We start from the raw sequence: 60,948 nt of genomic DNA on the forward strand, positions 1-60,948 counted from the left end.
ATGCTGGTGACGAAAAATGACCAAAAATGCTGGTGATGAAAAAATGCTGGTGACGAAAAATGACCAAAAATGCTGGTGACGAAAAAATGCTGGTGACGAAAAATGCTGGTAACGAAAAAATGCTGGTGACGAAAAATGACAAAAAATGCTGGTGACGAAAAAATACTGGTGACGAAAAATGCTGGTAACGAAAAAATGCTGGTGACGAAAAGTGACCAAAAATGCTGGTGACGAAAAAATGCTGGTGACGAAAAATGCTGGTGACGAAAAAGATGCTGGTGACGAAAAATGACGAAAAATGCTGGTGACGAAAAATGACGAAAAATGCTGGTGACGAAAAATGCTGGTGACGAAAAATGACAAAAAATGCTGGTGACGAAAAATGACGAAAAATGCTAGTGACGAAAAATGACGAAAAATGCTGGTGACGAAAAAAATGCTGGTGACGAAAAAAGACCAAAATGACCAAAAATGCTGGTGACGAAAAGATGCTGGTGACGAAAAATGACGAAAAATGCTGGTGACGAAAAATGACGAAAAATGCTGGTGACTAAAAATGACAAAAAATGCTGGTGACGAAAAAATGCTGGTGACGAAAAATGACGAAAAATGCTGGTGACGGAAAAATGCTGGTGACGAAAAATGACCAAAAATGCTGGTGACGAAAAATGACGAAAAATGCTGGTGACGAAAAAATGCTGGTGACGAAAAATGACCAAAAATGCTGGTGACGAAAAAATGCTGGTGACGAAAAATGACCAAAAATGCTGGTGACGAAAAAATGATGGTGACCAAAAATGCTGGTGACGAAAAAATGCTGGTGACGAAAAATGCTGGTGACGAAAAAATGCTGGTGACCAAAAATGACCAAAAATGCTGGTGACGAAAAATGGCAAAAAATGCTGGTGACGGAAAAATGCTGGTGACGAAAAATGACCAAAAATGCTGGTGACGAAAAATGACGAAAAATGCTGGTGACGAAAAAATGCTGGTGACGAAAAATGACCAAAAATGCTGGTGACGAAAAAATGCTGGTGACGAAAAATGACCAAAAATGCTGGTGACGAAAAAATGCTGGTGACCAAAAATGCTGGTGACGAAAAAATGCTGGTGACGAAAAATGCTGGTGACGAAAAAATGCTGGTGACGAAAAATGACCAAAAATGCTGGTGACGAAAAAATGCTGGTGACGAAAAATGACGAAAAATGCTGGTGACGAAAAGATGCTGGTGACGAAAAATGCTGGTGACGAAAAATGCTGGTGACGAAAAAATGCTGGTGACGAAAAATGACCAAAAATGCTGGTGACGAAAAAATGCTGGTGACGAAAAATGACGAAAAATGCTGGTGACGAAAAGATGCTGGTGACGAAAAATGCTGGTGACGAAAAATGCTAGTGACGAAAAATGACGAAAAATGCTGGTGACGAAAAAAATGCTGGTGACAAAAAATGACCAAAAATGCTGGTGACGAAAAAATGCTGGTGACGAAAAATGCTGGTGACGAAAAAAATGCTGGTGACGAAAAATGACGAAAAATGCTGGTGACGAAAAATGACGAAAAATGCTGGTGACGAAAAAGTGCTGGTGACGAAAAATGACGAAAAATGCTGGTGACGAAAAATGACAAAAAATGCTGTTGACGAAAAAATTCTGGTGACGAAAAATGACGAAAAATGCTAGTGACGAAAAATGACGAAAAATGCTGGTGACGAAAAAAAATGCTGGTGACGAAAAATGACCAAAAATGCTGGTGACGAAAAAATGCTGGTGACGAAAAATGACAAAAAATGCTGGTGACGAAAAAATGCTGGTGACGAAAAATGACGAAAAATGCTGGTGACGAAAAGATGCTGGTGACGAAAAGATGCTGGTGACGAAAAATGATTAAAAATGCTAGTGACGAAAAAATGCTGGTGACGAAAAATGCTGGTGACGAAAAAATGCTGGTGACGAAAAATGACAAAAAATGCTGGTGACGAAAAAATGCTGGTGACGAAAAATGCTGGTAACGAAAAAATGCTGGTGACGAAAAATGACAAAAAATGCTGGTGACGAAAAAATGCTGGTGACGAAAAATGCTGGTAACGAAAAAATGCTGGTGACGAAAAATGACAAAAAATGCTGGTGACGAAAAAATGCTGGTGACGAAAAATGCTGGTGACGAAAAAATGCTGGTGACGAAAAATGACAAAAAATGCTGGTGACGAAAAAATGCTGGTGACGAAAAATGACGAAAAATGCTGGTGACGAAAAATGACAAAAAATGCTGGTGACGAAAAAATGCTGGTGACGAAAAATGACGAAAAATGCTGGTGACGAAAAAATGCTGGTGACGAAAAATGACCAAAAATGCTGGTGACGAAAGATGACGAAAAATGCTGGTGACGAAAAAGTGCTGGTGACGAAAAATGACAAATAATGCTGGTGACGAAAAATGACAAAAAATGCTGGTGACGAAAAAATGCTGGTGACGAAAAATGACGAAAAATGCTGGTGACGAAAAATGACAAAAAATGCTGGTGACGAAAAATGACAAAAAATGCTGGTGACGAAAAAATGCTGGTGACGAAAAAATGCTGGTGACGAAAAATGACGAAAAATGCTGGTGACGAAAAAGTGCTGGTGACGAAAAATGACGAAAAATGCTGGTGACGAAAAATGACAAAAAATGCTGGTGACGAAAAAATGCTGGTGACGAAAAAATGCTGGTGACGAAAAATGACGAAAAATGCTGGTGACGAAAAGATGCTGGTGACGAAAAATGACGAAAAATGCTGGTGACGAAAAAATGCTGGTGACGAAAAATGCTGGTGACGAAAAAATGCTGGTGACGAAAAATGACCAAAAATGCTAGTGATGAAAAAATGCTGGTGAGGAAAAATGACGAAAAATGCTAGTGACGAAAAAATGCTGGTGACGAAAAATGCTGGTGACGAAAAAATGCTGGTGACGAAAAATGACCAAAAATGCTGGTGATGAAAAAATGCTGGTGACGAAAAATGACCAAAAATGCTGGTGACGAAAAAATGCTGGTGACGAAAAATGCTGGTAACGAAAAAATGCTGGTGACGAAAAATGACAAAAAATGCTGGTGACGAAAAAATACTGGTGACGAAAAATGCTGGTAACGAAAAAATGCTGGTGACGAAAAGTGACCAAAAATGCTGGTGACGAAAAAATGCTGGTGACGAAAAATGCTGGTGACGAAAAAGATGCTGGTGACGAAAAATGACGAAAAATGCTGGTGACGAAAAATGACGAAAAATGCTGGTGACGAAAAATGCTGGTGACGAAAAATGACAAAAAATGCTGGTGACGAAAAATGACGAAAAATGCTAGTGACGAAAAATGACGAAAAATGCTGGTGACGAAAAAAATGCTGGTGACGAAAAAAGACCAAAATGACCAAAAATGCTGGTGACGAAAAGATGCTGGTGACGAAAAATGACGAAAAATGCTGGTGACGAAAAATGACGAAAAATGCTGGTGACTAAAAATGACAAAAAATGCTGGTGACGAAAAAATGCTGGTGACGAAAAATGACGAAAAATGCTGGTGACGGAAAAATGCTGGTGACGAAAAATGACCAAAAATGCTGGTGACGAAAAATGACGAAAAATGCTGGTGACGAAAAAATGCTGGTGACGAAAAATGACCAAAAATGCTGGTGACGAAAAAATGCTGGTGACGAAAAATGACCAAAAATGCTGGTGACGAAAAAATGATGGTGACCAAAAATGCTGGTGACGAAAAAATGCTGGTGACGAAAAATGCTGGTGACGAAAAAATGCTGGTGACCAAAAATGACCAAAAATGCTGGTGACGAAAAATGGCAAAAAATGCTGGTGACGGAAAAATGCTGGTGACGAAAAATGACCAAAAATGCTGGTGACGAAAAATGACGAAAAATGCTGGTGACGAAAAAATGCTGGTGACGAAAAATGACCAAAAATGCTGGTGACGAAAAAATGCTGGTGACGAAAAATGACCAAAAATGCTGGTGACGAAAAAATGCTGGTGACCAAAAATGCTGGTGACGAAAAAATGCTGGTGACGAAAAATGCTGGTGACGAAAAAATGCTGGTGACGAAAAATGACCAAAAATGCTGGTGACGAAAAAATGCTGGTGACGAAAAATGACGAAAAATGCTGGTGACGAAAAGATGCTGGTGACGAAAAATGCTGGTGACGAAAAATGCTGGTGACGAAAAAATGCTGGTGACGAAAAATGACCAAAAATGCTGGTGACGAAAAAATGCTGGTGACGAAAAATGACGAAAAATGCTGGTGACGAAAAGATGCTGGTGACGAAAAATGCTGGTGACGAAAAATGCTAGTGACGAAAAATGACGAAAAATGCTGGTGACGAAAAAAATGCTGGTGACAAAAAATGACCAAAAATGCTGGTGACGAAAAAATGCTGGTGACGAAAAATGCTGGTGACGAAAAAAATGCTGGTGACGAAAAATGACGAAAAATGCTGGTGACGAAAAATGACGAAAAATGCTGGTGACGAAAAAGTGCTGGTGACGAAAAATGACGAAAAATGCTGGTGACGAAAAATGACAAAAAATGCTGTTGACGAAAAAATTCTGGTGACGAAAAATGACGAAAAATGCTAGTGACGAAAAATGACGAAAAATGCTGGTGACGAAAAAAAATGCTGGTGACGAAAAATGACCAAAAATGCTGGTGACGAAAAAATGCTGGTGACGAAAAATGACAAAAAATGCTGGTGACGAAAAAATGCTGGTGACGAAAAATGACGAAAAATGCTGGTGACGAAAAGATGCTGGTGACGAAAAGATGCTGGTGACGAAAAATGATTAAAAATGCTAGTGACGAAAAAATGCTGGTGACGAAAAATGCTGGTGACGAAAAAATGCTGGTGACGAAAAATGACAAAAAATGCTGGTGACGAAAAAATGCTGGTGACGAAAAATGCTGGTAACGAAAAAATGCTGGTGACGAAAAATGACAAAAAATGCTGGTGACGAAAAAATGCTGGTGACGAAAAATGCTGGTAACGAAAAAATGCTGGTGACGAAAAATGACAAAAAATGCTGGTGACGAAAAAATGCTGGTGACGAAAAATGCTGGTGACGAAAAAATGCTGGTGACGAAAAATGACAAAAAATGCTGGTGACGAAAAAATGCTGGTGACGAAAAATGACGAAAAATGCTGGTGACGAAAAATGACAAAAAATGCTGGTGACGAAAAAATGCTGGTGACGAAAAATGACGAAAAATGCTGGTGACGAAAAAATGCTGGTGACGAAAAATGACCAAAAATGCTGGTGACGAAAGATGACGAAAAATGCTGGTGACGAAAAAGTGCTGGTGACGAAAAATGACAAATAATGCTGGTGACGAAAAATGACAAAAAATGCTGGTGACGAAAAAATGCTGGTGACGAAAAATGACGAAAAATGCTGGTGACGAAAAATGACAAAAAATGCTGGTGACGAAAAATGACAAAAAATGCTGGTGACGAAAAAATGCTGGTGACGAAAAAATGCTGGTGACGAAAAATGACGAAAAATGCTGGTGACGAAAAAGTGCTGGTGACGAAAAATGACGAAAAATGCTGGTGACGAAAAATGACAAAAAATGCTGGTGACGAAAAAATGCTGGTGACGAAAAATGACAAAAAATGCTGGTGACGAAAAAATGCTGGTGACGAAAAATGACGAAAAATGCTGGTGACGAAAAGATGCTGGTGACGAAAAGATGCTGGTGACGAAAAATGATTAAAAATGCTAGTGACGAAAAAATGCTGGTGACGAAAAATGCTGGTGACGAAAAAATGCTGGTGACGAAAAATGACAAAAAATGCTGGTGACGAAAAAATGCTGGTGACGAAAAATGCTGGTAACGAAAAAATGCTGGTGACGAAAAATGACAAAAAATGCTGGTGACGAAAAAATGCTGGTGACGAAAAATGCTGGTAACGAAAAAATGCTGGTGACGAAAAATGACAAAAAATGCTGGTGACGAAAAAATGCTGGTGACGAAAAATGCTGGTGACGAAAAAATGCTGGTGACGAAAAATGACAAAAAATGCTGGTGACGAAAAAATGCTGGTGACGAAAAATGACGAAAAATGCTGGTGACGAAAAATGACAAAAAATGCTGGTGACGAAAAAATGCTGGTGACGAAAAATGACGAAAAATGCTGGTGACGAAAAAATGCTGGTGACGAAAAATGACCAAAAATGCTGGTGACGAAAGATGACGAAAAATGCTGGTGACGAAAAAGTGCTGGTGACGAAAAATGACAAATAATGCTGGTGACGAAAAATGACAAAAAATGCTGGTGACGAAAAAATGCTGGTGACGAAAAATGACGAAAAATGCTGGTGACGAAAAATGACAAAAAATGCTGGTGACGAAAAATGACAAAAAATGCTGGTGACGAAAAAATGCTGGTGACGAAAAAATGCTGGTGACGAAAAATGACGAAAAATGCTGGTGACGAAAAAGTGCTGGTGACGAAAAATGACGAAAAATGCTGGTGACGAAAAATGACAAAAAATGCTGGTGACGAAAAAATGCTGGTGACGAAAAAATGCTGGTGACGAAAAATGACGAAAAATGCTGGTGACGAAAAGATGCTGGTGACGAAAAATGACGAAAAATGCTGGTGACGAAAAAATGCTGGTGACGAAAAATGCTGGTGACGAAAAAATGCTGGTGACGAAAAATGACCAAAAATGCTAGTGATGAAAAAATGCTGGTGAGGAAAAATGACGAAAAATGCTAGTGACGAAAAAATGCTGGTGACGAAAAATGCTGGTGACGAAAAAATGCTGGTGACGAAAAATGACCAAAAATGCTGGTGATGAAAAAATGCTGGTGACGAAAAATGACCAAAAATGCTGGTGACGAAAAAATGCTGGTGACGAAAAATGCTGGTAACGAAAAAATGCTGGTGACGAAAAATGACAAAAAATGCTGGTGACGAAAAAATACTGGTGACGAAAAATGCTGGTAACGAAAAAATGCTGGTGACGAAAAGTGACCAAAAATGCTGGTGACGAAAAAATGCTGGTGACGAAAAATGCTGGTGACGAAAAAGATGCTGGTGACGAAAAATGACGAAAAATGCTGGTGACGAAAAATGACGAAAAATGCTGGTGACGAAAAAGTGCTGGTGACGAAAAATGCTGGTGACGAAAAATGACAAAAAATGCTGGTGACGAAAAATGACGAAAAATGCTAGTGACGAAAAATGACGAAAAATGCTGGTGACGAAAAAAATGCTGGTGACGAAAAAAGACCAAAATGACCAAAAATGCTGGTGACGAAAAGATGCTGGTGACGAAAAATGACGAAAAATGCTGGTGACGAAAAATGACGAAAAATGCTGGTGACGAAAAATGACAAAAAATGCTGGTGACGAAAAAATGCTGGTGACGAAAAATGACGAAAAATGCTGGTGACGAAAAGATGCTGGTGACGAAAAATGCTGGTGACGAAAAAATGCTGGTGACGAAAAATGCTGGTGACGAAAAGATGCTGGTGACGAAAAATGCTGGTGACGAAAAAATGCTGGTGACGAAAAATGCTGGTGACGAAAAAATGCTGGTGACGAAAAATGACGAAAAATGCTGGTGACGAAAAATGACAAAAAATGCTGGTGACGCTGGTGACGAAAAATGACGAAAAATGCTGGTGACGAAAAAATGCTATTGACGAAAAAATGCTGGTGACGAAAAATGACGAAAAATGCTGGTGACGAAAAATGACAAAAAATGCTGGTGACGAAAAAATGCTGGTGACGAAAAATGCTGGTGACGAAAAATGCTAGTGACGAAAAATGACGAAAAATGCTGGTGACGAAAAAAATGCTGGTGACGAAAAATGACGAAAAATGCTGGTGACGAAAAAATGCTGGTGACGAAAAATGACGAAAAATGCTAGTGACGAAAAATGACGAAAAATGCTGGTGACGAAAAAAATGCTGGTGACGAAAAATGACCAAAAATGCTGGTGACGAAAAAATGCTGGTGACGAAAAATGCTGGTGACGAAAAAAATGCTGGTGACGAAAAATGACCAAAAATGCTGGTGACGAAAGATGACGAAAAATGCTGGTGACGAAAAAGTGCTGGTGACGAAAAATGACAAATAATGCTGGTGACGAAAAATGACAAAAAATGCTGGTGACGAAAAAATGCTGGTGACGAAAAATGACGAAAAATGCTGGTGACGAAAAATGACAAAAAATGCTGGTGACGAAAAATGACAAAAAATGCTGGTGACGAAAAAATGCTGGTGACGAAAAATGCTGGTGACGAAAAAGTGCTGGTGACGAAAAATGACGAAAAATGCTGGTGACGAAAAATGGCAAAAAATGCTGGTGACGGAAAAATGCTGGTGACGAAAAATGACCAAAAATGCTGGTGACGAAAAATGACGAAAAATGCTGGTGACTAAAAAAATGCTGGTGACGAAAAATGACCAAAAATGCTGGTGACGAAAAAATGCTGGTGACCAAAAATGCTGGTGACGAAAAAATGCTGGTGACGAAAAATGCTGGTGACGAAAAAATGCTGGTGACGAAAAATGACCAAAAATGCTGGTGACGAAAAAATGCTGGTGACGAAAAATGACCAAAAATGCTGGTGACGAAAAGATGCTGGTGACGAAAAATGCTGGTGACGAAAAATGCTGGTGACGAAAAAATGCTGGTGACGAAAAATGACCAAAAATGCTGGTGACGAAAAAATGCTGGTGACGAAAAATGACGAAAAATGCTGGTGACGAAAAGATGCTGGTGACGAAAAATGCTGGTGACGAAAAATGCTAGTGACGAAAAATGACGAAAAATGCTGGTGACGAAAAAATGCTGGTGACGAAAAATGCTGGTGACGAAAAAAATGCTGGTGACGAAAAATGACGAAAAATGCTGGTGACGAAAAATGACGAAAAATGCTGGTGACGAAAAAGTGCTGGTGACGAAAAATGACGAAAAATGCTGGTGACGAAAAATGACAAAAAATGCTGTTGACGAAAAAATTCTGGTGACGAAAAATGACGAAAAATGCTAGTGACGAAAAATGACGAAAAATGCTGGTGACGAAAAAAAATGCTGGTGACGAAAAATGACCAAAAATGCTGGTGACGAAAAAATGCTGGTGACGAAAAATGACAAAAAATGCTGGTGACGAAAAAATGCTGGTGACGAAAAATGACGAAAAATGCTGGTGACGAAAAGATGCTGGTGACGAAAAGATGCTGGTGACGAAAAATGATTAAAAATGCTAGTGACGAAAAAATGCTGGTGACGAAAAATGCTGGTGACGAAAAAATGCTGGTGACGAAAAATGACAAAAAAATGCTGGTGACGAAAAAATGCTGGTGACGAAAAATGCTGGTAACGAAAAAATGCTGGTGACGAAAAATGACAAAAAATGCTGGTGACGAAAAAATGCTGGTGACGAAAAATGCTGGTAACGAAAAAATGCTGGTGACGAAAAATGACAAAAAATGCTGGTGACGAAAAAATGCTGGTGACGAAAAATGCTGGTGACGAAAAATGCTAGTGACGAAAAATGACAAAAAATGCTGGTGACGAAAAAATGCTGGTGACGAAAAATGACGAAAAATGCTGGTGACGAAAAATGACAAAAAATGCTGGTGACGAAAAAATGCTGGTGACGAAAAATGACGAAAAATGCTGGTGACGAAAAAATGCTGGTGACGAAAAAATGCTGGTGACGAAAAATGACCAAAAATGCTGGTGACGAAAGATGACGAAAAATGCTGGTGACGAAAAAGTGCTGGTGACGAAAAATGACAAATAATGCTGGTGACGAAAAATGACAAAAAATGCTGGTGACGAAAAAATGCTGGTGACGAAAAATGACGAAAAATGCTGGTGACGAAAAATGACAAAAAATGCTGGTGACGAAAAATGACAAAAAATGCTGGTGACGAAAAAATGCTGGTGACGAAAAATGCTGGTGACGAAAAAGTGCTGGTGACGAAAAATGACGAAAAATGCTGGTGACGAAAAATGACAAAAAATGCTGGTGACGAAAAAATGCTGGTGACGAAAAATGACGAAAAATGCTGGTGACGAAAAGATGCTGGTGACGAAAAGATGCTGGTGACGAAAAATGATTAAAAATGCTAGTGACGAAAAAATGCTGGTGACGAAAAATGCTGGTGACGAAAAAATGCTGGTGACGAAAAATGACAAAAAATGCTGGTGACGAAAAAATGCTGGTGACGAAAAATGCTGGTAACGAAAAAATGCTGGTGACGAAAAATGACAAAAAATGCTGGTGACGAAAAAATGCTGGTGACGAAAAATGACGAAAAATGCTGGTGACGAAAAGATGCTGGTGACGAAAAGATGCTGGTGACGAAAAATGATTAAAAATGCTAGTGACGAAAAAATGCTGGTGACGAAAAATGCTGGTGACGAAAAAATGCTGGTGACGAAAAATGACAAAAAATGCTGGTGACGAAAAAATGCTGGTGACGAAAAATGCTGGTAACGAAAAAATGCTGGTGACGAAAAATGACAAAAAATGCTGGTGACGAAAAAATGCTGGTGACGAAAAATGCTGGTAACGAAAAAATGCTGGTGACGAAAAATGACAAAAAATGCTGGTGACGAAAAAATGCTGGTGACGAAAAATGCTGGTGACGAAAAAATGCTGGTGACGAAAAATGACAAAAAATGCTGGTGACGAAAAAATGCTGGTGACGAAAAATGACGAAAAATGCTGGTGACGAAAAATGACAAAAAATGCTGGTGACGAAAAAATGCTGGTGACGAAAAATGACGAAAAATGCTGGTGACGAAAAAATGCTGGTGACGAAAAAATGCTGGTGACGAAAAATGACCAAAAATGCTGGTGATGAAAAAATGCTGGTGACGAAAAATGCTAGTGACGAAAAATGACCAAAAATGCTGGTGACGAAAAAATGCTGGTGACGAAAAATGCTGGTGACGAAAAATGACCAAAAATGCTGGTGACAAAAAAATGCTGGTGACGAAAAATGACGAAAAATGCTGGTGACGAAAAATGACGAAAAGTGCTGGTGACGAAAAATGCTGGTGACGAAAAATGCTGGTGACGAAAAATGACAAAAAATGCTGGTGACGAAAAATGACCAAAAATGCTAGTGGCGAAGAATGACGAAAAATGCTGGTGACGAAAAAAATGCTGGTGACGAAAAATGACCAAAAATGCTGGTGACAAAAAAATGCTGGTGACGAAAAATGACTAAAAATGCTGGTGACGAAAAATGACGAAAAATGCTGGTGACGAAAAATGCTGGTGACGAAAAATGACAAAAAATGCTGGTGACGAAAAAATGCTGGTGACGAAAAATGACGAAAAATGCTGGTGACGAAAAGATGCTGGTGACGAAAAATGCTGGTGACGAAAAAATGCTGGTGACGAAAAATGACGAAAAATGCTGGTGACGAAAAATGACAAAAAATGCTGGTGACGAAAAATGACAAAAAATGCTGGTGACGAAAAAATGCTGGTGACGAAAAATGCTGGTGACGAAAAAGTGCTGGTGACGAAAAATGACGAAAAATGCTGGTGACGAAAAATGGCAAAAAATGCTGGTGACGGAAAAATGCTGGTGACGAAAAATGACCAAAAATGCTGGTGACAAAAAATGACGAAAAATGCTGGTGACGAAAAAATGCTGGTGACGAAAAATGACCAAAAATGCTGGTGACGAAAAAATGCTGGTGACGAAAAATGACCAAAAATGCTGGTGACGAAAAAATGCTGGTGACCAAAAATGCTGGTGACGAAAAAATGCTGGTGACGAAAAATGCTGGTGACGAAAAAATGCTGGTGACGAAAAATGACCAAAAATGCTGGTGACGAAAAAATGCTGGTGACGAAAAATGACGAAAAATGCTGGTGACGAAAAGATGCTGGTGACGAAAAATGCTGGTGACGAAAAATGCTGGTGACGAAAAAATGCTGGTGACGAAAAATGACCAAAAATGCTGGTGACGAAAAAATGCTGGTGACGAAAAATGACGAAAAATGCTGGTGACGAAAAGATGCTGGTGACGAAAAATGCTGGTGACGAAAAATGCTAGTGACGAAAAATGACGAAAAATGCTGGTGACGAAAAAAATGCTGGTGACAAAAAATGACCAAAAATGCTGGTGACGAAAAAATGCTGGTGACGAAAAATGCTGGTGACGAAAAAAATGCTGGTGACGAAAAATGACGAAAAATGCTGGTGACGAAAAATGACGAAAAATGCTGGTGACGAAAAAGTGCTGGTGACGAAAAATGACGAAAAATGCTGGTGACGAAAAATGACAAAAAATGCTGTTGACGAAAAAATTCTGGTGACGAAAAATGACGAAAAATGCTAGTGACGAAAAATGACGAAAAATGCTGGTGACGAAAAAAAATGCTGGTGACGAAAAATGACCAAAAATGCTGGTGACGAAAAAATGCTGGTGACGAAAAATGACAAAAAATGCTGGTGACGAAAAAATGCTGGTGACGAAAAATGACGAAAAATGCTGGTGACGAAAAGATGCTGGTGACGAAAAGATGCTGGTGACGAAAAATGATTAAAAATGCTAGTGACGAAAAAATGCTGGTGACGAAAAATGCTGGTGACGAAAAAATGCTGGTGACGAAAAATGACAAAAAATGCTGGTGACGAAAAAATGCTGGTGACGAAAAATGCTGGTAACGAAAAAATGCTGGTGACGAAAAATGACAAAAAATGCTGGTGACGAAAAAATGCTGGTGACGAAAAATGCTGGTAACGAAAAAATGCTGGTGACGAAAAATGACAAAAAATGCTGGTGACGAAAAAATGCTGGTGACGAAAAATGCTGGTGACGAAAAAATGCTGGTGACGAAAAATGACAAAAAATGCTGGTGACGAAAAAATGCTGGTGACGAAAAATGACGAAAAATGCTGGTGACGAAAAATGACAAAAAATGCTGGTGACGAAAAAATGCTGGTGACGAAAAATGACGAAAAATGCTGGTGACGAAAAAATGCTGGTGACGAAAAATGACCAAAAATGCTGGTGACGAAAGATGACGAAAAATGCTGGTGACGAAAAAGTGCTGGTGACGAAAAATGACAAATAATGCTGGTGACGAAAAATGACAAAAAATGCTGGTGACGAAAAAATGCTGGTGACGAAAAATGACGAAAAATGCTGGTGACGAAAAATGACAAAAAATGCTGGTGACGAAAAATGACAAAAAATGCTGGTGACGAAAAAATGCTGGTGACGAAAAAATGCTGGTGACGAAAAATGACGAAAAATGCTGGTGACGAAAAAGTGCTGGTGACGAAAAATGACGAAAAATGCTGGTGACGAAAAATGACAAAAAATGCTGGTGACGAAAAAATGCTGGTGACGAAAAAATGCTGGTGACGAAAAATGACGAAAAATGCTGGTGACGAAAAGATGCTGGTGACGAAAAATGACGAAAAATGCTGGTGACGAAAAAATGCTGGTGACGAAAAATGCTGGTGACGAAAAAATGCTGGTGACGAAAAATGACCAAAAATGCTAGTGATGAAAAAATGCTGGTGAGGAAAAATGACGAAAAATGCTAGTGACGAAAAAATGCTGGTGACGAAAAATGCTGGTGACGAAAAAATGCTGGTGACGAAAAATGACCAAAAATGCTGGTGATGAAAAAATGCTGGTGACGAAAAATGACCAAAAATGCTGGTGACGAAAAAATGCTGGTGACGAAAAATGCTGGTAACGAAAAAATGCTGGTGACGAAAAATGACAAAAAATGCTGGTGACGAAAAAATACTGGTGACGAAAAATGCTGGTAACGAAAAAATGCTGGTGACGAAAAGTGACCAAAAATGCTGGTGACGAAAAAATGCTGGTGACGAAAAATGCTGGTGACGAAAAAGATGCTGGTGACGAAAAATGACGAAAAATGCTGGTGACGAAAAATGACGAAAAATGCTGGTGACGAAAAATGCTGGTGACGAAAAATGACAAAAAATGCTGGTGACGAAAAATGACGAAAAATGCTAGTGACGAAAAATGACGAAAAATGCTGGTGACGAAAAAAATGCTGGTGACGAAAAAAGACCAAAATGACCAAAAATGCTGGTGACGAAAAGATGCTGGTGACGAAAAATGACGAAAAATGCTGGTGACGAAAAATGACGAAAAATGCTGGTGACTAAAAATGACAAAAAATGCTGGTGACGAAAAAATGCTGGTGACGAAAAATGACGAAAAATGCTGGTGACGGAAAAATGCTGGTGACGAAAAATGACCAAAAATGCTGGTGACGAAAAATGACGAAAAATGCTGGTGACGAAAAAATGCTGGTGACGAAAAATGACCAAAAATGCTGGTGACGAAAAAATGCTGGTGACGAAAAATGACCAAAAATGCTGGTGACGAAAAAATGATGGTGACCAAAAATGCTGGTGACGAAAAAATGCTGGTGACGAAAAATGCTGGTGACGAAAAAATGCTGGTGACCAAAAATGACCAAAAATGCTGGTGACGAAAAATGGCAAAAAATGCTGGTGACGGAAAAATGCTGGTGACGAAAAATGACCAAAAATGCTGGTGACGAAAAATGACGAAAAATGCTGGTGACGAAAAAATGCTGGTGACGAAAAATGACCAAAAATGCTGGTGACGAAAAAATGCTGGTGACGAAAAATGACCAAAAATGCTGGTGACGAAAAAATGCTGGTGACCAAAAATGCTGGTGACGAAAAAATGCTGGTGACGAAAAATGCTGGTGACGAAAAAATGCTGGTGACGAAAAATGACCAAAAATGCTGGTGACGAAAAAATGCTGGTGACGAAAAATGACGAAAAATGCTGGTGACGAAAAGATGCTGGTGACGAAAAATGCTGGTGACGAAAAATGCTGGTGACGAAAAAATGCTGGTGACGAAAAATGACCAAAAATGCTGGTGACGAAAAAATGCTGGTGACGAAAAATGACGAAAAATGCTGGTGACGAAAAGATGCTGGTGACGAAAAATGCTGGTGACGAAAAATGCTAGTGACGAAAAATGACGAAAAATGCTGGTGACGAAAAAAATGCTGGTGACAAAAAATGACCAAAAATGCTGGTGACGAAAAAATGCTGGTGACGAAAAATGCTGGTGACGAAAAAAATGCTGGTGACGAAAAATGACGAAAAATGCTGGTGACGAAAAATGACGAAAAATGCTGGTGACGAAAAAGTGCTGGTGACGAAAAATGACGAAAAATGCTGGTGACGAAAAATGACAAAAAATGCTGTTGACGAAAAAATTCTGGTGACGAAAAATGACGAAAAATGCTAGTGACGAAAAATGACGAAAAATGCTGGTGACGAAAAAAAATGCTGGTGACGAAAAATGACCAAAAATGCTGGTGACGAAAAAATGCTGGTGACGAAAAATGACAAAAAATGCTGGTGACGAAAAAATGCTGGTGACGAAAAATGACGAAAAATGCTGGTGACGAAAAGATGCTGGTGACGAAAAGATGCTGGTGACGAAAAATGATTAAAAATGCTAGTGACGAAAAAATGCTGGTGACGAAAAATGCTGGTGACGAAAAAATGCTGGTGACGAAAAATGACAAAAAATGCTGGTGACGAAAAAATGCTGGTGACGAAAAATGCTGGTAACGAAAAAATGCTGGTGACGAAAAATGACAAAAAATGCTGGTGACGAAAAAATGCTGGTGACGAAAAATGCTGGTAACGAAAAAATGCTGGTGACGAAAAATGACAAAAAATGCTGGTGACGAAAAAATGCTGGTGACGAAAAATGCTGGTGACGAAAAAATGCTGGTGACGAAAAATGACAAAAAATGCTGGTGACGAAAAAATGCTGGTGACGAAAAATGACGAAAAATGCTGGTGACGAAAAATGACAAAAAATGCTGGTGACGAAAAAATGCTGGTGACGAAAAATGACGAAAAATGCTGGTGACGAAAAAATGCTGGTGACGAAAAATGACCAAAAATGCTGGTGACGAAAGATGACGAAAAATGCTGGTGACGAAAAAGTGCTGGTGACGAAAAATGACAAATAATGCTGGTGACGAAAAATGACAAAAAATGCTGGTGACGAAAAAATGCTGGTGACGAAAAATGACGAAAAATGCTGGTGACGAAAAATGACAAAAAATGCTGGTGACGAAAAATGACAAAAAATGCTGGTGACGAAAAAATGCTGGTGACGAAAAAATGCTGGTGACGAAAAATGACGAAAAATGCTGGTGACGAAAAAGTGCTGGTGACGAAAAATGACGAAAAATGCTGGTGACGAAAAATGACAAAAAATGCTGGTGACGAAAAAATGCTGGTGACGAAAAATGACAAAAAATGCTGGTGACGAAAAAATGCTGGTGACGAAAAATGACGAAAAATGCTGGTGACGAAAAGATGCTGGTGACGAAAAGATGCTGGTGACGAAAAATGATTAAAAATGCTAGTGACGAAAAAATGCTGGTGACGAAAAATGCTGGTGACGAAAAAATGCTGGTGACGAAAAATGACAAAAAATGCTGGTGACGAAAAAATGCTGGTGACGAAAAATGCTGGTAACGAAAAAATGCTGGTGACGAAAAATGACAAAAAATGCTGGTGACGAAAAAATGCTGGTGACGAAAAATGCTGGTAACGAAAAAATGCTGGTGACGAAAAATGACAAAAAATGCTGGTGACGAAAAAATGCTGGTGACGAAAAATGCTGGTGACGAAAAAATGCTGGTGACGAAAAATGACAAAAAATGCTGGTGACGAAAAAATGCTGGTGACGAAAAATGACGAAAAATGCTGGTGACGAAAAATGACAAAAAATGCTGGTGACGAAAAAATGCTGGTGACGAAAAATGACGAAAAATGCTGGTGACGAAAAAATGCTGGTGACGAAAAATGACCAAAAATGCTGGTGACGAAAGATGACGAAAAATGCTGGTGACGAAAAAGTGCTGGTGACGAAAAATGACAAATAATGCTGGTGACGAAAAATGACAAAAAATGCTGGTGACGAAAAAATGCTGGTGACGAAAAATGACGAAAAATGCTGGTGACGAAAAATGACAAAAAATGCTGGTGACGAAAAATGACAAAAAATGCTGGTGACGAAAAAATGCTGGTGACGAAAAAATGCTGGTGACGAAAAATGACGAAAAATGCTGGTGACGAAAAAGTGCTGGTGACGAAAAATGACGAAAAATGCTGGTGACGAAAAATGACAAAAAATGCTGGTGACGAAAAAATGCTGGTGACGAAAAAATGCTGGTGACGAAAAATGACGAAAAATGCTGGTGACGAAAAGATGCTGGTGACGAAAAATGACGAAAAATGCTGGTGACGAAAAAATGCTGGTGACGAAAAATGCTGGTGACGAAAAAATGCTGGTGACGAAAAATGACCAAAAATGCTAGTGATGAAAAAATGCTGGTGAGGAAAAATGACGAAAAATGCTAGTGACGAAAAAATGCTGGTGACGAAAAATGCTGGTGACGAAAAAATGCTGGTGACGAAAAATGACCAAAAATGCTGGTGATGAAAAAATGCTGGTGACGAAAAATGACCAAAAATGCTGGTGACGAAAAAATGCTGGTGACGAAAAATGCTGGTAACGAAAAAATGCTGGTGACGAAAAATGACAAAAAATGCTGGTGACGAAAAAATACTGGTGACGAAAAATGCTGGTAACGAAAAAATGCTGGTGACGAAAAGTGACCAAAAATGCTGGTGACGAAAAAATGCTGGTGACGAAAAATGCTGGTGACGAAAAAGATGCTGGTGACGAAAAATGACGAAAAATGCTGGTGACGAAAAATGACGAAAAATGCTGGTGACGAAAAAGTGCTGGTGACGAAAAATGCTGGTGACGAAAAATGACAAAAAATGCTGGTGACGAAAAATGACGAAAAATGCTAGTGACGAAAAATGACGAAAAATGCTGGTGACGAAAAAAATGCTGGTGACGAAAAAAGACCAAAATGACCAAAAATGCTGGTGACGAAAAGATGCTGGTGACGAAAAATGACGAAAAATGCTGGTGACGAAAAATGACGAAAAATGCTGGTGACGAAAAATGACAAAAAATGCTGGTGACGAAAAAATGCTGGTGACGAAAAATGACGAAAAATGCTGGTGACGAAAAGATGCTGGTGACGAAAAATGCTGGTGACGAAAAAATGCTGGTGACGAAAAATGCTGGTGACGAAAAGATGCTGGTGACGAAAAATGCTGGTGACGAAAAAATGCTGGTGACGAAAAATGCTGGTGACGAAAAAATGCTGGTGACGAAAAATGACGAAAAATGCTGGTGACGAAAAATGACAAAAAATGCTGGTGACGCTGGTGACGAAAAATGACGAAAAATGCTGGTGACGAAAAAATGCTATTGACGAAAAAATGCTGGTGACGAAAAATGACGAAAAATGCTGGTGACGAAAAATGACAAAAAATGCTGGTGACGAAAAAATGCTGGTGACGAAAAATGCTGGTGACGAAAAATGCTAGTGACGAAAAATGACGAAAAATGCTGGTGACGAAAAAAATGCTGGTGACGAAAAATGACGAAAAATGCTGGTGACGAAAAAATGCTGGTGACGAAAAATGACGAAAAATGCTAGTGACGAAAAATGACGAAAAATGCTGGTGACGAAAAAAATGCTGGTGACGAAAAATGACCAAAAATGCTGGTGACGAAAAAATGCTGGTGACGAAAAATGCTGGTGACGAAAAAAATGCTGGTGACGAAAAATGACCAAAAATGCTGGTGACGAAAGATGACGAAAAATGCTGGTGACGAAAAAGTGCTGGTGACGAAAAATGACAAATAATGCTGGTGACGAAAAATGACAAAAAATGCTGGTGACGAAAAAATGCTGGTGACGAAAAATGACGAAAAATGCTGGTGACGAAAAATGACAAAAAATGCTGGTGACGAAAAATGACAAAAAATGCTGGTGACGAAAAAATGCTGGTGACGAAAAATGCTGGTGACGAAAAAGTGCTGGTGACGAAAAATGACGAAAAATGCTGGTGACGAAAAATGGCAAAAAATGCTGGTGACGGAAAAATGCTGGTGACGAAAAATGACCAAAAATGCTGGTGACGAAAAATGACGAAAAATGCTGGTGACTAAAAAAATGCTGGTGACGAAAAATGACCAAAAATGCTGGTGACGAAAAAATGCTGGTGACCAAAAATGCTGGTGACGAAAAAATGCTGGTGACGAAAAATGCTGGTGACGAAAAAATGCTGGTGACGAAAAATGACCAAAAATGCTGGTGACGAAAAAATGCTGGTGACGAAAAATGACCAAAAATGCTGGTGACGAAAAGATGCTGGTGACGAAAAATGCTGGTGACGAAAAATGCTGGTGACGAAAAAATGCTGGTGACGAAAAATGACCAAAAATGCTGGTGACGAAAAAATGCTGGTGACGAAAAATGACGAAAAATGCTGGTGACGAAAAGATGCTGGTGACGAAAAATGCTGGTGACGAAAAATGCTAGTGACGAAAAATGACGAAAAATGCTGGTGACGAAAAAATGCTGGTGACGAAAAATGCTGGTGACGAAAAAAATGCTGGTGACGAAAAATGACGAAAAATGCTGGTGACGAAAAATGACGAAAAATGCTGGTGACGAAAAAGTGCTGGTGACGAAAAATGACGAAAAATGCTGGTGACGAAAAATGACAAAAAATGCTGTTGACGAAAAAATTCTGGTGACGAAAAATGACGAAAAATGCTAGTGACGAAAAATGACGAAAAATGCTGGTGACGAAAAAAAATGCTGGTGACGAAAAATGACCAAAAATGCTGGTGACGAAAAAATGCTGGTGACGAAAAATGACAAAAAATGCTGGTGACGAAAAAATGCTGGTGACGAAAAATGACGAAAAATGCTGGTGACGAAAAGATGCTGGTGACGAAAAGATGCTGGTGACGAAAAATGATTAAAAATGCTAGTGACGAAAAAATGCTGGTGACGAAAAATGCTGGTGACGAAAAAATGCTGGTGACGAAAAATGACAAAAAAATGCTGGTGACGAAAAAATGCTGGTGACGAAAAATGCTGGTAACGAAAAAATGCTGGTGACGAAAAATGACAAAAAATGCTGGTGACGAAAAAATGCTGGTGACGAAAAATGCTGGTAACGAAAAAATGCTGGTGACGAAAAATGACAAAAAATGCTGGTGACGAAAAAATGCTGGTGACGAAAAATGCTGGTGACGAAAAATGCTAGTGACGAAAAATGACAAAAAATGCTGGTGACGAAAAAATGCTGGTGACGAAAAATGACGAAAAATGCTGGTGACGAAAAATGACAAAAAATGCTGGTGACGAAAAAATGCTGGTGACGAAAAATGACGAAAAATGCTGGTGACGAAAAAATGCTGGTGACGAAAAAATGCTGGTGACGAAAAATGACCAAAAATGCTGGTGACGAAAGATGACGAAAAATGCTGGTGACGAAAAAGTGCTGGTGACGAAAAATGACAAATAATGCTGGTGACGAAAAATGACAAAAAATGCTGGTGACGAAAAAATGCTGGTGACGAAAAATGACGAAAAATGCTGGTGACGAAAAATGACAAAAAATGCTGGTGACGAAAAATGACAAAAAATGCTGGTGACGAAAAAATGCTGGTGACGAAAAATGCTGGTGACGAAAAAGTGCTGGTGACGAAAAATGACGAAAAATGCTGGTGACGAAAAATGACAAAAAATGCTGGTGACGAAAAAATGCTGGTGACGAAAAATGACGAAAAATGCTGGTGACGAAAAGATGCTGGTGACGAAAAGATGCTGGTGACGAAAAATGATTAAAAATGCTAGTGACGAAAAAATGCTGGTGACGAAAAATGCTGGTGACGAAAAAATGCTGGTGACGAAAAATGACAAAAAATGCTGGTGACGAAAAAATGCTGGTGACGAAAAATGCTGGTAACGAAAAAATGCTGGTGACGAAAAATGACAAAAAATGCTGGTGACGAAAAAATGCTGGTGACGAAAAATGACGAAAAATGCTGGTGACGAAAAGATGCTGGTGACGAAAAGATGCTGGTGACGAAAAATGATTAAAAATGCTAGTGACGAAAAAATGCTGGTGACGAAAAATGCTGGTGACGAAAAAATGCTGGTGACGAAAAATGACAAAAAATGCTGGTGACGAAAAAATGCTGGTGACGAAAAATGCTGGTAACGAAAAAATGCTGGTGACGAAAAATGACAAAAAATGCTGGTGACGAAAAAATGCTGGTGACGAAAAATGCTGGTAACGAAAAAATGCTGGTGACGAAAAATGACAAAAAATGCTGGTGACGAAAAAATGCTGGTGACGAAAAATGCTGGTGACGAAAAAATGCTGGTGACGAAAAATGACAAAAAATGCTGGTGACGAAAAAATGCTGGTGACGAAAAATGACGAAAAATGCTGGTGACGAAAAATGACAAAAAATGCTGGTGACGAAAAAATGCTGGTGACGAAAAATGACGAAAAATGCTGGTGACGAAAAAATGCTGGTGACGAAAAAATGCTGGTGACGAAAAATGACCAAAAATGCTGGTGATGAAAAAATGCTGGTGACGAAAAATGCTAGTGACGAAAAATGACCAAAAATGCTGGTGACGAAAAAATGCTGGTGACGAAAAATGCTGGTGACGAAAAATGACCAAAAATGCTGGTGACAAAAAAATGCTGGTGACGAAAAATGACGAAAAATGCTGGTGACGAAAAATGACGAAAAGTGCTGGTGACGAAAAATGCTGGTGACGAAAAATGCTGGTGACGAAAAATGACAAAAAATGCTGGTGACGAAAAATGACCAAAAATGCTAGTGGCGAAGAATGACGAAAAATGCTGGTGACGAAAAAAATGCTGGTGACGAAAAATGACCAAAAATGCTGGTGACAAAAAAATGCTGGTGACGAAAAATGACTAAAAATGCTGGTGACGAAAAATGACGAAAAATGCTGGTGACGAAAAATGCTGGTGACGAAAAATGACAAAAAATGCTGGTGACGAAAAAATGCTGGTGACGAAAAATGACGAAAAATGCTGGTGACGAAAAGATGCTGGTGACGAAAAATGCTGGTGACGAAAAAATGCTGGTGACGAAAAATGCTGGTGACGAAAAAATGCTGGTGACGAAAAATGACGAAAAATGCTGGTGACGAAAAATGACAAAAAAATGCTGGTGACGAAAGAATGCTGGTGACGAAAAATGACGAAAAATGCTGGTGACGAAAAAATGCTGGTGACGAAAAAATGCTGGTGACGAAAAATGACCAAAAATGCTGGTGACGAAAAATGACAAAAAATGCTGGTGACGAAAAAATGCTGGTGACGAAAAATGCTGGTGACGAAAAAATGCTGGTGACAAAAAATGACCAAAAATGCTGGTGACGAAAAAAATGCTGGTGACGAAAAATGACCAAAAATGCTGGTGATGAAAAAATGCTGGTGACGAAAAATGACCAAAAATGCTAGTGACGAAAAATGACCAAAAATGCTGGTGACGAAAAAATGCTGGTGACGAAAAATGCTGGTGACGAAAAAATGCTGGTGACGAAAAATGACCAAAAATGCTGGTGACGAAAAAATGCTGGTGACGAAAAATGCTGGTGACGAAAAAAATGCTGGTGACGAAAAATGACCAAAAATGCTGGTGACGAAAAATGACGAAAAATGCTGGTGACGAAAAAGTGCTGGTGACGAAACATGCTGGTGACGAAAAATGACAAAAAATGCTGGTGACGAAAAGATGCTGGTGACGAAAAATGACGAAAAAAACTAGTGACGAAAAATGACGAAAAATGCTGGTGACGAAAAAAATGCTGGTGACGAAAAATGACCAAAAATGCTGGTGACGAAAAAATGCTGGTGACGAAAAATGACGAAAAATGCTGGTGACGAAAAAATGCTGGTGACGAAAAAATACTGGTGACGAAAAATGACGAAAAATGCTGGTGACGAAAAAAATGCTGGTGACGAAAAATGACCAAAAATGCTGGTGATGAAAAAATGCTGGTGACGAAAAATGACGAAAAATGCTAGTGACGAAAAATGACCAAAAATGCTGGTGACGAAAAACTGCTGGTGACGAAAAATGCTGGTGACGAAAAAATGCTGGTGACGAAAAATGGCCAAAAATGCTGGTGACGAAAAAAATGCTGGTGACGAAAAATGACCAAAAATGCTGGTGATGAAAAAATGCTGGTGACGAAAAATGACAAAAAATGCTAGTGACGAAAAATGACCAAAAATGCTGGTGACGAAAAAATGCTGGTGACGAAAAATGACAAAAAATGCTGGTGACGAAAAAATGCTGGTGACGAAAAATGACGAAAAATGCTGGTGACGAAAAATGCTAGTGACGAAAAATGACGAAAAATGCTGGTGACGAAAAAAATGCTGGTGACGAAAAATGACCAAAAATGCTGGTGACGAAAAAATGCTGGTGACGAAAAAATGCTGGTGACGAAAAATGACGAAAACTGCTGGTGACGAAAAAAATGCTGGTGACGAAAAATGACCAAAAATGCTGGTGATGAAAAAATGCTGGTGACGAAAAATGACGAAAAATGCTAGTGACGAAAAATGACGAAAAATGCTGGTGACGAAAAATGACAAAAAATGCTGGTGACGAAAAATGACGAAAAATGCTGGTGACGAAAAAATGCTGGTGACGAAAAATGCTGGTGACGAAAAAAATGCTGGTGACGAAAAATGACCAAAAATGCTGGTGACGAAAAATGACGAAAAATGCTGGTGACGAAAAAGTGCTGGTGACGAAACATGCTGGTGACGAAAAATGACAAAAAATGCTGGTGACGAAAAGTTGCTGGTGACGAAAAATGACGAAAAAAACTAGTGACGAAAAATGACGAAAAATGCTGGTGACGAAAAAAATGCTGGTGACGAAAAATGACCAAAAATGCTGGTGACGAAAAAATGCTGGTGACGAAAAATGACGAAAAATGCTGGTGACGAAAAAATGCTGGTGACGAAAAATGACGAAAACTGCTGGTGACGAAAAAAATGCTGGTGACGAAAAATGACGAAAACTGCTGGTGACGAAAAAAATGCTGGTGACGAAAAATGACCAAAAATGCTGGTGATGAAAAAATGCTGGTGACGAAAAATGACGAAAAATGCTAGTGACGAAAAATGACCAAAAATGCTGGTGACGAAAAACTGCTGGTGACGAAAAATGCTGGTGACGAAAAAATGCTGGTGACGAAAAATGACCAAAAATGCTGGTGACGAAAAAAATGCTGGTGACGAAAAATGACCAAAAATGCTGGTGATGAAAAAATGCTGGTGACGAAAAATGACAAAAAATGCTAGTGACGAAAAATGACCAAAAATGCTGGTGACGAAAAAATGCTGGTGACGAAAAATGACGAAAAATGCTGGTGACGAAAAAATGCTGGTGACGAAAAATGACGAAAAATGCTGGTGACGAAAAATGCTAGTGACGAAAAATGACGAAAAATGCTGGTGACGAAAAAAATGCTGGTGACGAAAAATGACCAAAAATGCTGCTGACGAAAAAATGCTGGTGACGAAAAAATGCTGGTGACGAAAAATGACGAAAACTGCTGGTGACGAAAAAAATGCTGGTGACGAAAAATGACCAAAAATGCTGGTGATGAAAAAATGCTGGTGACGAAAAATGACGAAAAATGCTAGTGACGAAAAATGACCAAAAATGCTGGTGACGAAAAAATGCTGGTGACGAAAAATGCTGGTGACGAAAAAATGCTGGTGACGAAAAATGACCAAAAATGCTGGTGACGAAAAAATGCTGGTGACGAAAAATGCTGGTGACGAAAAATGACGAAAACTGCTGGTGACGAAAAAATGCTGGTGACGAAAAATGCTGGTGACTAAAAAAATGCTGGTGACGAAAAATGACGAAAAATGCTGGTGACGAAAAATGACGAAAAGTGCTGGTGACGAAAAATGCTGGTGACGAAAAATGCTGGTGACGAAAAATGACAAAAAATGCTGGTGACGAAAAATGACAAAAAATGCTGGTGACGAAAAATGACGAAAAATGCTGGTGACGAAAAAGTGCTGGTGACGAAAAATGACGAAAAATGCTGGTGACGAAAAATGCTAGTGACGAAAAATGACGAAAAATGCTGGTGACGAAAAAAATGCTGGTGACGAAAAATGACCAAAAATGCTGCTGACGAAAAAATGCTGGTGACGAAAAAATGCTGGTGACGAAAAATGACGAAAACTGCTGGTGACGAAAAAAATGCTGGTGACGAAAAATGACCAAAAATGCTGGTGATGAAAAAATGCTGGTGACGAAAAATGACGAAAAATGCTAGTGACGAAAAATGACCAAAAATGCTGGTGACGAAAAAATGCTGGTGACGAAAAATGCTGGTGACGAAAAAATGCTGGTGACGAAAAATGACCAAAAATGCTGGTGACGAAAAAATGCTGGTGACGAAAAATGCTGGTGACGAAAAATGACGAAAACTGCTGGTGACGAAAAAATGCTGGTGACGAAAAATGCTGGTGACTAAAAAAATGCTGGTGACGAAAAATGACGAAAAATGCTGGTGACGAAAAATGACGAAAAGTGCTGGTGACGAAAAATGCTGGTGACGAAAAATGACAAAAAATGCTGGTGACGAAAAATGACAAAAAATGCTGGTGACGAAAAATGACAAAAAATGCTGGTGACGAAAGAATGCTGGTGACGAAAAATGACGAAAAATGCTGGTGACGAAAAAATGCTGGTGACGAAAAATGACGGTGACGAAAAATGACGAAAAATGCTGGTGACGAAAAATGACAAAAAATGCTGGTGACGAAAAAATGCTGGTGACGAAAAATGCTGGTGACGAAAAAATGCTGGTGACGAAAAATGACCAAAAATGCTGGTGACGAAAAAAATGCTGGTGACGAAAAATGACCAAAAATGCTGGCAGAGATGGGAAGTAACGAAGTACAAGTACTTCGTTACTGTAACGAAGTACTTTTTTCGAGTATCTGTACTTTACTGAGTACTTATTTTTCTGACTACTTTTTACTTTTATCCGTTACATTTTAACACAAGTACTAGTACTTGTGTTGAGTACTTTTTCAAAATAGGCTCGAAGTACAAGTACTTTAGTTTTAATGCTAAATATTAATGTTGCGCGGTAGATCAAATTAAAAGAAGCGCTCATCCATGCAGTCGCGACGCTCGCAGGGTAGAACGTCATAGCTCTGGCCAGAGTGAGTCACACACACCGGTGTGTAACATAGGCCTACTGCAAATCTCTACTTCCTGTAACTAGACAAAAAAATAAAGCTAGTGTTGACTAATCATATTACCAGATGCTCTTATTTTGAAATCGTTTTTAGAGGAAGTGTGTTGTTTTGCTGCCACCATGACGCTGATCTGTAAGACTCCGGGGGGAAAATGTAAACATGAACTCACGTGGATTATAAACGCAGATTTGGGCCAAACGTCATATTAACAATATGAAACCATGCTCCTGTGACTTAAACACGTTGAAAGTGCGTTCTTTTTGAACCTCCGAAGCATTAGGTGAGTGGTTATTAATTATATCATGATGCTGGCTAAAAGTAGTTCTACTCTGTGTGTGTAAAGCCAAAGGTCCGCACAACTGTAGCTTTGGTTTAAAAAAAAAAGTCTACATGTCTTCAGTCTTCAGGTGCACAATTTTTCGGTCATTTCTGGCTTTGCAAAGCCATAGCTTGTTAGCTGTGTGTGTGTGTGTGTGTGTGTGTGTGTGTGTGTGTGTGTGTGTGTGTGTGTGTGTGTGTGTGTGCGTGCCTGCGTGCGTTTACTTTGAAGTAGCCAGTATTGTCTTGGCTATTTTGTTCAAACTAACTGTAAAAAAAAAAAGATGGGGGGGAAATGGTCTAAAGCAGGGGTCTTCAACGTTTTTCAGGCCAATGACCCCTTAGCTGAGAGAGAGATGAAGGAGGGAGTGAGGACCCCCCTAGCTGAGAGAGAGATAGATGAAGCAGGGACCCCTTAGCTGAGAAAGAAATGATGCAGGGACCCCTTAGCTGAGAAAGAAATGAAGCAGGGACCCCCCTAGCTGAGAGGGAGATGAAGCAGGGACCCCTTAGCTGAGAGAGATGAAGCAGGGACCCCTTAGCTGAGGGAGATGAAGCAGGGACCCCTTAGCTGAGAGAGATGAAGCAGGGACCCCTTAGCTGAGAGAGATGAAGCAGGGACCCCTTAGCTGAGAGAGATGAAGCAGGGACCCCTTAGCTGAGAGAGATGAAGCAGGGACCCCTTAGCTGAGAGAGATGAAGCAGGGACCCCCACTACATATTGTATAAAATTGTGTTCCAGATTAAACATTTTCATAGATGTCATAGATTGCTTAGGCTGTCATCAGTGTTGTGTAAATTTAAAAAAAAAAATGAAGACCCCTGGTCTAAAGTAAAGCCTTTATGATTACAACATGCATAAACATTCGACAATTTAGCTGAATAGGATGGGGTAGGACTACGCTACTGTATTTTAACATCAGTCATAATGGTGGTAGCCTACTTGGAGAAGCAAATATTTTCTCAGGTGGTACTCAGTGGAAAAAGGTTGAGAACCACTTATTGATTTCAAAAGTTGGGTCGACTACTTGTATGATTCGTCACATCACAGTTTGGAAACCAATCCTGGGCCAGTTTTAAGACGTGTGTTTGGTGGGGATCTTTTAAAGGTTAAGACCACTTTAGTAGAGGTTTGGGTTGTGTAGTTACCTTGCCATGATGTAACTCTAAAGGTGGGCAAGAAATACAAAATAATTGCTCCATTGATTAGAAATTGATAATTCAAAATATGCTCCTCATTGACTTACATTGTACGGTAAAACAGCTCTCAAAGTCACTCTTTTAACACATAAATGAACCCAAACATAGCTGATTCAGACAATATAGAGCATCACCAAACCCAGTACTGTTTGTTTTTTTAATAAAAATGTCAACTTCCTGTTGATTTTACTATTTGAAGATCTGGATCCGGATCCGCCGATCCAGTCCGGGTTTTCTACTTATTAAAAATGGCAAAATCAACAGGAAGTTGACATTTTTATAAAAACAAAAAACAGTACTGGGTTTGGTGATGTTCTATATTGTCTGAATCAACTTTGTTTGCGTTCGTTTTTGTGCTAAAAGAGTGACTTTGAGAGCAGTTTTACCGTACAATGTAAGTCAATGAGGAGCATATTTTGAATTATCAATTTCTAATCAATGGAGCAATTATTTTTTATTTCTTGCCCACCTTTGGAGTTACATCATGGCAAGGTAACTACACAACCCAAACCTCTACTAAAGTGGTCTTGCCCTTTAAGTTTAATAGCCTTGGGGTACAATTGGCTTTGCACAGAAATATCCGGTAAAAATACTTTTACTTTTACTCATAAAGTACATTTCAGAGCCTGTACTTTTTTACTTTTACTCGAGTAATTATTTGAATGAGTACTTTTACTTTTACCAAAGTAGTTTTTTACACAAGTAATTGTACTTCTACTCGAGTACAGAATGTCAGTACTTTTCCCATCTCTGAATGCTGGTGATGAAAAAATGCTGGTGACGAAAAATGACGAAAAATGCTAGTGACGAAAAAATGACCAAAAATGCTGGTGACGAAAAAATGCTGGTGACGAAAAATGCTGGTGACGAAAAAATGCTGGTGACGAAAAATGACCAAAAATGCTGGTGACGAAAAAATGCTGGTGACGAAAAATGCTGGTGACGAAAAAAATGCTGGTGACGAAAAATGACCAAAAATGCTGGTGACGAAAAATGACGAAAAATGCTGGTGACGAAAAAGTGCTGGTGACGAAAAATGACGAAAAATGCTGGTGACGAAAAATGCTAGTGACGAAAAATGACGAAAAATGCTGGTGACGAAAAAAATGCTGGTGACGAAAAATGACCAAAAATGCTGGTGACGAAAAAATGCTGGTGACGAAAAATGACGAAAACTGCTGGTGACGAAAAAAATGCTGGTGACGAAAAATGACCAAAAATGCTGGTGATGAAAAAATGCTGGTGACGAAAAATGACGAAAAATGCTAGTGACGAAAAATGACCAAAAATGCTGGTGACGAAAAAATGCTGGTGACGAAAAATGCTGGTGACGAAAAAATGCTGGTGACGAAAAATGACCAAAAATGCTGGTGACGAAAAAATGCTGGTGACGAAAAATGCTGGTGACGAAAAATGACGAAAACTGCTGGTGACGAAAAAATGCTGGTGACGAAAAATGCTGGTGACTAAAAAAATGCTGGTGACGAAAAATGACGAAAAATGCTGGTGACGAAAAATGACGAAAAGTGCTGGTGACGAAAAATGCTGGTGACGAAAAATGCTGGTGACGAAAAATGACAAAAAATGCTGGTGACGAAAAATGACAAAAAATGCTGGTGACGAAAAATGACAAAAAATGCTGGTGACGAAAGAATGCTGGTGACGAAAAATGACGAAAAATGCTGGTGACGAAAAAATGCTGGTGACGAAAAATGACGGTGACGAAAAATGACGAAAAATGCTGGTGACGAAAAATGACAAAAAATGCTGGTGACGAAAAAATGCTGGTGACGAAAAATGCTGGTGACGAAAAAATGCTGGTGACGAAAAATGACCAAAAATGCTGGTGACGAAAAAAATGCTGGTGACGAAAAATGACCAAAAATGCTGGCAGAGATGGGAAGTAACGAAGTACAAGTACTTCGTTACTGTAACGAAGTACTTTTTTTCGAGTATCTGTACTTTACTGAGTACTTATTTTTCTGACTACTTTTTACTTTTATCCGTTACATTTTAACACAAGTACTAGTACTTGTGTTGAGTACTTTTTCAAAATAGGCTCGAAGTACAAGTACTTTAGTTTTAATGCTAAATATTAATGTTGCGCGGTAGATCAAATTAAAAGAAGCGCTCATCCATGCAGTCGCGACGCTCGCAGGGTAGAACGTCATAGCTCTGGCCAGAGTGAGTCACACACACCGGTGTGTAACATAGGCCTACTGCAAATCTCTACTTCCTGTAACTAGACAAAAAAATAAAGCTAGTGTTGACTAATCATATTACCAGATGCTCTTATTTTGAAATCGTTTTTAGAGGAAGTGTGTTGTTTTGCTGCCACCATGACGCTGATCTGTAAGACTCCGGGGGGAAAATGTAAACATGAACTCACGTGGATTATAAACGCAGATTTGGGCCAAACGTCATATTAACAATATGAAACCATGCTCCTGTGACTTAAACACGTTGAAAGTGCGTTCTTTTTGAACCTCCGAAGCATTAGGTGAGTGGTTATTAATTATATCATGATGCTGGCTAAAAGTAGTTCTACTCTGTGTGTGTAAAGCCAAAGGTCCGCACAACTGTAGCTTTGGTTTAAAAAAAAAAGTCTACATGTCTTCAGTCTTCAGGTGCACAATTTTTCGGTCATTTCTGGCTTTGCAAAGCCATAGCTTGTTAGCTGTGTGTGTGTGTGTGTGTGTGTGTGTGTGTGTGTGTGTGTGTGTGTGTGTGTGTGTGTGTGTGTGTGTGTGTGTGTGTGTGTGCGTGCCTGCGTGCGTTTACTTTGAAGTAGCCAGTATTGTCTTGGCTATTTTGTTCAAACTAACTGTAAAAAAAAAAAGATGGGGGGGAAATGGTCTAAAGCAGGGGTCTTCAACGTTTTTCAGGCCAAGGACCCCTTAGCTGAGAGAGAGATGAAGGAGGGAGTGAGGACCCCCCTAGCTGAGAGAGAGATAGATGAAGCAGGGACCCCTTAGCTGAGAAAGAAATGATGCAGGGACCCCTTAGCTGAGAAAGAAATGAAGCAGGGACCCCCCTAGCTGAGAGGGAGATGAAGCAGGGACCCCTTAGCTGAGAGAGATGAAGCAGGGACCCCTTAGCTGAGGGAGATGAAGCAGGGACCCCTTAGCTGAGAGAGATGAAGCAGGGACCCCTTAGCTGAGAGAGATGAAGCAGGGACCCCTTAGCTGAGAGAGATGAAGCAGGGACCCCTTAGCTGAGAGAGATGAAGCAGGGACCCCTTAGCTGAGAGAGATGAAGCAGGGACCCCCACTACATATTGTATAAAATTGTGTTCCAGATTAAACATTTTCATAGATGTCATAGATTGCTTAGGCTGTCATCAGTGTTGTGTAAATTTAAAAAAAAAAATGAAGACCCCTGGTCTAAAGTAAAGCCTTTATGATTACAACATGCATAAACATTCGACAATTTAGCTGAATAGGATGGGGTAGGACTACGCTACTGTATTTTAACATCAGTCATAATGGTGGTAGCCTACTTGGAGAAGCAAATATTTTCTCAGGTGGTACTCAGTGGAAAAAGGTTGAGAACCACTTATTGATTTCAAAAGTTGGGTCGACTACTTGTATGATTCGTCACATCACAGTTTGGAAACCAATCCTGGGCCAGTTTTAAGACGTGTGTTTGGTGGGGATCTTTTAAAGGTTAAGACCACTTTAGTAGAGGTTTGGGTTGTGTAGTTACCTTGCCATGATGTAACTCTAAAGGTGGGCAAGAAATACAAAATAATTGCTCCATTGATTAGAAATTGATAATTCAAAATATGCTCCTCATTGACTTACATTGTACGGTAAAACAGCTCTCAAAGTCACTCTTTTAACACATAAATGAACCCAAACATAGCTGATTCAGACAATATAGAGCATCACCAAACCCAGTACTGTTTGTTTTTTTAATAAAAATGTCAACTTCCTGTTGATTTTACTATTTGAAGATCTGGATCCGGATCCGCCGATCCAGTCCGGGTTTTCTACTTATTAAAAATGGCAAAATCAACAGGAAGTTGACATTTTTATAAAAACAAAAAACAGTACTGGGTTTGGTGATGTTCTATATTGTCTGAATCAACTTTGTTTGCGTTCGTTTTTGTGCTAAAAGAGTGACTTTGAGAGCAGTTTTACCGTACAATGTAAGTCAATGAGGAGCATATTTTGAATTATCAATTTCTAATCAATGGAGCAATTATTTTTTATTTCTTGCCCACCTTTGGAGTTACATCATGGCAAGGTAACTACACAACCCAAACCTCTACTAAAGTGGTCTTGCCCTTTAAGTTTAATAGCCTTGGGGTACAATTGGCTTTGCACAGAAATATCCGGTAAAAATACTTTTACTTTTACTCATAAAGTACATTTCAGAGCCTGTACTTTTTTACTTTTACTCGAGTAATTATTTGAATGAGTACTTTTACTTTTACCAAAGTAGTTTTTTACACAAGTAATTGTACTTCTACTCGAGTACAGAATGTCAGTACTTTTCCCATCTCTGAATGCTGGTGATGAAAAAATGCTGGTGACGAAAAATGACGAAAAATGCTAGTGACGAAAAAATGACCAAAAATGCTGGTGACGAAAAAATGCTGGTGACGAAAAATGCTGGTGACGAAAAAATGCTGGTGACGAAAAATGACCAAAAATGCTGGTGACGAAAAAATGCTGGTGACGAAAAATGCTGGTGACGAAAAAAATGCTGGTGACGAAAAATGACCAAAAATGCTGGTGACGAAAAATGACGAAAAATGCTGGTGACGAAAAAGTGCTGGTGACGAAAAATGACGAAAAATGCTGGTGACGAAAAATGCTAGTGACGAAAAATGACGAAAAATGCTGGTGACGAAAAAAATGCTGGTGACGAAAAATGACCAAAAATGCTGCTGACGAAAAAATGCTGGTGACGAAAAAATGCTGGTGACGAAAAATGACGAAAACTGCTGGTGACGAAAAAAATGCTGGTGACGAAAAATGACCAAAAATGCTGGTGATGAAAAAATGCTGGTGACGAAAAATGACGAAAAATGCTAGTGACGAAAAATGACCAAAAATGCTGGTGACGTGTCGTATCTGAGGACACATACATACAGCATAGTCACACAGATACGGACACATACACACACACATACACACAGGCACACACAAGGCCCCTCACACACACACACACACACACACACACACACACACACACACACACACACACACACACACACACACACACACACACACACACACACACACACACACACACACACACACACACACACACATTTCAGGCCCCTCACATACACACACACACACACACACACACACACACACACACACACACACACACACACACACACACACACACACACACACACACACACACACACACACACACACACACACACACACACACACAGAGACCCACTCCCAAGCACACACATGCCAAGACAGATTGATGATTCCCCAAACATTAACATACACACACACCCACACGCACGTATCACGCACCCACATATACACACACACACAGTATCTTATATAAGTTAGGACACATACACACATTTACCCATAAAGCAGATGATTTACATTAAGAGTACATACATGCACAACACATGTATGCACGCACAGGCTCACTCCAAGGCCTTATAGGGACAAATACTGCTATCTCCATCCATGCACGTTTGTCTAATACACACACACTCACTCACACATGTATGCGCCTCTTCCTCACGCACGGACATCTTACCCCCCCACACATGTGGACAGTGAGAGCACATACATACACACACATGAACAACCAACATATAAGTACCTCAGACAGGACAATAGCCCCAGAGAGCCTTACCACGAGAACCTTGCTACGATGTACTAGAGAGAGACAGCCCGTTAGACTGACCATGTAACCTTTTTCTTCAATAAACCCTATCTTTATTGTAACCTCACTTTTGCCTGACTGACTCGCTCATTTTCATGGCCACCATCCTCTCCAAGGCCAGACTCTAGATACCACATAACATGGCGCTGCGAGCAGGGTAGTTTAAAACTTTTTGAGAGCAGTCTTTTTCTCCTGTGAAGTGATCTGCAAGCGGGTGAGTTGATTATATTCATCCATATGTTTGTGAATTGCTTTTGTGGGAGAGGAGACTGTTTTCATTGGGTTACTATCAAAAAACTAGTGGTTGAGTTTGGTCTTGGAGGGGAGTCTAATTAAAACAAATTTTTTTTTTTGTCCCTATTCTTTGGTGGCAAATGATTTGGTGGGTGGGCCAAAGTGGGTTTATATTATTATAGAGTACATTGGCAAAGTCATCAAACGTGACCATAATAGGTCAAGTGTGCACTTTTAGCTGCACACAAGATGTTTGCAAACACAGTCCATTACATGAGGAATAAAACAAAATAAAGGATTTGTTAAAAGGAACGTCAATTGCCTACACAAATCGGCGCTGACAACGTCAATAGCTTGGCCCAACCTTAAAATGATGCTGCAGAATATATAACTTATGCTCTTCATATAATATACAAAATAAAGGGATCTGTCTAGGACCAAGTTCATTGCTTAGCAGATCGATTGGGGATCGAGTCAATTGCCCTAATCATCCTAAAATAAGAATAAAATGACAGAGCATAGGCATAGGTTAGGTATGATATTAATACTGGTGTAGGACGAACGTTAAAGATTTATTGCTTTGGATTAGTGATTTGCCGTCCGCAGTCAGTCGATTTAACGCATCGGATGTAAGTCGTCACGTCCACCTTTAAATCTCTCGTTTCCACCCCGCATTACGAGAGCAGTATTAATGGAGTTTAGTCAGTCAAATTGTAAGTCTGTGGTGTTGTCTCATTGTGAGTCACAGATTTAAATGCTAAAATGTAAGCCGGTTATGTGTAGTAGGCCTATTAATACTGGTGTAGGACGAACGCTAAAGATTTATTGCTCTGGATTAGTGATTTGCCGTCCGCAGTCAGTCGAATTAACGCATCGGATTTAAGTCGTCACGTTCACCGCTAAATCTCTCTTGTTTCCACCCCGCATTACGAGAGCAGTATTAATGTAGGCTAGTTGTGCCGAATTTCTGTGGTGTTGTCTCATTGTGAGTCACAGAATAAAAGGCACAGCGTTGTTAGGTGCAGAATCCTGGCTATCGATTTATGGAAGTAATTACCCCATAATGTGTCAGGCGGGGATGTTAGATAGATTGCTTGACTAATCCATGGTTTGTGTAGGTCTGTTAAGTATGTCTCAGAGTGAGTGACAGTCCTATATTGATTCATGATTCGTAACAGATCCATTATTCTAATATTCCTGGGAAAAAGTTCTGCCTATAGGTCTGTTAAGTATGTCTCAGAGTGAGTGACAGACCTAGATTCCAGATCTGGTGTCTGATAAGTATGTCTCAGTATGAGTGTCAGACTTAGCGTCCAGATCTGGTGATCGTTTAAATGTGATGATGTGTTACTTTAATTACTTTGCCGAAATTGTGGGCCCACATAACTATAATCATATTGATCTGTGGTTATTTTTGGCAAATTTTAGAGGTAAAATGGTTACTTACTATTTTGCCAGAATGTTGTGTGAAAAGCGCTGAAAATTGCAGCGTTCAGGCTTGTCAGCCGGTCAGTGATGTATTGGAGGCTTGTCATGAGTCACTGATTTATTCTGTGTAGGTATTTATAATAGGTGTATTTTGACTCTCAGTCAGAATGGGGTGCTGTCTGTGGGCAGTTTTGTTTCATACATGTTGTCTGCATGTAAAGCCATACATGTGTACAGATGATGAGATGATAAGGCCTATGGATCCATTTGTTTGTTTGTCTGTCAGTATCTGTGAGTGTCTGACTGCACGCGGCAGTGAGCGGTGAATGTGCCTATACGGTATGTGTCTTATCTGGCTTTGCCTGTTCGGTGTCTGTGTCTGTGAGTGGCAAACTGTCCAGAATGTGTGTTTGGGAGTCTGTGTGTCTGTCTGAATGATATGAAAATGATTGATTAGGTTAACCGTTTAGCGTAGAGACAGGAGTGAGTATAGGAACTAATAATAAGGATTACGGACAATACTTGTTACTAAAGTTGTACTTTTCTCTCACTCGTCTGCTGGTCTTCTCTCTTTATTCCTTCTCTTTCCTGTCCGCTCTCCTCTGTTTCTGAAACCTGATGCTCATGTTTCAAGGGGGGTAGCAGGAGAGATGCAGGAGTGCGGGAGTATTTTTACTTGAGTAACTCAGAAACCAGGATGCTTTGATGTAACCAATCATAGTGTCCCATTCCTCTGAGCAGTGGGAGCGCAAGATGTGCACCATTAGAGCCCATAGCTGGCTGAGTTAAAAGTAAAACAGATGATATGACAAAACACCAATTAGATTAGGTTTGGTATTATCAGTGTCGAAGTTACGTATAGAGACAACACCAAATTAAGTGGAGAGATTAAGTTACAGAGACTCTCCAATAGAGCCTCGGCGCACGCAAAAAGATGTCAGACGAAATAGAGAAACTTTTAAGAAGAGGCCAGTTCACAGAATAAGGTCGAAATAAGATAACTGCGAAGTTAAATCATACATGCACTTCCACTTCATCTGTGGAAATAGAACTAAAGAGAGAATAAATACGCCATATGTATTTGCTTGTCTTATTACAGACATATGGGTTAGTTAGTATACTGCAGAGGACTAGAATAATAATTATTCAATTATCGCTATATGATTTTGAATACTGGGAGTATTACACTCCAAGATCAGTTGTAGGTTGAAATATATGTCTGTCTCTGTATGTGGGAGGATTCATGTCTGTCATATGTCTGTGTGTATGAATGAATAAATAATCTAAGGGATATCTAATTTTGTGAATGTGTGAGTTCCGTGCGTGTCTGTGTTTACTCTATCTGCCTCACACTGCCTCCAAAGTGTGTGCGAGTGCTCGGGCTTGCAAAAACCTGACCTCTCTCCCTTTTTTTGTGTATTCCTGTGTTTCTTCAAATCTATCCCCTCAAGCCCCCACATCTCGGCGAGCACACACGCTCTCCCTTCACACAGCCAATCGCCCCCACCCTTCTTTACTCTCTGGCACATACATACTGTCTGTCTCTCCCTCTTCTGTGCGAGTGCATTTTGTGTCTCTTCTTCAAGTTTGAGTGAATGAATGAGAGAGTTATGAGTTATTCTGCTTTTAATATAGTGTAGTGATTATGGTGTGAAGAGTGAAGAATTGAAGAATTAACGCTAATGAAATTGTTTATGTTCTTTTGTGTTTGATCATACATGTGCTGTGAGGGAGTTTCCAGTGAGGATGACACCACTGGAAATCAAAGCCAAACCCATCTCCCTGATACAACGACCCCCGGGCCAAACAGACCACACAGAGGCCTTTCGTCTGGATGGACAAAAGCAGACGCAGTCCATGACCTGAGGGATGCCTGTCCATTGTATCACATAAGATCAGTTTGGCCCTAAAACCATTTGTCTAACAGTAGTAGTTTGAAATTGATCATTTGAGTGTGTTTGTGTAGGCATGGAATCGACTCATTGAAATAGGTAAAGCGATCTCTTTTTTGTTTTAGTGGTGAACATGGCTAGGTGCACTTTACCAGGAATCAGAATCATTCTGGAGTTTTGAGTGCCTTGAAGAACTATGTTCGCCTGGCCGTCGAAACCTGAAGACATAGGGAGGAGTTAGTGACAGTATACGTTTTGGGGTAGGCAGAGAGCCATGGGGTTCAATGAAGAGGTTACATGCCGGTATGTGTGAAGTCATGGATGAGTGAAGGTATGATTACATCATGTATGAAAGTAAGGGAAGAGCGAATGCATGGGTATGCTTGGTGAGTGAATGAATAATAGAGATACTGATACAAACCAACTTTTTAGTAGTAGCTGCAGTACTGAATGGAAACTATTTTTGGAAGAGATGCTTGTAAAAGTTACAAGGGGGGACCACCTTAAGAGAAAATGAGTAACAGGTCCAAATAACATAGTGTATTATTATTATTGATAAAAAAGGTAAAGCCAAATGTGAGCAACGTTCGAGCTACAGGGATAAAATTGTGCAGATTATTGTTTGTGAGGGGTTTGCCGATCACTCGCAATAATCTGCATCCATGTAACAGTTAAATAAAATTAATAAATATAGGTGCTGGAGAATAACCGAATAATATTATATTGAGTGAGGTCACAGATACGTACTGTGCTGATAATTTGATTATACTGACAACACAACTTAATAAGAGAAAATGTTCATCGGAGAATGGTGAAACATTTATATAATACATTTCCAGGCGTACAAAAGCAAACACCTAAGTGATTCAGCGGGCACCTGTATAGAATTACGATTGGAGAACGCATACTCTAGGGAACCGTCATTACATACACAGAAATAAGTGAAATTGAACAAGAGGTAAACCCATATTATAGGTTCTCATCTGAAGTAATAAACAAATAGTGAATTGAATGTAGTAATTGTATTCTGAGTCTGATGTCTTAAGTGATCGCAAGGAGCAGCTTGTTGAACAGGGTATTTGGTGTGGACTGAAACAATCACCGGCCTATATGTGTGACTGTGAGTTATGTGAGGACGTGGAGGCGACGGCTGACACGCCCTCCCTGGGACTCACAGCGGACTGTGGGGCAGGAGAGGACGCTCTCACGCCCACATGGTCTGAGCACAGATCCGCTGGTAGCTAACTAATGCTGGGGGGGACTAGTGGAGTCTAAGTTGGCCCCCACCTCCGAGAGGTGGCGCTTCAACCAAGGTTGTGCATTAGGGTTAGAACTGACAGAACAATTCTGCCTCTCAGCCAAAACCACCTGTCCTACCCTGATCCTCAATACAGTAGGTTGTTGTCTTGACATCAGTGAGTTTGTAGTCTCAGTGACACCTTTTAGGAGTAACACATGGTCATTTATATTTGAGTACCTCATTCGTATTGATTTACAGTTACAGTGTAGGTTGTTGATCAAGGCTGTACAACTGCCCACCTACGCTTTATTCCCCATTGAAGACATATGCAGTTTAGCATTGAACACTATTGGTAGAGTTGTACAGTGCACCCTGGAGAGGAACCACTAATGACATTGGAGGAGACAGTGAATAAGCCCAAGTATCTACAAGGGAGGATAATGACATACTTTTGGATAAGGGAGACTGAAGCACAGACCTAGGGTGGTAGGAAGGACTTTGCCCAAATATGCCACCTTTACCCTTCCTGCCCCGTTCTCCCCATACACACATACACCTGTCCATTGCTCTATCTTGTCTACACTATGCACACACCTGTCTCACCGCTCTATCTTGTCTACAGCACACAAGTCCCCATGCACCACATGGTAAGGTATGCCAGCTGGCGAAGATTTGCGCGTTTTTAGTTTAGGCGATTTTTTTTATTACTTTTGCAGGCCAATGCGCATGGATAATTCCAGAATGCATGGTTGATTTGAGTTGTTTGTTTTGTTTGCCTTTTCGGTTGATGGTTATTTGTTTCATGTCTGTTTCTGTTTGCATAAGTCTGTCGTTATTTTATTTTTGTATTTCTGTTTCCATTCATTTGTTTTCCTGTGTAACTCCCGGTTATAGTCAGGCAACGTTCGGTTACTGTTGTGCGTTTGTTACAATGCTCTCGTTGATTGCACGGATTGATGATACCAGGTGGGTGCTTCCTCATGCACTTTGCCCGGATAATTTGTGTTACTAGGTTGGTGATGTTTTTTTTTTAATTGTTTTTGTGTTTTGCCCATTCTGAAAAAAGAAGAATTTTTTGATGCTAATGGTTGCCTGTTGAGGGTATACGTAGTTGATCTTTTTTTTTATTTATTTTTTTTTTTTATTGTGTTTTTGTCTTTGTTTGATGTGTGTTTGGTTGAATTGTGTTTTGTGTATTGTATGGATTTTAGCGTGATAGGGTATTGGTTGTGTAGAATTTTATAGACGATTACGTTACCTCTTTTTGTGAACGACTGTGTCGTTCAAGGGGGGCTATGTCGTATCTGAGGACACATACATACAGCATAGTCACACAGATACGGACACATACACACACACATACACACAGGCACACACAAGGCCCCTCACACACACACACACACACACACACACACACACACACACACACACACACACACACACACACACACACACACACACACACACACACACACACACACACACATTTCAGGCCCCTCACATACACACACACACACACACACACACACACACACACACACACACACACACACACACACACACACACACACACACACACACACACACACACACACACACACACACACACACACAGAGACCCACTCCCAAGCACACACATGCCAAGACAGATTGATGATTCCCCAAACATTAACATACACACACACCCACACGCACGTATCACGCACCCACATATACACACACACACAGTATCTTATATAAGTTAGGACACATACACACATTTACCCATAAAGCAGATGATTTACATTAAGAGTACATACATGCACAACACATGTATGCACGCACAGGCTCACTCCAAGGCCTTATAGGGACAAATACTGCTATCTCCATCCATGCACGTTTGTCTAATACACACACACTCACTCACACATGTATGCGCCTCTTCCTCACGCACGGACATCTTACCCCCCCACACATGTGGACAGTGAGAGCACATACATACACACACATGAACAACCAACATATAAGTACCTCAGACAGGACAATAGCCCCAGAGAGCCTTACCACGAGAACCTTGCTACGATGTACTAGAGAGAGACAGCCCGTTAGACTGACCATGTAACCTTTTTCTTCAATAAACCCTATCTTTATTGTAACCTCACTTTTGCCTGACTGACTCGCTCATTTTCATGGCCACCATCCTCTCCAAGGCCAGACTCTAGATACCACAGACGAAAAAATGCTGGTGACGAAAAATGCTGGTGACGAAAAAATGCTGGTGACGAAAAATGACCAAAAATGCTGGTGACGAAAAAATGCTGGTGACGAAAAATGCTGGTGACGAAAAATGACGAAAACTGCTGGTGACGAAAAAATGCTGGTGACGAAAAATGCTGGTGACTAAAAAAATGCTGGTGACGAAAAATGACGAAAAATGCTGGTGACGAAAAATGACGAAAAGTGCTGGTGACGAAAAATGCTGGTGACGAAAAATGCTGGTGACGAAAAATGACAAAAAATGCTGGTGACGAAAAATGACAAAAAATGCTGGTGACGAAAAATGACAAAAAATGCTGGTGACGAAAGAATGCTGGTGACGAAAAATGACGAAAAATGCTGGTGACGAAAAAATGCTGGTGACGAAAAATGACGGTGACGAAAAATGACGAAAAATGCTGGTGACGAAAAATGACAAAAAATGCTGGTGACGAAAAAATGCTGGTGACGAAAAATGCTGGTGACGAAAAAATGCTGGTGACGAAAAATGACCAAAAATGCTGGTGACGAAAAAAATGCTGGTGACGAAAAATGACCAAAAATGCTGGCAGAGATGGGAAGTAACGAAGTACAAGTACTTCGTTACTGTAACGAAGTACTTTTTTCGAGTATCTGTACTTTACTGAGTACTTATTTTTCTGACTACTTTTTACTTTTATCCGTTACATTTTAACACAAGTACTAGTACTTGTGTTGAGTACTTTTTCAAAATAGGCTCGAAGTACAAGTACTTTAGTTTTAATGCTAAATATTAATGTTGCGCGGTAGATCAAATTAAAAGAAGCGCTCATCCATGCAGTCGCGACGCTCGCAGGGTAGAACGTCATAGCTCTGGCCAGAGTGAGTCACACACACCGGTGTGTAACATAGGCCTACTGCAAATCTCTACTTCCTGTAACTAGACAAAAAAATAAAGCTAGTGTTGACTAATCATATTACCAGATGCTCTTATTTTGAAATCGTTTTTAGAGGAAGTGTGTTGTTTTGCTGCCACCATGACGCTGATCTGTAAGACTCCGGGGGGAAAATGTAAACATGAACTCACGTGGATTATAAACGCAGATTTGGGCCAAACGTCATATTAACAATATGAAACCATGCTCCTGTGACTTAAACACGTTGAAAGTGCGTTCTTTTTGAACCTCCGAAGCATTAGGTGAGTGGTTATTAATTATATCATGATGCTGGCTAAAAGTAGTTCTACTCTGTGTGTGTAAAGCCAAAGGTCCGCACAACTGTAGCTTTGGTTTAAAAAAAAAAGTCTACATGTCTTCAGTCTTCAGGTGCACAATTTTTCGGTCATTTCTGGCTTTGCAAAGCCATAGCTTGTTAGCTGTGTGTGTGTGTGTGTGTGTGTGTGTGTGTGTGTGTGTGTGTGTGTGTGTGTGTGTGTGTGTGTGTGTGTGTGTGTGTGTGTGTGTGTGCGTGCCTGCGTGCGTTTACTTTGAAGTAGCCAGTATTGTCTTGGCTATTTTGTTCAAACTAACTGTAAAAAAAAAAAGATGGGGGGGAAATGGTCTAAAGCAGGGGTCTTCAACGTTTTTCAGGCCAAGGACCCCTTAGCTGAGAGAGAGATGAAGGAGGGAGTGAGGACCCCCCTAGCTGAGAGAGAGATAGATGAAGCAGGGACCCCTTAGCTGAGAAAGAAATGATGCAGGGACCCCTTAGCTGAGAAAGAAATGAAGCAGGGACCCCCCTAGCTGAGAGGGAGATGAAGCAGGGACCCCTTAGCTGAGAGAGATGAAGCAGGGACCCCTTAGCTGAGGGAGATGAAGCAGGGACCCCTTAGCTGAGAGAGATGAAGCAGGGACCCCTTAGCTGAGAGAGATGAAGCAGGGACCCCTTAGCTGAGAGAGATGAAGCAGGGACCCCTTAGCTGAGAGAGATGAAGCAGGGACCCCTTAGCTGAGAGAGATGAAGCAGGGACCCCCACTACATATTGTATAAAATTGTGTTCCAGATTAAACATTTTCATAGATGTCATAGATTGCTTAGGCTGTCATCAGTGTTGTGTAAATTAAAAAAAAAAAATGAAGACCCCTGGTCTAAAGTAAAGCCTTTATGATTACAACATGCATAAACATTCGACAATTTAGCTGAATAGGATGGGGTAGGACTACGCTACTGTATTTTAACATCAGTCATAATGGTGGTAGCCTACTTGGAGAAGCAAATATTTTCTCAGGTGGTACTCAGTGGAAAAAGGTTGAGAACCACTTATTGATTTCAAAAGTTGGGTCGACTACTTGTATGATTCGTCACATCACAGTTTGGAAACCAATCCTGGGCCAGTTTTAAGACGTGTGTTTGGTGGGGATCTTTTAAAGGTTAAGACCACTTTAGTAGAGGTTTGGGTTGTGTAGTTACCTTGCCATGATGTAACTCTAAAGGTGGGCAAGAAATACAAAATAATTGCTCCATTGATTAGAAATTGATAATTCAAAATATGCTCCTCATTGACTTACATTGTACGGTAAAACAGCTCTCAAAGTCACTCTTTTAACACATAAATGAACCCAAACATAGCTGATTCAGACAATATAGAGCATCACCAAACCCAGTACTGTTTGTTTTTTTAATAAAAATGTCAACTTCCTGTTGATTTTACTATTTGAAGATCTGGATCCGGATCCGCCGATCCAGTCCGGGTTTTCTACTTATTAAAAATGGCAAAATCAACAGGAAGTTGACATTTTTATAAAAACAAAAAACAGTACTGGGTTTGGTGATGTTCTATATTGTCTGAATCAACTTTGTTTGCGTTCGTTTTTGTGCTAAAAGAGTGACTTTGAGAGCAGTTTTACCGTACAATGTAAGTCAATGAGGAGCATATTTTGAATTATCAATTTCTAATCAATGGAGCAATTATTTTTTATTTCTTGCCCACCTTTGGAGTTACATCATGGCAAGGTAACTACACAACCCAAACCTCTACTAAAGTGGTCTTGCCCTTTAAGTTTAATAGCCTTGGGGTACAATTGGCTTTGCACAGAAATATCCGGTAAAAATACTTTTACTTTTACTCATAAAGTACATTTCAGAGCCTGTACTTTTTTACTTTTACTCGAGTAATTATTTGAATGAGTACTTTTACTTTTACCAAAGTAGTTTTTTACACAAGTAATTGTACTTCTACTCGAGTACAGAATGTCAGTACTTTTCCCATCTCTGAATGCTGGTGATGAAAAAATGCTGGTGACGAAAAATGACGAAAAATGCTAGTGACGAAAAAATGACCAAAAATGCTGGTGACGAAAAAATGCTGGTGACGAAAAATGCTGGTGACGAAAAAATGCTGGTGACGAAAAATGACCAAAAATGCTGGTGACGAAAAAATGCTGGTGACGAAAAATGCTGGTGACGAAAAAAATGCTGGTGACGAAAAATGACCAAAAATGCTGGTGACGAAAAATGACGAAAAATGCTGGTGACGAAAAAGTGCTGGTGACGAAAAATGACGAAAAATGCTGGTGACGAAAAATGCTAGTGACGAAAAATGACGAAAAATGCTGGTGACGAAAAAAATGCTGGTGACGAAAAATGACCAAAAATGCTGGTGACGAAAAAATGCTGGTGACGAAAAATGACGAAAACTGCTGGTGACGAAAAAAATGCTGGTGACGAAAAATGACCAAAAATGCTGGTGATGAAAAAATGCTGGTGACGAAAAATGACGAAAAATGCTAGTGACGAAAAATGCTGGTGACGAAAAAATGCTGGTGACGAAAAATGACCAAAAATGCTGGTGACGAAAAAATGCTGGTGACGAAAAATGCTGGTGACGAAAAAAATGCTGGTGACGAAAAATGACCAAAAATGCTGGTGACGAAAAATGACGAAAAATGCTGGTGACGAAAAAGTGCTGGTGACGAAAAATGACGAAAAATGCTGGTGACGAAAAATGCTAGTGACGAAAAATGACGAAAAATGCTGGTGACGAAAAAAATGCTGGTGACGAAAAATGACCAAAAATGCTGCTGACGAAAAAATGCTGGTGACGAAAAAATGCTGGTGACGAAAAATGACGAAAACTGCTGGTGACGAAAAAAATGCTGGTGACGAAAAATGACCAAAAATGCTGGTGATGAAAAAATGCTGGTGACGAAAAATGACGAAAAATGCTAGTGACGAAAAATGACCAAAAATGCTGGTGACGAAAAAATGCTGGTGACGAAAAATGCTGGTGACGAAAAAATGCTGGTGACGAAAAATGACCAAAAATGCTGGTGACGAAAAAATGCTGGTGACGAAAAATGCTGGTGACGAAAAATGACGAAAACTGCTGGTGACGAAAAAATGCTGGTGACGAAAAATGCTGGTGACTAAAAAAATGCTGGTGACGAAAAATGACGAAAAATGCTGGTGACGAAAAATGACGAAAAGTGCTGGTGACGAAAAATGCTGGTGACGAAAAATGCTGGTGACGAAAAATGACAAAAAATGCTGGTGACGAAAAATGACAAAAAATGCTGGTGACGAAAAATGACAAAAAATGCTGGTGACGAAAGAATGCTGGTGACGAAAAATGACGAAAAATGCTGGTGACGAAAAAATGCTGGTGACGAAAAATGACGGTGACGAAAAATGACGAAAAATGCTGGTGACGAAAAATGACAAAAAATGCTGGTGACGAAAAAATGCTGGTGACGAAAAATGCTGGTGACGAAAAAATGCTGGTGACGAAAAATGACCAAAAATGCTGGTGACGAAAAAAATGCTGGTGACGAAAAATGACCAAAAATGCTGGCAGAGATGGGAAGTAACGAAGTACAAGTACTTCGTTACTGTAACGAAGTACTTTTTTCGAGTATCTGTACTTTACTGAGTACTTATTTTTCTGACTACTTTTTACTTTTATCCGTTACATTTTAACACAAGTACTAGTACTTGTGTTGAGTACTTTTTCAAAATAGGCTCGAAGTACAAGTACTTTAGTTTTAATGCTAAATATTAATGTTGCGCGGTAGATCAAATTAAAAGAAGCGCTCATCCATGCAGTCGCGACGCTCGCAGGGTAGAACGTCATAGCTCTGGCCAGAGTGAGTCACACACACCGGTGTGTAACATAGGCCTACTGCAAATCTCTACTTCCTGTAACTAGACAAAAAAATAAAGCTAGTGTTGACTAATCATATTACCAGATGCTCTTATTTTGAAATCGTTTTTAGAGGAAGTGTGTTGTTTTGCTGCCACCATGACGCTGATCTGTAAGACTCCGGGGGGAAAATGTAAACATGAACTCACGTGGATTATAAACGCAGATTTGGGCCAAACGTCATATTAACAATATGAAACCATGCTCCTGTGACTTAAACACGTTGAAAGTGCGTTCTTTTTGAACCTCCGAAGCATTAGGTGAGTGGTTATTAATTATATCATGATGCTGGCTAAAAGTAGTTCTACTCTGTGTGTGTAAAGCCAAAGGTCCGCACAACTGTAGCTTTGGTTTAAAAAAAAAAGTCTACATGTCTTCAGTCTTCAGGTGCACAATTTTTCGGTCATTTCTGGCTTTGCAAAGCCATAGCTTGTTAGCTGTGTGTGTGTGTGTGTGTGTGTGTGTGTGTGTGTGTGTGTGTGTGTGTGTGTGTGTGTGTGTGTGTGTGTGTGTGTGTGTGTGTGCGTGCCTGCGTGCGTTTACTTTGAAGTAGCCAGTATTGTCTTGGCTATTTTGTTCAAACTAACTGTAAAAAAAAAAAGATGGGGGGGAAATGGTCTAAAGCAGGGGTCTTCAACGTTTTTCAGGCCAAGGACCCCTTAGCTGAGAGAGAGATGAAGGAGGGAGTGAGGACCCCCCTAGCTGAGAGAGAGATAGATGAAGCAGGGACCCCTTAGCTGAGAAAGAAATGATGCAGGGACCCCTTAGCTGAGAAAGAAATGAAGCAGGGACCCCCCTAGCTGAGAGGGAGATGAAGCAGGGACCCCTTAGCTGAGAGAGATGAAGCAGGGACCCCTTAGCTGAGGGAGATGAAGCAGGGACCCCTTAGCTGAGAGAGATGAAGCAGGGACCCCTTAGCTGAGAGAGATGAAGCAGGGACCCCTTAGCTGAGAGAGATGAAGCAGGGACCCCTTAGCTGAGAGAGATGAAGCAGGGACCCCTTAGCTGAGAGAGATGAAGCAGGGACCCCTTAGCTGAGAGAGATGAAGCAGGGACCCCCACTACATATTGTATAAAATTGTGTTCCAGATTAAACATTTTCATAGATGTCATAGATTGCTTAGGCTGTCATCAGTGTTGTGTAAATTAAAAAAAAAAAATGAAGACCCCTGGTCTAAAGTAAAGCCTTTATGATTACAACATGCATAAACATTCGACAATTTAGCTGAATAGGATGGGGTAGGACTACGCTACTGTATTTTAACATCAGTCATAATGGTGGTAGCCTACTTGGAGAAGCAAATATTTTCTCAGGTGGTACTCAGTGGAAAAAGGTTGAGAACCACTTATTGATTTCAAAAGTTGGGTCGACTACTTGTATGATTCGTCACATCACAGTTTGGAAACCAATCCTGGGCCAGTTTTAAGACGTGTGTTTGGTGGGGATCTTTTAAAGGTTAAGACCACTTTAGTAGAGGTTTGGGTTGTGTAGTTACCTTGCCATGATGTAACTCTAAAGGTGGGCAAGAAATACAAAATAATTGCTCCATTGATTAGAAATTGATAATTCAAAATATGCTCCTCATTGACTTACATTGTACGGTAAAACAGCTCTCAAAGTCACTCTTTTAACACATAAATGAACCCAAACATAGCTGATTCAGACAATATAGAGCATCACCAAACCCAGTACTGTTTGTTTTTTTAATAAAAATGTCAACTTCCTGTTGATTTTACTATTTGAAGATCTGGATCCGGATCCGCCGATCCAGTCCGGGTTTTCTACTTATTAAAAATGGCAAAATCAACAGGAAGTTGACATTTTTATAAAAACAAAAAACAGTACTGGGTTTGGTGATGTTCTATATTGTCTGAATCAACTTTGTTTGCGTTCGTTTTTGTGCTAAAAGAGTGACTTTGAGAGCAGTTTTACCGTACAATGTAAGTCAATGAGGAGCATATTTTGAATTATCAATTTCTAATCAATGGAGCAATTATTTTTTATTTCTTGCCCACCTTTGGAGTTACATCATGGCAAGGTAACTACACAACCCAAACCTCTACTAAAGTGGTCTTGCCCTTTAAGTTTAATAGCCTTGGGGTACAATTGGCTTTGCACAGAAATATCCGGTAAAAATACTTTTACTTTTACTCATAAAGTACATTTCAGAGCCTGTACTTTTTTACTTTTACTCGAGTAATTATTTGAATGAGTACTTTTACTTTTACCAAAGTAGTTTTTTACACAAGTAATTGTACTTCTACTCGAGTACAGAATGTCAGTACTTTTCCCATCTCTGAATGCTGGTGATGAAAAAATGCTGGTGACGAAAAATGACGAAAAATGCTAGTGACGAAAAAATGACCAAAAATGCTGGTGACGAAAAAATGCTGGTGACGAAAAATGCTGGTGACGAAAAAATGCTGGTGACGAAAAATGACCAAAAATGCTGGTGACGAAAAAATGCTGGTGACGAAAAATGCTGGTGACGAAAAAAATGCTGGTGACGAAAAATGACCAAAAATGCTGGTGACGAAAAATGACGAAAAATGCTGGTGACGAAAAAGTGCTGGTGACGAAACATGCTGGTGACGAAAAATGACAAAAAATGCTGGTGACGAAAAGATGCTGGTGACGAAAAATGACGAAAAAAACTAGTGACGAAAAATGACGAAAAATGCTGGTGACGAAAAAAATGCTGGTGACGAAAAATGACCAAAAATGCTGGTGACGAAAAGATGCTGGTGACGAAAAATGACGAAAAAAACTAGTGACGAAAAATGACGAAAAATGCTGGTGACGAAAAATGACCAAAAATGCTGGTGACGAAAAAATGCTGGTGACGAAAAATGACGAAAAATGCTGGTGACGAAAAAATGCTGGTGACGAAAAAATGCTGGTGACGAAAAATGACGAAAACTGCTGGTGACGAAAAAAATGCTGGTGACGAAAAATGACCAAAAATGCTGGTGATGAAAAAATGCTGGTGACGAAAAATGCTGGTGACGAAAAATGACCAAAAATGCTGGTGACGAAAAAAATGCTGGTGACGAAAAATGACCAAAAATGCTGGTGATGAAAAAATGCTGGTGACGAAAAATGACAAAAAATGCTAGTGACGAAAAATGACCAAGAATGCTGGTGACGAAAAAATGCTGGTGACGAAAAATGACAAAAAATGCTGGTGACGAAAAAATGCTGGTGACGAAAAATGACGAAAAATGCTGGTGACGAAAAATGCTAGTGACGAAAAATGACGAAAAATGCTGGTGACGAAAAAAATGCTGGTGACGAAAAATGACCAAAAATGCTGGTGACGAAAAAATGCTGGTGACGAAAAAATGCTGGTGACGAAAAATGACGAAAACTGCTGGTGACGAAAAAAATGCTGGTGACGAAAAATGACCAAAAATGCTGGTGATGAAAAAATGCTGGTGACGAAAAATGACAAAAATGCTAGTGACGAAAAATGACCAAAAATGCTGGTGACGAAAAACTGCTGGTGACGAAAAATGCTGGTGACGAAAAAATGCTGGTGACGAAAAATGACCAAAAATGCTGGTGACGAAAAAAATGCTGGTGACGAAAAATGACCAAAAATGCTGGTGATGAAAAAATGCTGGTGACGAAAAATGACAAAAAATGCTAGTGACGAAAAATGACCAAAAATGCTGGTGACGAAAAAATGCTGGTGACGAAAAATGACAAAAAATGTTGGTGACGAAAAAATGCTGGTGACGAAAAATGACGAAAAATGCTGGTGACGAAAAATGACAAAAAATGCTGGTGACGAAAAAATGCTGGTGACGAAAAATGACGAAAAATGCTGGTGACGAAAAAATGCTGGTGACGAAAAAATGCTGGTGACGAAAAATGACCAAAAATGCTGGTGATGAAAAAATGCTGGTGACGAAAAATGACGAAAAATGCTAGTGACGAAAAATGACCAAAAATGCTGGTGACGAAAAAATGCTGGTGACGAAAAATGCTGGTGACGAAAAAATGCTGGTGACGAAAAATGACCAAAAATGCTGGTGACTAAAAAATGCTGGTGACGAAAAATGCTGGTGACGAAAAAAATGCTGGTGACGAAAAATGACGAAAAATGCTGGTGACGAAAAATGACGAAAAATGCTGGTGACGAAAAAGTGCTGGTGACGAAAAATGCTGGTGACGAAAAATGACAAAAAATGCTGGTGACGAAAAATGACGAAAAATGCTAGTGACGAAAAATGACGAAAAATGCTGGTGACGAAAAAAATGCTGGTGACGAAAAATGACCAAAAACGCTGGTGACGAAAAGATGCTGGTGACGAAAAATGACGAAAAATGCTGGTGACGAAAAATGACGAAAAATGCTGGTGACGAAAAATGCTGGTGACGAAAAATGACGAAAAATGCTGGTGACGAAAAGATGCTGGTGACGAAAAATGCTGGTGACGAAAAATGACGAAAAATGCTGGTGACGAAAAATGACAAAAAATGCTGGTGACGAAAAAATGCTGGTGACGAAAAATGACGAAAAATGCTGGTGACGAAAAAATGCTGGTGACGAAAAAATGCTGGTGACGAAAAATGACGAAAAATGCTGGTGACGAAAAATGACAAAAAATGCTGGTGACGAAAAAATGCTGGTGACGAAAAAATGCTGGTGACGAAAAATGACCAAAAATGCTGGTGACGAAAAAAATGCTGGTGACGAAAAATGACCAAAAATGCTGGTGATGAAAAAATGCTGGTGACGAAAAATGACGAAAAATGCTAGTGACGAAAAATGACCAAAAATGCTGGTGACGAAAAAATGCTGGTGACGAAAAATGCTGGTGACGAAAAAATGCTGGTGACGAAAAATGACCAAAAATGCTGGTGACGAAAAAATGCTGGTGACGAAAAATGCTGGTGACGAAAAAAATGCTGGTGACGAAAAATGACCAAAAATGCTGGTGACGAAAAATGACGAAAAATGCTGGTGACGAAAAAGTGCTGGTGACGAAAAATGCTGGTGACGAAAAATGACAAAAAATGCTGGTGACGAAAAAATGCTGGTGACGAAAAATGCTGGTGACGAAAAAAATGCTGGTGACGAAAAATGACGAAAAATGCTGGTGACGAAAAATGACGAAAAATGCTGGTGACGAAAAAGTGCTGGTGACGAAAAATGCTGGTGACGAAAAATGACAAAAAATGCTGGTGACGAAAAATGACGAAAAATGCTAGTGACGAAAAATGACGAAAAATGCTGGTGACGAAAAAAATGCTGGTGACGAAAAATGACCAAAAACGCTGGTGACGAAAAGATGCTGGTGACGAAAAATTACGAAAAATGCTGGTGACGAAAAATGACGAAAAATGCTGGTGACGAAAAATGCTGGTGACGAAAAATGACGAAAAATGCTGGTGACGAAAAGATGCTGGTGACGAAAAATGCTGGTGACGAAAAATGACGAAAAATGCTGGTGACGAAAAATGACAAAAAATGCTGGTGACGAAAAAATGCTGGTGACGAAAAATGACGAAAAATGCTGGTGACGAAAAATGCTAGTGACGAAAAAATGCTGGTGACGAAAAATGACGAAAAATGCTGGTGACGAAAAATGACAAAAAATGCTGGTGACGAAAAAATGCTGGTGACGAAAAAATGCTGGTGACGAAAAATGACCAAAAATGCTGGTGACGAAAAAAATGCTGGTGACGAAAAATGACCAAAAATGCTGGTGATGAAAAAATGCTGGTGACGAAAAATGACGAAAAATGCTAGTGACGAAAAATGACCAAAAATGCTGGTGACGAAAAAATGCTGGTGACGAAAAATGCTGGTGACGAAAAAATGCTGGTGACGAAAAATGACCAAAAATGCTGGTGACGAAAAAATGCTGGTGACGAAAAATGCTGGTGACGAAAAAAATGCTGGTGACGAAAAATGACCAAAAATGCTGGTGACGAAAAATGACGAAAAATGCTGGTGACGAAAAAGTGCTGGTGACGAAAAATGCTGGTGACGAAAAATGACAAAAAATGCTGGTGACGAAAAAATGCTGGTGACGAAAAATGACGAAAAATGCTAGTGACGAAAAATGACGAAAAATGCTGGTGACGAAAAATGCTGGTGACGAAAAAAATGCTGGTGACGAAAAATGACCAAAAATGCTGGTGACGAAAAATGACGAAAAATGCTGGTGACGAAAAAGTGCTGGTGACGAAAAATGACGAAAGATGCTGGTGACGAAAAATGACAAAAATGCTGGTGACGAAAAAATGCTGGTGACGAAAAATGACGAAAAATGCTGGTGACGAAAAAATGCTGGTGACGAAAAAATGCTGGTGACGAAAAATGACGAAAAATGCTGGTGACGAAAAAATGCTGGTGACGAAAAAATGCTGGTGACGAAAAATGCTGGTGACGAAAAAATGCTGGTGACGAAAAATGACGAAAAATGCTGGTGACGAAAAAATGCTGGTGACGAAAAAATGCTGGTGACGAAAAATGACGAAAAATGCTGGTGACGAAAAAATGCTGGTGACGAAAAAATGCTGGTGACGAAAAATGCTGGTGACGAAAAAAATGCTGGTGACGAAAAATGACCAAAAATGCTGGTGATGAAAAAATGCTGGTGACGAAAAATGCTAGTGACGAAAAATGACCAAAAATGCTGGTGACGAAAAACTGCTGGTGACGAAAAATGCTGGTGACGAAAAAATGCTGGTGACGAAAAATGACCAAAAATGCTGGTGACGAAAAAAATGCTGGTGACGAAAAATGACCAAAAATGCTGGTGATGAAAAAATGCTGGTGACGAAAAATGACAAAAAATGCTAGTGACGAAAAATGACCAAAAATGCTGGTGACGAAAAAATGCTGGTGACGAAAAAATGCTGGTGACGAAAAATGCTGGTGACGAAAAAATGCTGGTGACGAAAAATGACCAAAAATGCTGGTGACGAAAAAATGCTGGTGACGAAAAATGACGAAAAATGCTAGTGACGAAAAATGACGAAAAATGCTGGTGACGAAAAAAATGCTGGTGACGAAAAATGACCAAAAATGCTGGTGACGAAAAATGCTGGTGAAGAAAAAAATGCTGGTGACGAAAAATGACCAAAAATGCTGGTGACGAAAAATGACGAAAAATGCTGGTGACGAAAAAGTGCTGGTGACGAAAAATGACGAAAAATGCTGGTGACGAAAAATGACAAAAAATGCTGGTGACGAAAAAATGCTGGTGACGAAAAATGACGAAAAATGCTGGTGACGAAAAATGACAAAAAATGCTGGTGACGAAAAAATGCTGGTGACGAAAAAATGCTGGTGACGAAAAATGACGAAAAATGCTGGTGACGAAAAAATGCTGGTGACGAAAAAATGCTGGTGACGAAAAATGACGAAAAATGCTGGTGACGAAAAAATGCTGGTGACGAAAAATGTCCAAAAATGCTGGTGACGAAAAAATGCTGGTGACGAAAAATGCTGGTGACGAAAAAAATGCTGGTGACGAAAAATGACCAAAAATGCTGGTGACGAAAAAATGCTGGTGACGAAAAATGACGAAAAATGCTAGTGACGAAAAATGACGAAAAATGCTGGTGACGAAAAAAATGCTGGTGACGAAAAATGACCAAAAATGCTGGTGACGAAAAAATGCTGGTGACGAAAAATGCTGGTGACGAAAAAATGCTGGTGACGAAAAATGACAAAAAATGCTGGTGACGAAAAAAATGCTGGTGACGAAAAATGACAAAAAATGCTGGTGACGAAAAAAATGCTGGTGACGAAAAATGACCAAAAATGCTGGTGACGAAAAAATGCTGGTGACGAAAAATGACGAAAAATGCTGGCAATTTAGAGTTGATTGGTAGTACTTTGTAGTGACTTTTTTTGGTCCCTAACATTCATCGAGCTCTGGACTTAGTAAATTTATTTTTTCACCATTGTGTCACTACCGAAACGAAAGTTTGTCACTACCGAAACGAAAGTTAAATCCGAAAAAATCACTAAGTGTGGAGGCCAAAATACTCCCCCCAAAAACCTGTTAGGAGTACGTTTCAGGCAATTTAGAGTTGATTGGTAATTTTCGTTTCGGTAAAATTTATTTTACCGAAACGAAAGCTAAATCCGAAAAAATCCCGAAGTGTGGAGGCCAAAATCGTCCCCCCAAAAACCTGTTAGGAGTACGTTTCAGGCAATTTAGAGTTGATTGGTAATTTTCGTTTCGGTAAAATTTATTTCACCGAAACGAAAGTTAAATCCGAAAAAATCACTAAGTGTGGAGGCCAAAATCGTCCCACCAAAAACCTGTTAGGAGTACGTTTCAGGCAATTTAGAGTTGATTGGTAATTTTCGTTTCGGTAAAATGTATTTTACCGAAACGTAAGTTAAATCCGAAAAAATCACTAAGTGTGGAGGCCAAAATCGTCCCCCCAAAAACCTGTTAGGAGTACGTTTCAGGCAATTTAGAGTTTATTGGTAGTACTTTGTAGTGACTTTTTTTGGTCCCTAACATCGAGCTCTGGACTTAGTAAATTTATCTTTTCACCATTGTGTCACTACCGAAACGAAAGTTAAATCCGAAAAAATCACTAAGTGTGGAGGCCAAAATACTCCCCCCAAAAACCTGTTAGGAGTACGTTTCAGGCAATTTAGAGTCGATTGGTAATTTTCGTTTCGGTAAAATTTATTTTACAGAAACGAAAGTTAAATCCGAAAAAATCCCCAGGTGTGGAGGCCAAAATCGTCCCCCCAAAAAACTGTTAGGAGTACGTTTCAGGCAATTTAGAGTCGATTGGTAATTTTCGTTTCGGTAAAATTTATTTTACAGAAACGAAAGTTAAAGGGATATTTCACTTTCAAAAAAATAATTATAGACATCTTTTGTACACTTTTTCTAGGCTCGGTGCATAACTGTAATCCCCATTTCCTATTAATTTTCCTGTAGCTTTAACATAGTTAGTAGTTAACATGCTGCTAAGCTAATCAAACAAAGCTACAGGAAAATGAACAGGATCAAATGGTTATGCCACCTTCTGAAAACTGGGAATACAGTACACAGAGGTTTACAAATAAATCACAATTCAATACACACTTATTTCCTTATTATCTCTTTATTTTTCCTGCAAATGTTCCACAATTACAGTATTCCACAAATATTCCATATGATTGTGGAATATTTGTGGACTGGAACTAGACCCCCTGAAAGGGAATCTAGTTCATAGGACTACAATGGAAACAAGTCCCCAGGACTTGTGTTATCCTTTTAGCCTTAACGTACCTCATGACGTTTACCTTTCTGACTAATTAAGTATTCAAACAAAGACCAGATCAAGCCAGCTTTGAATTATTTTTGACAGAACAGAAGCGGGACAGACACTTAACTCCCACAATGTTGTTCCGTGCAGTCTACTTCAAGACTGAATACAAAAGGTCATACAGAAGGACACACACACACACACACACACACACACACACACACACACACACACACACACACACACACACACACACACACACACACACACACACACACACACACACACACACACACACAGCAGTCACTAGGGCTGATTAAGCTTGATCCAGAACAGAACAGTTAACTTCTCTTTTCTTTTTTTTTTTACACGTCACTAGTCGAATGAAAATAAAATAATAATAAAACATAATAGCACAGCCTACTTTGCAGGGACACCTTTTTGCTTGGGCCGGTTCCACAACAACTGAAAAATATTAAACAAGTGCTGTACTGAATAGCCAGTGAGCTACCAGGGTACGGTCCAACCAGAGCTACTTCGTTGAACAGAACACAAGTTCAAATTACACAATACTGTACAATACTGTGACACTAAGATCCCCCACAATGGACAGTGAAAGTTCAAGTTAAATCAGTCCTGAGTGCCTGCTGTGTGTCCTCCGCCTCCCCTTCTCGCTCAAGCATGCTTGAGGTGGTCTGCGGCTTGCTGCCTTATGAGGTCCTCTGTGGCTTCTGGGTCGAATTTCATGACTGCATCTGATTAGTAGAAAAAGACAATAAAAAATGTGCAACGGCAACATGCTGTCCTAGTCCCTATCTGACATAATACACAGATCGATTGAACTCCTACCATCTGGTAGGAGGTTCAAGAGCTCAGGGGGAAGCACCAGCAGGTCATCCAACAGTTGCCCCAAACCATCAGAACCCTGAACCCATGCTCGCCATCAGTGTTGGGAAGTAACTAAAGTAATATGTAACTTAAAGTAATATTATTACCTTTTCCCAGTAACTAGTAACGTAACTAATTACTTTCACGTTTTGAGTAATAATATTACCTTTACTTTTTTTCAAAAAGTAACTTATTACTTTTTTTTCACGAGCCTCGGTGGTACTCTATTTTTATTTAGAAGAAAACACGGACTGGATCTGCGGATCCGGATCCAGTTCTTCAAATAGTAAAATCAACAGGAAGTTGACATTTTTATATAAAAAAAAAATCAGTAGTGGGTTTGGTGATGTTCTATATGCTCTGAATCAGCTTTGTTTGTGTTTGTTTATGTGCTAAAAGAGTGACTTTGAGAGCTGTTTCACCGTACGATGTAAGTCAATGAGGAGCATATTTTGAATTATCAATTTCTAATCAATGGAGCAATTATTTTTGATTTGTTGTCCACCTTTGGAGTTACACCATGGCAAGGTAAATACACAACCCAAACCTCTACCAAAGTGGTCTTGCCCTTTAAATACATTTAAAATACTTGTTTCCATTGAGGTCCTTAGTATTCAATTCATAGTCGTCAAATGGTTTTCATTTAAACCATGTTGAAAATACAAAGTCTGACTTTTGGGGAGAAAGGATGCAATTACTGGGGGCGAGAAAAAAAAGTAACTAAAGTAATAAGTAACTAAGTACTTTTGGCAGGGAGTAATAAGTAAAGTAACTACATTACTTTTTAAACAAGTAATATGTAATAAGTAATATATTACTATGTTTTAGTAACTATCCCAACACTGCTCGCCATATATTGCCCCCAAAACCAACATCTTGAAAGATGGATTGCACTTTGAATGCATCAGCACTTTTTACCAATGTTGTCTGCTCTTTACTTTTAAATGTTTGCCTCTTTTTAATGTGCACCATGAGTTGTGGAGAATGGTATTTTGCTCCCCTGTATGCCTAGTGTGTATTGTGGAAGTGACAATAAAACTGATTGTGAGTCTCCATATTGACATGCAAAAATGCTTGTACATCCACAACTAGTTTAATACAAAGCCATCTCCCTTCTACACCTAACCACCACAGTTATTTAAAATGTTATGATAGCAACGGTAACGGTAGACAGTTGGCATTGTATTTTATTATGTCAACAGGGAAGGACATGTTTTACCCAATTAAATTTAGGGATTGGCGGGTGCCACTTGTCTGTCCTTGGTCAACATGAAATATGGGCTTACCTTGTATTGCTCTAAAAGGTCCTCTTAGTCTTCTCCAAAGCAGTCTTCTCTTTTTTCCCCTTCCCCTTCATGTTCAACTGTGCCATCAGGCTGTTACTGAAGAGCCTGATGAAAAAGAAAGAAAAAGAAAAACAAATTACATTTATGTTAATAATGTAGTAGGACTAGGATTTATTGTAAAACATGGTATAAACCGTTTATACTACTAATTGTAACTTAATGTTCAACCATTATGTCATTGACATGACATAACAGAGGGTTCAGGTGTTAAGCAAAAAAAAAAGGCAAATTAATATAAACATGCAGTCAGGCCCTCATCTAGAAGAATTAACCAAATAAGTGTTCATTGAAAACCATAGCGCACCCAAACATCACACAGGGGTTAATTTATAGTGCATGTTGAAACATACCGGTCAATAACTTTGTGGACACAGTCCTTAATGTCCTTCCCTCCATTACGGGAAAGTTGCAGCACCTGTTGGAAGTCCATGAAAACTTTCACTGACATACCCCAGAAGAACATACAAAGTGTGAAAGTGCATCTTATGCTGTTCATTACTTCCAGACTTTTGTAAAGCCTACCAGGGTATTAAAAGCTTGGACATCACTGAGGAGTTGCTCCTCTCTCTGGAGACTGGCCGCTGAAGAGGCAGGTTCTTTAATGTTTATTAATATGGTTAGGACTTCCACCCTACAATAATACAAAACACTGCTACAATTGAAGAGCAGTTTTTGTGTCCCGATAGGAGAGGAGACAAGGACAGAGAGAACAGTAAAGGAAGAAAGGAGAGAAAGGGCAGAAGAGAGAAGGGTTGCAAATTAAAAGTGTCCCCCAGTTTTCTTGGCCAGTGTCCTGTCTTCATTGAAATTGCTCAGAACTTACCTTGTGTTGGCAATGCCCATGTTGGCCTCTCAGTCACTGCATAGCACCTGTAACAAGAACAAAAAGTATGTCTTAGAAATTACAAAGCGATATTTTTAGCATTACAACTTTCCAAGACAGATGACTATAAATCGTACCCAGGAGAAATAATACATCTGTCATATTGTAACAATTAGGGGTGCACAATACTACATGCTGAATTATAAAGGTCTTCATTACTTGGGGCCTTTGGACAACTCACCATGCCTGACGGTGTCCCTGAATCTGTCATGTCTGGACCTGACGTTTCCCTCGACCCATCACTGCGGTGTGACCGGTCATCCTGTCTGGACCTGACAGAGTGCCTCGAGCCACTGCTGTTGCTGTACCTGGAGTCGTGGCTGGTCCTGGACCTGATGCTGTGCCGGTATCTGACACTGTGTCTGAAGCCATCACCGTGCCTGGACCTGATGCTGGATCTATCACTGGACCTAGAACATTTGTGGCCATTTCATTTTTGGACATACCACTACAATACCATGTTATACTGAAAGAGACTCACCCCTACTGGTTGGTCTTAGATGTTGACAATCACACATGTCCTCTGCTGACAGGTGGCCTAGACCAAGCTGTAGGAAATCACTAGGTCAGCGATAAGGGCTGGAGACAAACCAGTACAAGTCAGTCGCTACTGATGCTGTGCCCTAAACTTACCTGGAGCGATAGCCATGCCTTGGAGGACCTCTAGCTGCTTTTTGGTTTGCTTGTTGAGCTCTTGAAGAACACACATGTTCTTAGATTTAACATGGCTGGTTAGTAAGTAAAAAGGTGACCTTTTAAAATGTGACGAATACTCACTGGGTGTGGAGGACGTTTCTCTGCTCCGAGGTGCTAGGCTTGCATGTCCAGAGGCTGGAAAAGACAAAAAATATGCATAGATTTCATTTGTAAACAAAAAGGTAAATGTTTAAATGTGATGCATACTCACTGTGTGTAGACATTTCCCTGCACCGCGATCCCTCAGCACGCTCCACCGGGCGAGGCAAGTCTGAAACGCGTGATTGAGCCTGTAACTACTTACTCACTGCTGGTGAATTAGGTATGGTAATGCTTTTTTTTAGTATACACAACATGTAACACCTTGTACTGAATTACTTTAAATTTGTTGGTGCAATGGAGAAAGGGTCGTAGACATTTCTCTGCTCCAAGGTGCAGAGAAAGGTGCGCCAAAAAATGTGCGCGTTTGGGTGGGTTTTGGCACTTTTTTTCCTTTACTTTGTTTCGGTTTTAGGGTTAGGGTTACGTTATTTAATTCTCGTTCTCATAAATAAAAAAATAAAAAATAAAATAAATAAAAAAAAATCCCTTCCCATCACCAGGGGGGCTGCAGCCCCTGTAGCCCCCCCCCCTTCCCGCGCCACTGGGTAGGGGCTAGTAGAACTGTAGCGTAGTCCGGATTCACAAGATTGTGACCTAACGAAAGATGTGACTCCAGAGGGCACTGTTTTGCCACTTCTGGGACATCCATGAATGTAGCACTAAGGTGAAAAGATGGGAGGTTAGGTTACGTATAAATAAAAGTTGTTTGATAAAAAAGGCCTTTTGAAATCAAGGGCAGTAATTTCCTTTAGCGTCAGATTGACGCTAGAGGAAATTACTGCCCTTGATTTCAAAATGAAAAAAAAAAAAAAAAAGGAATGAATTGTTGTAAACAATTTGACCAGAATAAGTTTATAGAATTTAATACAGTATCACAATCATTTGAACTGCTTTATCCATTTATATGTTGTTTATTAAAAAATAGTAGATCTACTAGCTTGTGACTCGCTGTGTACATTCTGCTAAAAAAAATCTTCTCTTCTGGGGCTCCCTGGCACAACACATTTTCAGATGGGGGTCCGCGGCCAAATACATCAATTCGGGGGTCCTTGACTAGAGGAAAAAGGAGGGGGTCCGTGGGCCCCGGTCAACAAAGTATATCAGGTTTACTAGGGTCTTTCGGCTAATTCGGCTAAAGCAGTCCATCTGTTTCAATCTGCTTCTGTTCTCTGCGTCTTCCTTCCTCTGCACATGCACTGGACCTGAAGCCAGTGTAGGCAGCAGTGGTGGAAGAAGTACTCAGTTATTTTACTTAAGTAAAAGTAGCAATACCACAATATAAAATACTCTGTTACAATTACAAGGCCTGTGTTCAACACCACCAAGGCCTTAAAAACAAGGCTTCAAACATACCAAAACAAACTAGTAAGGCTACTTCTTGGCCTCAAACACTGAACCCATCTAACCCCTGCTCACTTTGCTAGGATTGGATGGCTTAGGGTTGAGGACAGAGTACAGCAACTTACAATGGGCCTGGTCTACAAGATACGCAACAACATTGGGATCCCCTGTATTTGTCGAAATACTTCCAAAACGTAAATGAAGTCCATGATCATAACACCAGAGAGTCAGCTCCACGGATCATGTTCAACCCAGATTTGGCTCAATAAAGGGAATGAACTCGTTCTCATGCTATTCAACAAAAAATGTGGACTGCCCTACCAAAAAGAGTAAAGGAGTGTAAAACCCTACTCACTTTCAAAACTGCCCTAAAGAAACACCTTCAGGAGGCTGCAATTCTAAAATGGTCCCTGTCAAAGTCTTAACCTAAACCTTGAAATTGAAGAGGTTGAGAATCACTGAGCTATAACTGCTACACTCTTTCAGAGTCAGGCTGGCGTTTGAGAGTAAGTGAATGGCCATCCTTGAAACCTTGCCCAAAAATAGTCATACATATTTATGTTATAGATGCAGGGTTTTCAACTGGTGGTCCGTGAAGGTATCTGCATGTGGTCCCTGACCAAGCGTTCAGTAAAAT

The 60,948-nt window shown here is 39.8% G+C and overlaps 1 protein-coding gene across 1 annotated transcript; it reads right to left on the reverse strand.

Moving 5' to 3' along the window:
* Window positions 1-57,240: 57,240 nt before the first annotated feature.
* On the reverse strand, window positions 57,241-58,150 carry LOC311058537 (uncharacterized protein; the record flags this gene model as incomplete). The annotated part of the gene is made up of 4 exons (XM_084076000.1): window positions 58,113-58,150; window positions 57,812-57,938; window positions 57,640-57,704; window positions 57,241-57,334 (listed from the first exon to the last, which is right to left on the reverse strand). The coding sequence occupies exons 1-4, from the start codon at window positions 58,130-58,132 to the stop codon at window positions 57,241-57,243; spliced, it is 306 nt and encodes a 101-aa protein (XP_083932126.1). The 5' UTR covers window positions 58,133-58,150.
* Between the last annotated feature and the right edge of the window lie 2,798 nt (window positions 58,151-60,948).

The sequence above is a fragment of the Gymnoscopelus microlampas genome (assembly GCF_963454915.1).
Source record: "Gymnoscopelus microlampas genome assembly, chromosome: 13".
Classification (NCBI taxonomy): Eukaryota; Metazoa; Chordata; class Actinopteri; order Myctophiformes; family Myctophidae; genus Gymnoscopelus; species Gymnoscopelus microlampas.